This window comes from Triticum aestivum, chromosome 6B (assembly GCF_018294505.1).
Source record: "Triticum aestivum cultivar Chinese Spring chromosome 6B, IWGSC CS RefSeq v2.1, whole genome shotgun sequence".
In the NCBI taxonomy this organism is placed as follows: Eukaryota; Viridiplantae; Streptophyta; class Magnoliopsida; order Poales; family Poaceae; genus Triticum; species Triticum aestivum.
Genome location: NC_057810.1, coordinates 5,549,977 through 5,622,065, shown reverse-complemented (window position 1 = coordinate 5,622,065; position 72,089 = coordinate 5,549,977). Strand labels below are relative to the sequence as shown.

The window sequence follows — 72,089 nt, the reverse complement described above, 5'->3', positions numbered from 1 at the left end:
CTGAATCGGGTTTGGGGCTAATAGCAAGGATGGAAGAATTTCCATGGACGCGCAAGGAATGATCCCAGAATATCAATTGACCAATAGTTGTGACTCCCCAATTGGACTCCACATCATTGAGGTTAATTCCGTCACCAATATCGATGTGGCGGTGCAGGGGTAGAAGCCGTGGGACCTCATAAGTATCGGTAACCCCCTCAAGTATTACATCATGGTAATAGCGACAGGGATGCAAGGAGAAGCTGATGTGGGTTCAAGGGGCCATGAGGATGCCCAACATGAAGGTGCTCAACAATCAGGGCATCCAGGATGATGGAGGTGATGTTGGCCAGGTCCCCGTTGCCGTCGACATCTTCTACGACGGACCCCGTAGGGCAAGACTGTCGGCTGCTCATCACAGTGGCGGCGGCCACGGAGACCTCTTTCGTGGCGTCGGTGGGGCCTTCCCCTGTCAAGCACATCGGCTCCTTGGCTGGATCACGGGGATACACACCCCAACAAACATAACCGACTGGCCTCCTCACCGGTGTGACTAACTTCTCTTTACGTGCCCCGGCATGCTTCCTCAGAGCTGACACTGGCGCCCCCACAATCCATCGGCCTCTCCTCGCCTTCACGTTCCAATCGCCCATGCCTCGCAGCCGTTGTAGCATGTGCTTACCCGTGCGAACCAGTGCCGAGAACCACGGGCATCGAGTAGATCCGTCGTCTTTTGGGACGGCCACCACCACCAAGGACCAACGTGACCACTTCCGGACAGGGGGTCGGGTTTCTTACACGTCCTCTATCAAGGTGCTTGCCCTGTCCGCAATGACACTATTCTGAGTACCTCAATCTTGTGGCAACCTCCTGGTATGTCTTGTGTCTGATCCATGGTCTTCTCATCCTCTTTCGTTTCTGATTAGCATGATTATCTTTTAGTCTGTTAGAATTATATATTGGAAGAGAGGATCAAGGATAACCACCAGGTATAGCATTTGGTTGGATTGATGTTTCGTCCGCACTGCCACTTCATTATTTCCTGTACAGTCCACCTTCACACTCTTGTAAGCTCAACCAAAGATTTCTGACTAAGTTCTCATGATTTATCAATATACAAAATATTAAATTTTGCAGTGTAAATAACTGTGTTTCTTTTGTATGGGTCACCAGGGATAGGAAACTGAAAGCCACCAGTGGTGAACAACAAGTGCAGACTTCAAGTCCTTCAGGTGATTCATCATTGCGGTAATTCATTCTTTTGTCAGAATTTGATTGCAATTGGGTTGGAGGGAAGCAACAAAATTCCTATCCTATAATATGCGTTCTTGGTGTGTGCCTTGACAGTTGTTCAGGTCAATACAGAATTTCATTCATGTGGTTTTTTAAGGCACTTAATTTAACATTGTTTTTATTTTTGTCTAAGAGTTGGATTGCCGTTAAGATTTGAGACTGATATATGTAGGGGCCTAAAAGATCCAATTCATGTTAGTTACCTACTCAGTGCTTACCTATAAATCTGTACCTCAGTGCATCTTTCATAAAATGTTAATTGTGTAATTTATAGAAGTGAACAAATTCCTTAAAGTAGTTCTTACATGTGCTATAGACGATTAATCATTGATGAAAGGTGAAAGGAACATTGCTGAGAAATTGATTGGGGCATTTATTGTCGAGATAGCTAGGTAATGAAACTGTAGCTGTACATGAGAGCAGTTGTTCTATAAGATATTGAGAGCTTTACTTTGGGTGCTCAAGTGCAACAATTACTTCTTCCTGAAGGATCTTGTTTCTGTCTTTGATGGGTCTCTACACATATGCTTGCAGCATATACAATCTATTATCGATTTTTTTAGTTTTTAATGGTCAAAAATCATGTTGTTCCTGTTCGCTATTTATTAAAATCTTCCCGGGATTTAATTCAGAAAGAATGATGCTCCGGACGATTTAGGTCGTGCTTAGATAATAGCAACAAGCAATGGCGACAAACTTCACCTAAATGGCCAGTTAGATAAATGCTCCTGTACTCACACATCTCTTACGCCATTTAGATTCATACACACTTTGTATCAGCATCACCTGGAAACACGTTTATGCTGTCACACATCTCTTGGCGTCTAGCTTTCATTTCTTTTTGAATTTTGCTCAGATTGGAGATGGGAGAGAGAGCAAGGCTCGGTACTTCTTTACTAACTGTTGATGCTGCCCTTCGAAGAAGGGGGAGATACAACAAACGCTTCAGAGTGTTCTAATGTGCTAATCATGTGATTTTATTTGATTATCTAATTTATTCTCGAGACTTTAAATGGAGTCGAATCCGCCAGGTCGTGCATGGGGAGGAGATTGCACTAGTAGAAAAAGGGCCTACTGTCCCGATTGGTGAGGGCCTTTAGTCCCGATTCATGAACCGGGACTAAAGGGTCGGTACTAATGCCCTGGCCCTTTAGTCCCGGTTCAATCCAGAACCAGGACAGATGGGCCTCCACGTGGCATGTCCGCTGAGCCCAGGCAGAAGGGCCTTTGGTCCCGGTTGGTGGCACCAACCGGGACCAATAGGCATCCACGCGTCAGCATTTCTGTGGCTGGGGTTTTTGTTTTTTTTGAAAGGGGGGGGGGGTTGGTGGTTTTGGAGGGTTAATTTAGGTGTTTCATATATTGTGTTAGCTAGCTAATTAATAGAGAGAAGTGTCCTCTCTTTTGTCCGTGCTTGGTCGACGCTACATACTATACATACGTATAGAGAGGACTAGCTAGACATGCTAGCTAGCTAGTAAGCAAACGAAGGAAACAGAAGCTGGACGCCTCCACCTCCTCCTCCTGGCGGTGGAGCAGAACCCAGCCGATACTCCCATTCACCGGTAGGGTGGTCAAGACGGAGGTCCTCAAATCCCTCCGTTATTTCATCCACCTTCACCTTAGCATATCCTTCTGGAATCGGCCGGCAGTGAAAAGTTGAGTCGGGTTTAGTAGGATAAACAGAGCCAACAGCCGCCTTGACCTTCAAATTGCTCTATTCCTCCATAATGTGGCAATTTTGAGACACCGTGATAGCATCCACGGGATAGCTGGCAGGAGTCGTCAAGGCATGCTCCGGCTGAAGCAGCTCGGTGGAAGCCACGCTGCTTCTCCGCTGAGATGGCGGTGTAGCTTCGGGGGAAGGTTCGGCAGGTCGTTTGCTGCGATCTGCTTCTCGTTCCTCTAGCCCCAATACCCTTTCGTGCAGCGCCTGCAGTTGGCTCTGCTCCAGTTTCTTCCTCCTCTCCTGGGTTTTGTAACCCCCTGCGTCCACCGAGCTGCTTTTCGAGTAGATGATTTTTCATATAAAAAACTTTTTCATCCGAGTCAGTATGCAAAAGTTATGCTCATTTTACTACATTCTAGAGAGATTTTGCAAATAAAGTCGAAATTCACATTTGCAAATTTTCCCAACAACTAGACCACATATCACATGGGAAACTTATTTTTTTTATTTTTTTGACATTTTCATCATTTTCTTTTATTTTTTTTAAACTGAAAAGGCGATCCACGCGGGGGGTGGGGGGGTGGGAGTTTGAAAATGGGACCTTTAGTCCCGGTTCGTGCCATGAACCGGTACTAATGCCTCAAACCCCATTAGTACCGGTTGGTGGAACGAACCGGGACTAAAGGTCTAACCCTTTAGTCCCGGTTGGTGCCACGAACCGGAACTAATGGTCATCGCACCCTTTAGTCCCGGTTCGTGGCACCAACCGGGACTAAAAGGTCCAGACGAACCGGGACAAATGGCCCACGTGGCCCCTGGGCGCACGAACCGGGACTAATGCCCCCATTAGTCCCGGTTCTAGACTGAACCGGGACTAATGGCTAACCCGGGGTGGACCAAAGCCCTCTTTTGTACTAGTGCCTATACAATTTACTATTGTATTGGGTGTGTTGGGGACACAAGAGACTTGTTGTTATTTGGTTGCAGGGTTGTATGAGAGAGACCATCTTCATCCTACGCCTCCTACGGATTGATAAACCTTAGGTCATCCACTTGAGGGGAATTTCCTACTGTCCTACAAACCTGTGTACTTGCATGCCCAACAACGTCTACAAGAAGAAGGTTGTGTAGTAGACATCAGGCATGCGCGAAGGTCTTAGTGTAGAGAGGGCTTGTAAGATTCTCAACCATCAATGGCTAACCGGTGATGTAAGTTGTTTTTGTGTTTTATATTACTGTTCACTGCATATTGGAGCTGTTATACATCCTTTACATTATTTGCAGGTTATCAATGCTTATTCCTCGTATCTGTCGAGAGTAGTTGGTGACGATCGTCATATAATGCCGACCTGGTTGGTAAATTGGTTACTTGAATTTAGACCAGACACCGAGCCAGAAAAAAATGAGAACGGAGTAGTGACGAATCATCCCATCGCCACATCTGCAAATGTGATGATAAAACTAGTTAACGTGAGACGGAAAGAAAAGAAAGATACGGTAGCACATAGTGGTGATTGGATCCTTGCTATATGCATGTATCGTTTTGCGATTCAGATATATGGCACATGCATAGTAAGTGTCGTAGATACATACACATGATTTATATAAGGATGACATGGCACATGATACAGTAAGGTAAACAATAAAAAGGCGAGGGCATGTGTATGCATACCTGAACAGTCATGACAATTCAACGGAGGACCGAGACTCGAGGCAATGCCTTCTTGTAATACCATGTGTGATGTGTCTCAAAGAGTGACGGGTCGTGCCCGGCCTCTAGACCGTCCCACTCTAGCCTGTCCTACAAGTCCTTCTCATAGTCCACAATGGGAAGATTGATTCCATGGTGGAGGCCCACAGCCGGGAGGCGCCTAAGGCCCCAAGAACCCCTTATCCTGATCTTCTCAAGCTTGGGAGCAAACATCTTGGCCTCGCATATTTGCTCCAGGCAGTCGAGTTGGTGTAGGTAAATGTGCTTTAGCTTTGGAAAATTCTTCACACTGTCTTCTTTTCCAGCTTCATAATTCACATCCCATGGGAAGATCTGCCTGAGATTACCGCAGTGGACTATTTGGATGGTCTCCAGGCTGGGTAATATGAATGATGAGATTGGGAGGACAAACTTGAGCCTTGGGCAGTTCTGCAAGTGTATACTCCGCAGTTCCCTAATAACAGATTCTTCCTCAAATGCCCCAATCATTCCTTTGCTCCAAATGCACCCAGCCATTGGGAGATCGGTCGCCCAGATGGTCTCCAAATGAGGAAAGGAATAAGACCACTCGTTGGTGCAAGAGGCGAAAACTACATGAATCTTAGGGCACTTGTCGATATGGCACCATCTCAAATGAAACCAAGAGTCTCCACGTCCAAAGACCGCTGAATCGGGTTTGGGGCTAATAGCAAGGATGGAAGAATTTCCATGGATGCGCAAGGAATGATCCCAGAATATCAATTGACCAATAGTTGTGACTCCCCAATCGGACTCCACATCATTGAGGTTAATTCCGTCACCAATATCGATGTGGCGGTGCAGGGGTAGAAGCCGTGGGACCTCATAAGTATCGGTAACCCCCTCGAGTATTACATCATGGTAGCAGCATCCGATGGGGCTTCAGACTGTCCAAACTACCTGCCTATTGCAGGTCTCAGTGCCCACGTTATTAAGGCTTGTCGGTTCATTTTTGATCTTTGAATACCCATCTAGATTCAAGTATAGGCTATCAGTGATCAAAAGCTTGGAATCAAGCTCCCAAGAACCAAGCACCAAGGACGGGATGAACCTTGCATCTCTAACATAAACTTCGCCATCATATTTTCTATTTAAAGAGTGGATGAATGACGAATCTTGTCGCGTTATGGCATCCTTTCCATGACTGCTGATACGTAGCACTTTCAACCTTCTTTTGACATTCCTCCACCGTATTGCACGGAGGTTCTTGTAGCCTCTCAGAAAGAGCCGCTCTAGTTTTGGCACCCCTGCACCACCTCATGGCTGAAGTCAAGTTTTCTCTACTCCTAAAGGAGGAGTTGGTAGTCTCGCCTCACCTTGCACCAACCCCTCGTTAAACCATAAATTACGCCCACGAGCATCTTACAGGCGACCTTTCGCTCAACCGAGCCAATTTTGGCCAGCCCATTTGATGCATGCATTAGCTCAATCAAATCGGCACTTTCCCAAAACAATGTCATGCATTAACTCGTTCAAATCAAATAACTATTTACCATAACATCAACTATAATCAAAGTTGTCAGTCCCATTTGACGTGTGCGTGTGTGTTTTTTTCGTTTTTTCCATGTTCCATTTTTTGGTTTCCTTTTTTTCTGTTTCATTTTTGTGCTCGACATGGTGAGTTGGTAGAAAATTTGGCCAGCCCATTTTTCTGTCTCATTTTTGTGCTTGACAATGCGTGCTAGAATTATCTATGTGTTATACAAGTGAACATTTTGTCTTGAATCTTCTTATATTTACTAATTGAAGGCACCATACGAGTAACCACGTTAATCCTCGGTAACTAAGAAAACTAGCCATCTGATATTCAAATTATGTATTTCCACCGTTGGATGCGATGCCTCAAGGAGTCTTCGAATTATGTCCCACCTTAAACCATCTACAGCTGAAAAAGAAGGAATCCATCTCGGCACCATATGAGTAACCACGTTAATCCTCGGTAACTAAGAAAACTAGCCATCCGATATTCAAATTATGTATTTCCACCGTTGGATGTGATGCCTCAAGGAGTCCTCGAATTCTGTCCCACCTTAAATCATCTACAGCTGAAACAGAAGGAATCCATCTCTGGCCCAATCCCTCCCACGTATAGCCTGAAAAAAAAGTCCATCTCCAGCGATCTCCTTCCTCCGCTGATCCAACCCCTCCCACGTACAACCTGAAAAAACTACAATCGCACGGAGCCCTAGCGCTGCTCCTCCAAATATTGTTCTCCTAGAGATCAACCCCACCGATCCAACAAACTCTAGCGCTCCTCCTTCTCCTCCTCCATACCAATCTGCTATCTTCCATTGAAGTGGGGAAGGAGGTTTTTGGATTACTAGATGAATCAGATCTGGGAGGAGCAGGACTGTACTATGACAATTTGAAGCAGATCAGTCGTCGATGAGGCCGCCAAGTAAAGGAGCTTCGATGGAGCAATATTCAAAAAATTGTAAGAGAGACACAACATTGCTCCTGACCAATGAAACACAACTAACTTTTCTCTCAAATCTATCTCATAGTTCTGTCTTCTATCTACATGTTTTTTATTACGTATTCAGAACAGTTGTACGGATTTGATGTTCCATGACTGTTGCTAGAGGGACTACAATATGTTGGGGACAATTTTGTAGCTGTACGAAATTTGCTCGGGATAATTTGTGGGCATCTTCTAAGTAATACTAATTAACTGATATTTCATCTCGCAACTATATTTTTCACACACACAGTTCTTTTCCTTGATACTTTAGCTTTCTAACTATTTTTTATGGAACCAGACCTGAGCTTTCTTAGTGGGAAATCCAACGACCATGTCCTCTGTTGCGAGTCTTCCATGCAATTCGACAGCTACATCTGGAACAGCTAGCAGCATGAGGTGTGTTCTTTTTCATCTTCATGGAGTCGATTTGTTTTCCTAAGTATCTCTACTCCTAATGGAGCAGTTGGTGAATAGTCCGCGCGGTTTATTTTCGCTGGTTTATTTTCGTCATCCTCCCACCTCCGTTTTTTTTCGTCATCCTCCCATGCATGTTAACTCGCTACCCTCCCACGCACTAAAAAAACCAGCCCGCTCCTCCCGATCCACGTACCTGCTCCCTCCCTTGATCCCTACCTATCCCTAGGTCGGCTCCCCCTCTCCAAACGCCGCCGCAGCCGCCGCACCCCAGTTCTCGATCCGGGTTTGACGCGGTGTCTCACAGCGATGGCCTCCTCCTCACGCCGTCGCCCTCGCCCTCATCCTCCTACTCAAGAGGTCACCGTCGCCCCTCCCTCGCCCGCAGCCATGATCCGATCTGGCGTTGGCGCCGCAAATCGCCCTCACGACTCAAGTCTCCTCTTGTCTCCTCTCTCAGGACATCTCTCTCCCCCCGCGGCTCGCTGCCGCCGCCACCGCCACCACTCACGACGGCCGATTCCAGCGAGTGCCAGCGGCGGGTAGCAGATCAACGACCTCCCCTCGCCCCGCTCCTTCCTCCCATCCCTCCAGACCCGTCGCTAGGGGCCTCCCACGCTCGCTCCGTCGACCTTGCCCACATGGCAGATCGCCGCTGCTGACCGAGGCCGGCGTTCTACCGGTGAGCGAAGCGGCCATGGCTCGGCTCGTTCGACCCTCGCACATCTCTATGATCCAGATGGCAAGGCGGCAGCGGCCATCCAGCGACTTGACTGCCCAGGTACTTACTGCCAGTTTTCCCCTCTCTCTTTCTCTCGATCTCCATGCCCATCGATTTAACCCAAATCCTCATATCTCACTGGGCGTAAGGCGAGATTAACCCAACTCCTCATATCCAATTAGGTGTAAAAGAAGATTAATGTATGTGCTATGTTGTTTACTCGCAGTTTGATTAAGTAACTAATTTGTGTTCTCACTAATTTACATATTACCCTGTGTTGTATTTCTAGGGCTGGATGGACCTACAGAACCGTCAAGTTAATCAGCAGGGGCGGCGACCACCTCAGGGCAGAGGCTGCGGGCGTCGCTCAATGGAGACGCCATTTTTGGCTGGCATGACGTTGATGTTTCCCGCAAGAACCTCCACAGGGTGCACCTGTTAAGGTTGTTCTACTTACTGCAGTTTGTTCTTTATCTTGTTATATAGAGGCATGAAAATATAATAAGTACTCCTTCCTTCCCATTATATTAGGCGTCTAAGCTCCTAGCACGAAAATTAGTGCATGGTGGTGGTTCGTGAGTCGTACCGTTAGAAGATCTACTCTAACCACCAGTTGACCGATCCAGTTTTTAGTTTTCAAGTGAAAATTACCCACTGCGCTACATGCCCCAAGCAGTTGATTAAATTGGTAATGCTAACCGTATGAGAGAAAATCCTAGGCTAACTGTACAGGAGAGAAAATAGCACGGGGCAGAGCTAACGCGGCTTAAATATTGAGATTTCCTGCGAAAGCTAATACACCTTAGATAATGGGAAGGAGAGAGTAGAAAATATGTTTGGTTCCGGTCTACTGGTTAATCTTTGGAATAAATCTGCTAAGCTTGAAGAACTGGCTGGTCTTACCAAGTTCCATGATAATACTGCTAATATCTGGTCCCAAGTCTTGTTTTTCAATGATTAACTAACACTAATCAGCATGCTTGTTTTGTACGGATATTGATTACTTTATTTATATCTTGAAGTTTGATAGTGCTATCCAGCACAGAATGATTGTCCACTGCTACTTCTATTATTTGCTCATAAACATGCCTAGCATGGTCTTGCTCTCATATCAATATCACAACACGCATTACTAATTTGAATATTGTTTGCAGTTTTCGTCCTCGGAAAGCTAAAGAACGTGAATGAAGATTATGGATAACTTTCTTTGATAGCAAGGTCTGTACTCTGTACTGATGCATTATGTAGCAACACTCTGTGATGTTTGCTTGATGATATAGCAACAATATTACTTCATTTTACTAAATAATGCATACCGGTATACCACTATGTACCTTATTTGTCTTTCATCTTTCCATATCTCTTCATGTGTGTTATTTTGAGCCGATTTAATCGTACCCATCATTGTTACTATGATTGCTAAGTTCCTTTCATTCGACGAGTTTGCTACGGTCTAGCGACGGGGATGCAAGGAGAAGCTGATGCGGGTTCAGGGGGCCATGAGGATGCCCAACATGAAGGTGCTCAACAATCAGGGCATCCAGGATGATGGAGGTGATGTTGGCCAGGTCCCCGTTGCCATCGACATCTTCTACGACGGGCCCCGTAGGGCAAGACTGTCGGCTGCTCATCACAGTGGCGGCGGCCACGGAGACCTCTTCCGTGGCGTCGGTGGGGCCTTCCCCTGTCAAGCACATCGGCTCCTTGGCTAGATCACGGGGATACACACCCCAACAAACATAACCGACTGGCCTCCTCACCGGTGTGACTAACTTCTCTTTACGTGCCCCGGCATGCTTCCTCACAGCTGACACTGGCGCCCCCACAATCCATCGGCCTCTCCTCGCCTTCACGTTCCAATCGCCCATGCCTCGCAGCCGTTGTAGCATGTGCTTACCCTTGCGAACCAGTGCCGAGAACCACGGGCATCGAGTAGATCCGTCGTCTTTTGGGACGGCCACCACCACCAAGGACCAACGTGACCACTTCCGGACAGGGGGTCGGGTTTCTTACACGTCCTCTATCAAGGTGCTTGCCCTGTCCGCAATGACACTATTCTGAGTACCTCAATCTTGTGGCAACCTCCTGGTATGTCTTGTGTCTGATCCATGGTCTTCTCATCCTCTTTCGTTTCTGATTAGCATGATTATCTTTTAGTCTGTTAGAATTATATATTGGAAGAGAGGATCAAGGATAACCACCAGGTATAGCATTTGGTTGGATTGATGTTTCGTCCGCACTGCCACTTCATTATTTCCTGTACAGTCCACCTTCACACTCTTGTAAGCTCAACCAAAGATTTCTGACTAAGTTCTCATGATTTATCAATATACAAAATATTAAATTTTGCAGTGTAAATAACTGTGTTTCTTTTGTATGGGTCACCAAGGATAGGAAACTGAAAGCCACCAGTGGTGAACAACAAGTGCAGACTTCAAGTCCTTCAGGTGATTGATCATTGCGGTAATTCATTCTTTTGTCAGAATTTGATTGCAATTGGGTTGGAGGGAAGCAACAAAATTCCTATCCTGTAATATGCGTTCTTGGTGTGTGCCTTGACAGTTGTTCAGGTCAATACAGAATTTCATTCATGTGGTTTTTTAAGGCACTTAATTTAACATTGTTTTTATTTTTGTCTAAGAGTTGGATTGCCGTTAAGATTTGAGACTGATATATGTAGGGGCCTAAAAGATCCAATTCATGTTAGTTACCTGCTCAGTGCTTACCTATAAATCTGTACCTCAGTGCATCTTTCATAAAATGTTAATTGTGTAATTTATAGAAGTGAACAAATTCCTTAAAGTAGTTCTTACATGTGCTATAGACGATTCATCATTGATGAAAGGTGAAAGGAACATTGCTGAGAAATTGATTGGGGCATTTATTGTCGAGATAGCTAGGTAATGAAACTGTAGCTGTACATGAGAGCAGTTGTTCTATAAGATATTGAGAGCTTTACTTTGGGTGCTCAAGTGCAACAATTACTTCTTCCTGAAGGATCTTGTTTCTGTCTTTGATGGGTCTCTACACATATGCTTGCAGCATATACAATCTATTATTGATTTTTTGAGTTTTTAATGGTCAAAAATCATGTTGTTCCTGTTCGCTCTTTATTAAAATCTTCCCGGAATTTAATTCAGAAAGAATGATGCTCCGGACGATTTAGGTCGTGCTTAGATAATAGCAACAAGCAATGGCGACAAAGTTCACCTAAATGGCCAGTTAGATAAATGCTCCTGTACTCACACATCTCTTACGCCATTTAGATTCATACACACTTTGTATCAGCATCACCTGGAAACACGTTTATGCTGTCACACATCTCTTGGCATCTAGCTTTCATTTCTTTTCGAATTTTGCTCAGATTGGAGATGGGAGAGAGAGCAAGGCTCGGTACTTCTTTACTAACTGTTGATGCTGCCCTTCGAAGAAGGGAGAGATACAACAAACGCTTCAGAGTGTTCTAATGTGCTCATCATGTGATTTTATTTGATTATCTAATTTATTCTCGAGACTTTAAATGGAGTCGAATCCGCCAGGTCGTGCATGGGATGAGATTGCACTAGTAGAAAAAGGGCCTACTGTCCCGGTTGGTGAGGGTCTTTAGTCCCGATTCATGAACCGGGACTAAAGGGTCGGTACTAATGCCCTGGCCCTTTAGTCCCGGTTCAATCCAGAACCGGGACAGATGGGCCTCCACGTGGCCTGTCCGCTGAGCCCAGGCAGGAGGGCCATTGGTCCCGGTTGGTGGCACCAACCGGGACCAATAGGCATCCATGCGTCAGCATTTCTGTGGCTGGGGTTTTTGTTTTTTTTGAAAGGGGGGGGGGTTGGTGGTTTTGGGGGGTTAATTTAGGTGTTTCATATATTGTGTTAGCTAGCTAATTAATAGAGAGAAGTGTCCTCAATTTTGTCCGTGCTTGGTCGACGCTACATACTATACATACGTATAGAGAGGACTAGCTAGACACGCTAGCTAGCTAGCTAGTAAGCAAACGAAGGAAACAGAAGCTGGACGCCTCCGCCTCCTCCTCCTGGCGGTGGAGCAGAACCCAGCCGATACTCCCCTTCACCCGTAGGGTGGTCAAGCCGGAGGTCCTCAAATTCCTCCGTTATTTCATCCACCATCACCTTAGCATATCCTTCTGGAATCAGCCGGCAGTGAAAAGTTGAGTCGGGTTTAGTAGGATAAACAGAGCCAACAGCCGCCTTGACCTTCAAATTGCTCCATTCCGCCATAAGGTGGCAATTTTGAGACTCCGTGATAGCATCCACGGGATAGCTAGCAGGAGCCGTCAAGGCTTGCTCCGGCTGAAGCAGCTCGGTGGAAGCCACACTGCTTCTCCGCTGAGATGGCGGTGTAGCTTCGGGGGAAGCTTCGGCAGGTCGTTTGCTGCGATCTGCTTCTCGTTACTCTAGCCCCATTACCCTTTCGTGCAGCACCTGCAGTTGGCTCTGCTCCAGTTTCTTCCTCCTCTCCTGCGTTTTGTAACCCCTTGCGTCCACCGAGCTGCTTTTCGAGTAGATGATTTTTCATATAAAAAACTTTTTCATCCGAGTCAGTATGCAAAAGTTATGCTCATTTTACTAAATTCTAGAGAGATTTTGCAAATAAAGTCGAAATTCACATTTGCAAATTTTCCCAACAACTAGACCACATATCACATGGGAAACTTATTTTTTTTTTATTTTTTTGACATTTTCATCATTTTCTTTTATTTTTTTTAAACTGAAAAGGCGATCCAGGGGGGGTTGAAAATGGGACGTTTAGTCCCGGTTTGTGCCATGAACCGGTACTAATGCCTCAAACCCCATTAGTACCGGTTGGTGGCACGAACCGGGACTAAAGGTCTAACCCTTTAGTCCCGGTTGGTGCCACGAACTGGAACTAATGGTCATCGCACCCTTTAGTCCCGGTTCGTGGCACCAACCGGGACTAAAAGGTCCAGACGAACCGGGACAAATGGCCCACGTGGCCCCTGGGCGCACGAACCGGGACTAATGCCCCCATTAGTCCCGGTTCTAGACTGAACCGGGACTAGTGGCTAACCCGGGGTGGACCAAAGCCCTCTTTTGTACTAGTGCCTATACAATTTACTATTGTATTGGGTGTGTTGGGGACACAAGAGACTTGTTGTTATTTGGTTGCAGGGTTGTTTGAGAGAGATCATCTTCATCCTACGCCTCCTATGGATTGATAAACCTTAGGTCATCCACTTGAGGGGAATTTGCTACCGTCCTACAAACCTGTGCACTTGCAGGCCCAACAACGTCTACAAGAAGAAGGTTGTGTAGTAGACATCAGGCGTGCGCGAAGGTCTTAGTGTAGAGAGGGCTTGTAAGATTCTCAACCATCAATGGCTAACCGGTGATGTAAGTTGTTTTTGTGTTTTATATTACCGTTCACTGCATATTGGAGCTGTTATACATCCTTTACATTATTTGCAGGTTATCAATGCTTATTCCTCGTATCTGTCGAGAGTAGTTGGTGACGATCGTCATATAATGCGGACCTGGTTGGTAAATTGGTTACTTGAATTTAGACCAGACACCAAGCCAGAAAAAAATGAGAACGAAGTAGTGGTGAATCATCCCATCGCCACATCTGCAAATGTGATGATAAAACTAGTTAACGTGAGACGGAAAGAAAAGAAAGATACGGTAGCACATAGTGGTGATTGGATCCTTGCTATATGCATGTATCGTTTTGCGATTCAGATATGTGGCACATGCATAGTAAGTGCCGTAGATACATACACATGATTTATATAAGGATGACATGGCATATGATACAGTAAGGTAAACAATAAAAAGGCGAGGGCATGTGTATGCATACCTGAACAGTCATGACAATTCAACGGAGGACCGAGACTCGAGGCAATGCCTTCTTGTAATACCATGAGTGATGTGTCTCAAAGAGTGACGGGTGGTGCCCGGCCTCCAGACCGTCCCACTCTAGCCTGTCCCACAAGTCCTTCTCATAGTCCACAATGGGAAGATTGATTCCATGGTGGAGGCCCACAGCCGGGAGGCGCCTAAGGCCCCAAGAACCCCTTATCCTGATCTTCTCAAGCTTGGGAGCAAACATCTTGGCCTCGCATATTTGCTCCAGGCAGTCGAGTTGGTGTAGGTAAATGTGCTTTAGCTTTGGAAAATTCTTCACAGTGTCTTCTTTTCCAGCTTCATAATTCACATCCCATGGGAAGATCTACCTAAGATTACCGCAGTGGATTATTTGGATGGTCTCCAGGCTGGGTAATATGAATGATGAGATTGGGAGGACAAACTTGAGCCTTGGGCAGTTCTGCAAGTGTATGCTCCGCAGTTCCCTAATAACAGATTCTTCCTCAAATGCCCCAATCATTCCTTTGCTCCAAATGCACCCAGCCATTGGGAGATCGGTCGCCCAGATGGTCTCCAAATGAGGAAAGGAATAAGACCACTCGTTGGTGCAAGAGGCGAAATCTACATGAATCTTAGGGCACTTGTCGATATGGCACCATCTCAAATGAAACCAAGAGTCTCCACGTCCAAAGACCGCTGAATCGGGTTTGGGGCTAATAGCAAGGATGGAAGAATTTCCATGGACGCACAAGGAATGATCCCAGAATATCAATTGACCAATAGTTGTGACTCCCCAATCGGACTCCACATCATTGAGGCTAATTCCGTCACCAATATCGATGTGGCGGTGCAGGGGTAGAAGCCGTGGGACCTCGTAAGTATCGGCAACCCCCTCGAGTATTACATCATGGTAGCAGCATCCGATGGGGCTTCAGACTGTCCAAACTACCTGCCTATTGCAGGTCTCAGTGCCCACGTTATTAAGGCTTGTCGGTTCATTTTTGATCTTTGAATACCCATCTAGATTAAAGTATAGGCTATCAGTGATCAAAAGCTTGGAATCAAGCTCCCAAGAACCAAGCACCAAGGACGGGATGAACCTTGCATCTCTAACATAAACTTCGCCATCATATTTTCTATTTAAAGAGTGGATGAATGACGAATCTTGTCGCGTTATGGCATCCTTTCCATGACTGCTGATACGTAGCACTTTCAACCTTCTTTTGACATTCCTCCACCGTATGGCACGGAGGTTCTTGTAGCCTCTCAGAAAGAGCCGCTCTAGTTTTGGCACCCCTGCACCACCTCATGGCTGAAGTCAAGTTTTCTCTACTCCTAAAGGAGGAGTTGGTAGTCTCGCCTCACCTTGCACCAACCCCTCGTTAAACCATAAATTACGCCCACGAGCATCTTACAGGCGACCTTTCGCTCAACCGAGCCAATTTTGGCCAGCCCATTTGATGCATGCATTAGCTCAATCAAATCGGCACTTTCCCAAAACAATGTCATGCATTAACTCGTTCAAATCAAATAACTATTTACCATAACATCAACTATAATCAAAGTTGTCAGTCCCATTTGACGTGTGCGTGTGTGTTTTTTTCGTTTTTTCCATGTTCCATTTTTTGGTTTCCTTTTTTTCTGTTTCATTTTTGTGCTCGACATGGTGAGTTGGTAGAAAATTTGGCCAGCCCATTTTTCTGTCTCATTTTTGTGCTTGACAATGCGTGCTAGAATTATCTATGTGTTATACAAGTGAACATTTTGTCTTGAATCTTCTTATATTTACTAATTGAAGGCACCATACGAGTAACCACGTTAATCCTCGGTAACTAAGAAAACTAGCCATCTGATATTCAAATTATGTATTTCCACCGTTGGATGCGATGCCTCAAGGAGTCTTCGAATTATGTCCCACCTTAAACCATCTACAGCTGAAAAAGAAGGAATCCATCTCGGCACCATATGAGTAACCACGTTAATCCTCGGTAACTAAGAAAACTAGCCATCCGATATTCAAATTATGTATTTCCACCGTTGGATGTGATGCCTCAAGGAGTCCTCGAATTCTGTCCCACCTTAAATCATCTACAGCTGAAACAGAAGGAATCCATCTCTGGCCCAATCCCTCCCACGTATAGCCTGAAAAAAAAGTCCATCTCCAGCGATCTCCTTCCTCCGCTGATCCAACCCCTCCCACGTACAACCTGAAAAAACTACAATCGCACGGAGCCCTAGCGCTGCTCCTCCAAATATTGTTCTCCTAGAGATCAACCCCACCGATCCAACAAACTCTAGCGCTCCTCCTTCTCCTCCTCCATACCAATCTGCTATCTTCCATTGAAGTGGGGAAGGAGGTTTTTGGATTACTAGATGAATCAGATCTGGGAGGAGCAGGACTGTACTATGACAATTTGAAGCAGATCAGTCGTCGATGAGGCCGCCAAGTAAAGGAGCTTCGATAGAGCAATATTCAAAAAATTGTAAGAGAGACACAACATTGCTCCTGACCAATGAAACACAACTAACTTTTCTCTCAAATCTATCTCATAGTTCTGTCTTCTATCTACATGTTTTTTATTACGTATTCAGAACAGTTGTACGGATTTGATGTTCCATGACTGTTGCTAGAGGGACTACAATATGTTGGGGACAATTTTGTAGCTGTACGAAATTTGCTCGGGATAATTTGTGGGCATCTTCTAAGTAATACTAATTAACTGATATTTCATCTCGCAACTATATTTTTCACACACACAGTTCTTTTCCTTGATACTTTAGCTTTCTAACTATTTTTTATGGAACCAGACCTGAGCTTTCTTAGTGGGAAATCCAACGACCATGTCCTCTGTTGCGAGTCTTCCATGCAATTCGACAGCTACATCTGGAACAGCTAGCAGCATGAGGTGTGTTCTTTTTCATCTTCATGGAGTCGATTTGTTTTCCTAAGTATCTCTACTCCTAATGGAGCAGTTGGTGAATAGTCCGCGCGGTTTATTTTCGCTGGTTTATTTTCGTCATCCTCCCACCTCCGTTTTTTTTCGTCATCCTCCCATGCATGTTAACTCGCTACCCTCCCACGCACTAAAAAAACCAGCCCGCTCCTCCCGATCCACGTACCTGCTCCCTCCCTCGATCCCTACCTATCCCTAGGTCGGCTCCCCCTCTCCAAACGCCGCCGCAGCCGCCGCACCCCAGTTCTGGATCCGGGTTTGACGCGGTGTCTCGCAGCGATGGCCTCCTCCTCACGCCGTCGCCCTCGCCCTCATCCTCCTACTCAAGAGGTCACCGTCGCCCCTCCCTCGCCCGCAGCCATGATCCGATCTGGCGTTGGCGCCGCAAATCGCCCTCACGACTCAAGTCTCCTCTTGTCTCCTCTCTCAGGACATCTCTCTCCCCCCGCGGCTCGCTGCCGCCGCCACCGCCACCACTCACGACGGCCGATTCCAGCGAGTGCCGGCGGTGGGTAGCAGATCAACGACCTCCCCTCGCCCCGCTCCTTCCTCCCATCCCTCCAGATCCGTCGCTAGGGGCCTCCCAGGCTCGCTCCGTCGACCTTGCCCACATGGCAGATCGCCGCTGCTGACCGAGGCCGGCGTTCTACCGGTGAGCGAAGCGGCCATGGCTCGGCTCATTCGACCCTCGCACATCTCTATGATCCAGATGGCAAGGCGGCAGCGGCCATCCAGCGACTTGACTGCCCAGGTACTTACTGCCAGTTTTCCCCTCTCTCTTTCTCTCGATCTCCATGCCCATCGATTTAACCCAAATCCTCATATCTCACTGGGCGTAAGGCGAGATTAACCCAACTCCTCATATCCAATTAGGTGTAAAAGAAGATTAATGTATGTGCTATGTTGTTTACTCGCAGTTTGATTAAGTAACTAATTTGTGTTCTCACTAATTTACATATTACCCTGTGTTGTATTTCTAGGGCTGGATGGACCTACAGAACCGTCAAGTTAATCAGCAGGGGTGGCGACCACCTCAGGGCAGAGGCTGCGGGCGTCGCTCAATGGAGACGCCATTTTTGGCTGGCATGACGTTGATGTTTCCCGCAAGAACCTCCACAGGGTGCACCTGTTAAGGTTGTTCTACTTACTGCAGTTTGTTCTTTATCTTGTTATATAGAGGCATGAAAATATAATAAGTACTCCTTCCTTCCCATTATATTAGGCGTCTAAGCTCCTAGCACGAAAATTAGTGCATGGTGGTGGTTCGTGAGTCGTACCGTTAGAAGATCTACTCTAACCACCAGTTGACCGATCCAGTTTTTAGTTTTCAAGTGAAAATTACCCACTGCGCTACATGCCCCAAGCAGTTGATTAAATTGGTAATGCTAACCGTATGAGAGAAAATCCTAGGCTAACTGTACAGGAGAGAAAATAGCACGGGGCAGAGCTAACGCGGCTTAAATATTGAGATTTCCTGCGAAAGCTAATACACCTTAGATAATGGGAAGGAGAGAGTAGAAAATATGTTTGGTTCCGGTCTACTGGTTAATCTTTGGAATAAATCTGCTAAGCTTGAAGAACTGGCTGGTCTTACCAAGTTCCATGATAATACTGCTAATATCTGGTCCCAAGTCTTGTTTTTCAATGATTAACTAACACTAATCAGCATGCTTGTTTTGTACGGATATTGATTACTTTATTTATATCTTGAAGTTTGATAGTGCTATCCAGCACAGAATGATTGTCCACTACTACTTCTATTATTTGCTCATAAACATGCCTAGCGTGGTCTTGCTCTCATATCAATATCACAACACGCATTACTAATTTGAATATTGTTTGCAGTTTTCGCCCTCGGAAAGCTAAAGAACGTGAATGAAGATTATGGATAACTTTCTTTGATAGCAAGGTCTGTACTCTGTACTGATGCATTATGTAGCAACACTCTTGTGATGTTTGCTTGATGATATAGCAACAATATTACTTCATTTTACTAAATAATGCATACCGGTATACCACTATGTACCTTATTTGTCTTTCATTTTTCCATATCTCTTCATGTGCTCAACAATCAGGGCATCCAGGATGATGGAGGTGATGTTGGCCAGGTCCCCGTTGCCATCGACATCTTCTACGACGGGCCCCGTAGGGCAAGACTGTCGGCTGCTCATCACAGTGGCGGCGGCCACGGAGACCTCTTCCGTGGCGTCGGTGGGGCCTTCCCCTGTCAAGCACATCGGCTCCTTGGCTGGATCACGGGGATACACACCCCAACAAACATAACCGACTGGCCTCCTCACCGGTGTGACTAACTTCTCTTTACGTGCCCCAGCATGCTTCCTCACAGCTGACACTGGCGCCCCCACAATCCATCGGCCTCTCCTCGCCTTCACGTTCCAATCGCCCATGCCTCGCAGCCGTTGTAGCATGTGCTTACCCGTGCGAACCAGTGCCGAGAACCACGGGCATCGAGTAGATCCGTCGTCTTTTGGGACGGCCACCACCACCAAGGACCAACGTGACCACTGCCGAATAGGGGGTCGGGTTTCTTACACGTCCTCTATCAAGGTGCTTGCCCTGTCCGCAATGACACTATTCTGAGTACGTCAATCTTGTGGCAACCTCCTGGTATGTCTTGTGTCTGATCCATGGTCTTCTCATCCTCTTTCGTTTCTGATTAGCATGATTATCTTTTAGTCTGTTAGAATTATATATTGGAAGAGAGGATCAAGGATAACCACCAGGTATAGCATTTGGTTGGATTGATGTTTCGTCCGCACTGCCACTTCATTATTTCCTGTACAGTCCACCTTCACACTCTTGTAAGCTCAACCAAAGATTTCTGACTAAGTTCTCATGATTTATCAATATACAAAATATTAAATTTTGCAGTGTAAATAACTGTGTTTCTTTTGTATGGGTCACCAAGGATAGGAAACTGAAAGCCACCAGTGGTGAACAACAAGTGCAGACTTCAAGTCCTTCAGGTGATTGATCATTGCGGTAATTCATTCTTTTGTCAGAATTTGATTGCAATTGGGTTGGAGGGAAGCAACAAAATTCCTATCCTGTAATATGCGTTCTTGGTGTGTGCCTTGACAGTTGTTCAGGTCAATACAGAACTTCATTCATGTGGTTTTTTAAGGCACTTAATTTAACATTGTTTTTATTTTTGTCTAAGAGTTGGATTGCCGTTAAGATTTGAGACTGATATATGTAGGGGCCTAAAAGATCCAATTCATGTTAGTTACCTACTCAGTGCTTACCTATAAATCTGTACCTCAGTGCATCTTTCATAAAATGTTAATTGTGTAATTTATAGAAGTGAACAAATTCCTTAAAGTAGTTCTTACATGTGCTATAGACGATTCATCATTGATGAAAGGTGAAAGGAACATTGCCGGGAAATTGATTGGGGCATTTATTGTCGAGATAGCTAGGTAATGAAACTGTAGCTGTACATGAGAGCAGTTGTTCTATAAGATATTGAGAGCTTTACTTTGGGTGCTCAAGTGCAACAATTACTTCTTCCTGAAGGATCTTGTTTCTGTCTTTGATGGGTCTCTACACATATGCTTGCAGCATATACAATCTATTATTGATTTTTTTTGTTTTTAATGGTCAAAAATCATGTTGTTCCTGTTCGCTCTTTATTAAAATCTTCCCGGAATTTAATTCAGAAAGAATGATGCTCCGGACGATTTAGGTCGTGCTTAGATAATAGCAACAAGCAATGGCGACAAACTTCACCTAAATGGCCAGTTAGATAAATGCTCTTGTACTCACACATCTCTTACCCCATTTAGATTCATACACACTTTGTATCAGCATCACCTGGAAACACGTTTATGCTGTCACACATCTCTTGGCATCTAGCTTTCATTTCTTTTCGAATTTTGCTCGGATTGGAGATGGGAGAGAGAGCAAGGCTCGGTACTTCTTTACTAACTGTTGATGCTGCCCTTCGAAGAAGGGAGAGATACAACAAACGCTTCAGAGTGTTCTAATGTGCTCATCATGTGATTTTATTTGATTATCTAATTTATTCTCGAGACTTTAAATGGAGTCGAATCCGCCAGGTCGTGCATGGGGATGAGATTGCACTAGTAGAAAAAGGGCCTACTGTCCCGGTTGGTGAGGGCCTTTAGTCCCGATTCATGAACCGGGACTAAAGGGTCGGTACTAATGCCCTGGCCCTTTAGTCCCGGTTCAATCTAGAACCGGGACAGATGGGCCTCCACGTGGCCTGTCCGCTGAGCCCAGGCAGGAGGGCCATTGGTCCCGGTTGGTGGCACCAAACGGGACCAATAGGCATCCACGCGTCAGCATTTCTGTGGCTGGGGTTTTTGTTTTTTTTTGAAAGGGGGGGGGGTGGTGGTTTTGGGGGGTTAATTTAGGTGTTTCATATATTGTGTTAGCTAGCTAATTAATAGAGAGAAGTGTCCTCTCTTTTGTCCGTGCTTGGTCGACGCTACATACTATACATACGTATAGAGAGGACTAGCTAGACACGCTAGCTAGCTAGTAAGCAAACGAAGGAAACAGAAGCTGGACGCCTCCGCCTCCTCCTCCTGGCGGTGGAGCAGAACCCAGCCGATACTCCCCTTCACCCGTAGGGTGGTCAAGCCGGAGGTCCTCAAATCCCTCCGTTATTTCATCCACCATCACCTTAGCATATCCTTCTGGAATCGGCCGGCAGTGAAAAGTTGAGTCGGGTTTAGTAGGATAAACAGAGCCAACAGCCGCCTTGACCTTCAAATTGCTCCATTCCGCCATAAGGTGGCAATTTTGAGACTCCATGATAGCATCCACGGGATAGCTAGCAGGAGCCGTCAAGGCATGCTCCGGCTGAAGCAGCTCGGTGGAAGCCACGCTGCTTCTCCACTGAGATGGCGGTGTAGCTTCGGGGGAAGCTTCGGTAGGTCGTTTACTGCGATCTGCTTCTCGTTCCTCTAGCCCCATTACCCTTTCGTGCAGCGCCTGCAGTTGGCTCTCCTCCAGTTTCTTCCTCCTCTCCTGGGTTCTGTAACCCCCTGCGTCCACCGAGCTGCTTTTCGAGTAGATGTTTTTCATATAAAAAACTTTTTCATCCGAGTTAGTATGCAAAAGTTATGCTCATTTTACTAAATTCTAGAGAGATTTTGCAAGTAAAGTCGAAATTCACATTTGCAAATTTTCCCAACAACTAGACCACATATCACATGGGAAACTTTTTTTTTATTTTTTTGACATTTTCATCATTTTCTTTTATTATTTCTAAAACTGAAAAGGCGATCAGGGGGGGGGGGGGGTGGGAGTCAAACCTTTAGTCCCGGTTCGTGCCATGAACCGGTACTAATGCCTCAAACCCCATTAGTACCGGTTGGTGGCACGAACCGGGACTAAAGGTCTAACCCTTTAGTCCCGGTTGGTGCCACGAACCGGGACTAATGGTCATCGCACCCTTTAGTCCTGGTTCGTGGCACCAACCGGGACTAAAAGGTCCAGACGAACCGGGACAAATGGCCCACGTGGCCCCTGGGCGCACGAACCGGGACTAATGCCCCCATTAGTCCCGGTTCTAGACTGAACCGGGACTAATGGGCTAACCCGGGGTGGACCAAAGCCCTCTTTTGTACTAGTGCCTATACAATTTACTATTGTATTGGGTGTGTTGGGGACACAAGAGACTTGTTGTTATTTGGTTGCAGGGTTGTTTGAGAGAGACCATCTTCATCCTACACCTCCTACGGATTGATAAATCTTAGGTCATCCACTTGAGGGAAATTTGCTATTGTCCTACAAACCTGTGCACTTGCAGGCCCAACAACGTCTACAAGAAGAAGGTTGTGTAGTAGACACCAGGCATGTGCGAAGGTCTTAGTGTAGAGAGGGCTTGTAAGATTCTTAACCATCAATGGCTAATCGGTGATGTAAGTTGTTTTTGTGTTTTATATTAGTGTTCACTGCATATTGGAGCTGTTATACATCCTTTACATTATTTGCAGGTTATCAATGCTTATTCCTCGTATCTGTCGAGAGTAGTTGGTGACGATCGTCATATAATGCCGACCTGGTTGGTAAATTGGTTACTTGAATTTAGACCAGACACCGAGCCAGAAAAAAATGAGAATGAAGTAGTGGCGAAGTAGAATGGACCCATGAATAGATGCGCCGATGAGTATATTAAAAAAGATAAGGTAAGTTCGACTGGCTTAATGTATGCATATATGGGATATAAATAATAAAACAGTATGTGTTGATTACATCGTATATTCATTGTGATGCAGACTTATATTCCTCTTAATAAGGGAAATACCCACTAGGTTTCAGTCGTCATGCATCGCCCCAAGGAAGAGTTTCAGATTCTTGATTCTTTGATGGGACGCGAACTTGATAGTGAAGTTAAAGAAAAAGTTGAGGAGCTAGTATGGTATAAATTTACATGGGCATATTGAAACTATCATTTCGTAATTGAACTATCCTTTGCATGTTATCATTCACATGAACAGAGAAAACAACTTGGAGAAGACATACGTGATGGGAATGCGAGCAGTGCTGTGAATTATCCGGATGTGTCTACATGGCCTATTAAAACGTATAAAATGCCACAACAGGAAGATGTGTGTGTGTATATACTTTCACATTATTTAATATCTTACCTGAAATGCAAACTTATGAATCGTTGTATGTATGAACCAGCACCTCATGTGGAATATATGTCCTTCGTTGCTTTCAATACTGGGACGGTGAGAAATGGACAAGCCGTTTTTCGTAGGTGTGGTTCTTTTTGAAATATGCATATTTAATTTACTTCATTATGTAATACAATTCACATTGGACTAATATAAATTTGTAACAGGGGTCAACTGATAAATCGAGGGACCTAATGATTGCGCAACTTATTTTTTTGGAGAGAAATACGCTCAACGATGTGAAAGACAAAGTTACCCGGCTTGCAAAAAAGAAATAAATGCGGCGAATTTTATGTACAGAAAAATTTGTAGGCTCAAATGATGTTTGCATTTATTTTGACTCTGATATTTTTTGATGAAGAAGGCACTACTTGTTTAAATATTAAAATGACATTTGGATTATTATTTTGTCTTTGTGCCGTCGTCTATAAAGTTCAATTACTCATATGCATACTTCTGTTGTCGTCTACTTGTTCGAATAAAACAGTCCATGTTTTCTGTAGTTATATGTTGTAAAAAAAATGCTCATCCGATGAATATACTTTGCACGTCGGCAAAAAAAAAGTGCCCGCCCGGTGAATATACTTTGCGTGTCTGCAAACGGGCCAACAGGGCAGACAAGACGACCCCGTAATTTTCGGGTTATCAGAGGAGTTCAAGACTAGTGCCGACGTACCGTATATAAGCCGGTCGGCGCGCCTTTCGGCAGGTGAGGTGGGACTAAAAATTCCATCACGGTCGCCGTGTCGAGGGCGACGCGCGTGACCGCGTGGGCCGGCCCAATAATGTTTTCAATCAAGACACACGAGGGCACAACTACCCCGCGGGGCGACGGGAACTGGAGCGGATTTGTTTAGTCCCACCTTGCCCGACGGAGGGCGCAACGACCGGCTTAAATAGCCGGCGCCATAGGGGCAGTCAGACTCATCTGGTTTACTCGCTTGCTACCGCCGTCCAACGCTACCCTGTGGGACCGTGCCTCCGGTGCGGTCTGTGTAATGTCAGACTGGCTGGCGCACTGGTCGGGCTTTTTTTAATAAAAAAAACCTAAAAACAACCACGGAATAAGCAAGGGCGACAGTGCAGAACAGCAACAGTATACAGTGACAGTCTACAGTGCATCATCAACACATCCAAATAAACAGAGTAAAGATACTTGTTGCATAACATAGTTTGGCATCAACAATAGTTATGTGGGTATCGTAGCACATAGTCTGACATCAACAAAGTAAAATAAGTCTCGTATAACATAATCTAACATTTAGAAATTAAAAATGATCTCGTAGATAGAAGCAATCCATCAATAAACTGTCTTCAGTCGAAGGGCTAAGTAATCTTCCATACTTCGGAAATCAAGCAAAGTTCCTGCATACAAAAACAGTAAGATATGTGTTAATTCACTAAAACCAAATAAATTTAGAGAACAACAAGATTGACATGATCATACGAAAATCATACTTAGGATTTTAAGGGCACGTGGACTTATGATGACCCGGAAGACCGCACTAGCCACATTGACGTTTGATCTTCTCATCAAAAGCTTTAGGTCGCCCATTTTTAGTGACATCAGGACCACACTTACCACGGCCTTTAACATTCTGTTTTGGTGCGCCTTTGGTGTGAATTTTTGCGGGATCAGGAACCAGAACATGATCTTGATTAGGCTCAAATGCATCCTCATTCACAAACTTTTGCTCTGCAGCAGGCTCATCCTCCTCAGTGTAATCATTATCTATTATTTCCCTTAGAGCCGCCTTCAACTTGTCAAACAAAAATGGTTTATGGCATGCTTTATGAGATTCTTCAGCAGATAAGATAGTCAACTCGTTGTACCTAGCTATATCTTCCATGTACCTGCCCATCCCCACGCAAACAGATCGCTAGTGCGCTTCACGGGAAGTTCACCCCTCGCAATTTTGCTCAACCTCAGCAGTACTGAACAACTAGGTATCTCACGTAAGCATATCTGAGTCAAAACGTGAAGAATATGTTTGCAAGGAAGTCCTTTGCGATCCATACTTCTGCAATTGCACTTCAGGGTTTGTTCGGAGTTACCTAGGATGTAGTCCACAGTGAATCTGATATCCCTATTTTCCTTCTATGTCAGTATGAATCTGTGAGTGTCTGCTCCTCTCAGTCTCTCAAGGACCTCAAGCTCCCGTGCCTTCTTCATATCTTCCTATAAGATATAAAAATTTGCCACATTGAACTCACGGTCAGCTGATTTCTCAATGTCTTTACACTCGTCCAGGACTGGTACTGGGTCTATCCGTGTGTTTGTGCAATCATCATGCGCCTCGTTCTCACGAAGACGAACTATGCAGTTCTTATAGTGCACAATCATGTCAACAATAATCATATCGGAGTCTATATGCATGTGAAGGCATGCATTCAGACTCTCACTTCGTTGGTTACTTCGCATACATAGGAAAAACCCAGCAGACAGATATGATGCAGCCCAAAGCCTTTTCTACTAGTACATCCTACATAACCATGTCTTCGTTTTATTCGACTGCCATTTGGCGGTAAACGCTGCCCATCTCTTCTCAAATACTTTTTTTGATGTGGCATAATAAAGTAGAGACTTGAACTCCTTTAGAGACTTATGGTGAAGATGTTTCTGCATGTTCTTCTCAATATGCCATGAGCAAAGACGATGCCCAACATCCGAAAGTACCTTTCTGATGGCCTTAATCATAGTTGCATCTCCATCAGTAATTACTGACCTGGGCCTCTTTTGACAGTGAGCCCTCAAAAATGTCTGAAGTAGCCAGACATATGTATCTTCGGTCTCGTCAGACACAATAGCACAATCGAATACCGTGGTGCAACCGTGGTTGTTCAGACCGACGAAAGGTATAAATGGCATGCCATACCTATTCATCATATATGTGTTGTCGAAGACGGTCACATCACCGTAGTCAACATAGTCTCGTCGTGATTGGGAATCACACCAGAATAGGTTTTTCACCCTTCCTTCATCATCGACGGTGTGCTCAAAGAAGAAATCTGGATCCCTGTCTTTTCAGGTCATCATGATCCCAATGGCAGTGTCTGCATCACCTTGTGCAAGCAACTTCATTTTCTCTCTATAACACATGTTATAAAGCTTCTTCCTCCCAAAACCAGCCTTTGCATATGACCCGTACCTACTGACAAAATTATCATAAATCATATGTTTCCTAATTCCAGCACCTGCCATAGTTAAGATCAGCTTTCTGAAATTCTTTTTATCTGATTATGAGACCAGAGAAACGGGACTTCATCCGGTCCAGCTAGAACGTGACTGTGATCATCACTGAAACTGCTGACATACCAAACGTCACGCTCTTTACCAAGCTTCAAAGTTATATGCGCGTCGCAGAAGCATCGAGTCTCCGCTCTGAGCCTGCGTGTCCTGCCTTCCATTGTACAAAATTTTGCCTGTCACTTCCCAGCTCTCGAACACACGTACTTCCTCAAGCGCATAGCTCCCTTATAACCTTTTGAAAATTTCAGCGAGTCCTTTCTAACGCTGAAACCACGATTCCTTAGCATGTAGGTTATAGAAAATGTAAGCCTCTCCTAGTGACCTAAACGTCTTCCTCATGACCTTTCAATGCTTGTCCAATGAATCTTGCTGATATTCATCAAATCCGATGTCAAAATTAAACAGATCATCAACAACATGCTCATCCATCCCACTAGGACCATCTACATCTCCCTATAAATTAAGGCATAAAACCATGTATGTCAGTCAGTTATTATTTTAATATATAATGTATGTAAGTTTCAAAACTTACTTTGCTGGAGCTGTCATCATGAGATGCATCAACGAGCGATTTGTCACTTTCATCATCCACAATATTCCTCACAAAGTCCCTTTCCGCGTCCATCAGCGCATATTTTAAAAAAATACATGTAAGCGCTCATGCGGTTATTATGTCATTTATTCTCCTAAATTTTTTAAAAACATACCCGGAGTGCGCTTTCAGCCAATGAATCATCTATATCCGTATCATCATCATTATCGTCATGTCGCTGCATGATGCAAAAAAAATGTAAGTGTCCGTGCGGTTGATCGTATTTATGTTTTTATCAACATTGATCACACTTACATTGCCACTATAAGATTCATCCAAACTCATGTAGTTCTCCTCAATAGGTTCGTCCATATTCAGTGACGAGGATCCGTTGTTGTCGCCGTAATCATCGCCATCATAATCGCCCTCCTCCTCTATCTATACATGTATAAGAAAATTCTAAGATCAATCGAACACCATGTAACATCATCCCTAAAATAGTTAGTTCATCAAGCACAACGACGTCCCACATAGGTTACAGTCAAACCAACCTCTTGCACGGCGGCGAGGATGTCAGATGGGTCCATTTTGTCCGACGACGAACGTGCTAATGGCGTGACGTTTCTGGCTGGCCGAGGCAGGCGTCGACGGTGTCAGGAAGATGGTCGGTCGAGGCAGAAGGAGTCCGGGGAGGAAGGCGGCGACGAAGATCACGGGTGGGCGGCCATCCGGGCAACGGCAAAGGAAAGCGGCAGAAGTAGCAACGGCGCCGGGGCACGCGCGGCGGGCTGTTTGGGCGGCGACCCGGGCGACGTGGAGACGGCGACTACGTGGATGTGTTTAGGGTTTAGGGTTACGACGGTGGGCGTCGCCGGCTCCCGTGACATTTTTTTCACAACTATCGACAGCGACGGTTCTGGCATACGCGCGCGGGCATATGGCGACGGGTGTGGAATACAAGGGCGGACGTACGGCGTCGGGTGAGCATTCCTATACCTAATGTGAAACAACCATCCTATCCAATATACGTTTTTTGGGGGGGGGGGGGTGTTACCCAAGCACTCCCCTTGTTATGAAGGTACTCCCTCCGTTCCAAAATTCTTGTCTTAAATTCGCTTAGATACGGATGTATCTAATACTAAAACATGACTTCATACATCCGTATTTAGACAGATTTAAGACAAGAATTTTGGGACGGAGGGAGTATTACTTTCTGCACTGCCGGTAACTTAGCACTATTTATGTTGCAACGATTCCTCGGTATTTTTGTATGCTTCAATCATAGTTCTCCATTTTTCGCTGAAGACTCTGTTTTAGAGTAGAATTTTTAGTATCTCCTATCATCCCCCCTCTAGCTGATTATCGACCTTATACCTCCATTCAGACCGAATGTGTATGCAACTAGCAGATTCAATCGTATTTCATCGGGCATATACTAGTATGTATTTTGGTACCTACCTAGTTAGTTGGCTAGGAAATTTATTTTAAACTATTGATGATAGTTTACCACAACATGTATGATCTGTATCTAAGTGCATCCGAAATAATTGATCACATATGTTGTTTTGTCCTTGCCGCAAGGATCTAGGGCATCAATGAAGCGCCCCGCAACGTACATGCTCATGCCGGATCAATCTTGGGACCCATCTAGAATGACCCTCGTCATCTCCGGCACTGACTACAAGAGAAACACCGATATCAATTGTGGAGGGGCTAGAAAGGTGATAGTGAAGAGCTGAAATGCATCCCATTGGCTGCTTGCACACCTTCTGCGCTCTAGGCCGAACAGCTACGCCACATGCGATCTTGTCAACTATGGCGCAACCGTGCACAACAACCACCCGAAACAACCGTGCCAAATCACCTACCGTTAGTTAGATGGTTGAGCCCATGTGGACAAACCGGAATAGAAGCACCAGCGCGCATGCCAGGACCTGAATGTAAACGTCAACTGGTAGATCAATCCATGCATCCACCAAAGCAGCTTTGATGTAAACCTTCAAGGATAGAATTTTCGGCAGATAGAATTTTATTTTGTTCAAGGATAGCCTAGCCTTTTCATTTTTTGTGGATTGAGAGTTGGATGATCTAAACTTTTTTCGAGAGAGATATAGCCATATAGGAGTAGTCATTGTCATTCATTTGTTGGTATTGGTTGGGCCTCGCTAGCCCAGTAGCACAGCAGGAGTCGTTGCTAGCACTATCATCCACGTGCATGGTAATATATAGCTGCATTCCCATGTGGAAGCTCAAGTTACACCCTGGGTCGATCCATGTCAAATTTAACACCAATGTGATCCCCCAAGCGGCAAGACTCGATCCGGCATGTGGAGCTCTTGTGGTAGGTCCACAGCCACTTGTTCAATCGCATTTCATTTCATTGGACTCTCACATGGAGACCCTCACATGCATACACGACTCTCCCCTCAAAATCAGTCTCCGCTAGCTAGCTGCTCTTCGTGCTCCTGCTATCCCTACCCACCCCCTTCCTCCTCCTCCCGTACACCTCTGCCTCCAACCCGGCCTCAGAGACGTCGTGCTCGCCAAGGTCGACGTTACCGAGAACAACGGACTCGCGTACGCCCACGGCCTCAAGGGCTACCCAACCCAAACAGGTATCGAACCCACAACCTGGCCATGTGTGCGCCCCATGCTAACCAGACGACCTAGTGACTGATGACGGCTAAAAGGCAGCGCTAACCTTAAAGTACTAATTAGAGCTGCAGATCCGGGTTTTTGCTCCAATACTTTTACAAAACAATGTGAACAAAATTTTTAAGAAGGCCAACAATGTTTCAAAATCGTAAAAAATTTGAATATTCTTTTCTTAAATGTGAACAATTTTTTAAAAAGTAAATTTAAAATATTTAGTGAATTTTTTCAAATACAAAACTGAACTTTCTTGAAAATATATGCTGATTTTTTTTGAAATGCACGTTGAATAAAATTTGTACACACGATGAACACATTTTATACACAGAGAACATTTTCCCAATGTACGGTGAACTATTTTTAACATGAATATTTTTTGGAAAATCAACAAATTAGCATTTTGAACTTTTATTGGAATTTGGAATCCTGAACTTTTTTTGAAACATGAATGCATTTGAAAAACAAGAGTAATCTTCGAATATGTGAAGAAAAATTGGAATTTCAATCATTTCTTGAATTGTTTATTTTACGGAAAACAAAAAGGAAACAAAAATAAAACAAAATAAGGTAAAAAGAAAAGAAAAGAAAAGGAAGAAATAAGCAGAAAGAAAAACGAAAAATAAAAACATGAAAAAAAAGGAAAAAAGCTCAGGAACCTTTTAAAAGGTTCCCAAAACCGGTTGCTCGTTCAAAGTGGGCTGACTCGTATCGTGTCGGTCGCTCGATTCGCTTCGAGCCGCGACGGTTTGACACCCACGGGCGGAAAATAGGGTTTGACGTTCGGGAAGTGCAGTCATATAGCTGGCGCAACGGACAGGACGCTGCCCGTCTGGGCGCGCCCATTATCGCATGCAAAAACAGGGAAAGTATATTAAAAATGAAATGGCAGTGCGAGGGATCGAACCCTGTAACTCTCACTACCGACCGCTCGTCGCTAGGTACACAAGCCCATAAGCTTCAATGTCTAACTACAAAAACGTTCGTTCCATCCAGAGGATAAGGAGGAAATCCGTCTAGGGATTACTTTCTCCATAGGGAATGGAACCGGGACCCAATTCTAGTTGGACCCATGGTTCGGTACAAAGTCAATCCGCATGAGCTACCCTGGCTTGTTCTCGATCTATGCAGACCCGATCGCCCTTGTCTCTTCGATGCTACTTGATGGTCAATGGAATGTTAGATTCTGCCGCACCTTTGGGCAAGCAGAGAGTGACGACTGGACCAGACTTCGGGCTGCTCTCTCACAAGTGTTGCCGGAGTACCCAGACACTGTGTCATGGAGGCTCACCCTGACGGCAGAGTTCTCAGTGAGCATGGCATACATTGTCGATGCAGCATGACCGCGACCGTCTCGGCCTCATGTTGGATGCGCTTCTAGCTACGGCTCGTCGGCTTTCATCTTTGTAGTGCCGCTTGGTGGCTGCCACTAGGTGGCTTTTTTCCTGATTTCTTTATGTTTTCTTGGGCATGCTTGTGCTATGGCCCCAGCCGTTGTTTCACGTTTCAGACTTGGATGCTTGTATGGACCTATGCTTTATCTATAAAGCAGGGCTAAAGCCTATTTCGAGAACTACAAAAACGCAACCTACTAGAATTATCCTTTACTGGCCAGCCTACTGTAGCAAAATAGACTTTTTCCACTATTTTCTTTCCCTTTTTTGCTGATAGTTTTTTTTGTTTCTTTTCCATTTTCCTTTTTTGTTTCTTTTTTCTTTTTCAAAAAATGCTCGTCTTTTAAAAACTTATCCAAAAATTTTAAAAAAATTTGCTCTTCAAATTTTTTTCATAAATTAAAATATTCGCATTCAAATTTTTTTTACAAACATTGAAATGACCGCAATTGTAAAAAATGTACAAACATTGAAATACAAATATTAATAAAATACAAGGCTTCTTCTCATAGCATGTTGTTTTTCGACATCCTTGAAATGACCCCAATTTTTTCACGTGGCTTGTATGGCCAAGTAAAGGCACCATGCCAAGTTGTTTTGGTTTTCGACAATTTTTGTATTTTCTTGAGTTTTCCTGGTCAAAAATGGTCGATAAATGGCCGGATGTGCCGCAACTTGCAAATGGTGTAGGAAATCATTCAAACCTGGCGTGGATGGCTATCATGGGCACGCCTACCTGCATGCTTACCAAAGTTGGGGCCAGTCCTGAGATTTCGGAAAAATATCATGTTCAACGCAGATTGTTCGGGTAGGCCAAAAAAGTTTTGGTTTTAATTTTGCTAAACGAATTAAAAAAAGAATAGTATAAACCCATTTTTTGATTTCTACCGAATGCCCACCTTGATTTTTTAGTATTCCACACAATTTTAAGAATACATTTTTTTATTTGGAACAAATTTCAAAAAGCATAATAACGTTCAAAAAGAGAAAATTGAAATATGAAAAAACATAATATGTCAAGCTACTTCCTGTCCAGTGGGAGCTCCTAGGCAGCACTCGCATGCCACCTTTCATAGGTCGGCCCAACTACACCAGCGATCAGCTGTCGCTCGTCAAGACCATACGCCCGATCGCTTCTTTTTGGTTCGACCAAAAAAACCTTCATCATGGTTGACCTGGACGACAAGTTGAGCGTGGACATCTTTGACCTTTGACCATTGAATTTAAAAAGGATCATCTTTTTGGAGAAGTTCATGTATTTGAAAAAATATCTGCGGATTTGCAAAATGTTCACAAAATGAGAAACACCATGAATTGAGAAAAATTCATGGATTTTGGAGAAAAAAGTTTAAGGATTTGAAAAAGTTCATCGATTTTGAAAAGAGTCCATCAATTTTTGGAAAACAAAGTTCATTTACTTTGAAAAATGCATTCGTTTTGAAAAAAGTTCATCAAACTTGAGAAAAAGGTTCATCAATTTTAAAAAAATCATCCATTTTGAAAAGACGTTGGTTATGCCGACGCATTGTGAACCATATAAGTTGCTGGCTCGAATCTTGGCACTCTCCGAATTTTTTTGCGATTTAAATTCGGAGGAATGATGGATGGGACGCCCAGCTCGCAAGTGTTTAGGTGTATACATATAGCCGTCCTTGTGTTTAGGTGGGTCTACCGAAGCAGAAGTGATATTTAAATCCAAACATAAGCGACACATGTACTGGTCAATGAATGAAAATTCGGATTGGAAGCTCGTTCGGCTCTGGTGCTGGTCGAGTTGGTAAATTTGGAATGAGCTTTCTTTAAGTGTATTTGGACTGAGCTGAGCTGCTGGTTAGTCAGGTGTGATTAGTGGGCTATGCCGCTGCAGCCGATGGGCTATTATTGGTCCGTTTGCCACGGGAGAGCTGCTGCTGCGTAGTCTCTGGCCATGCCCTGATCTGATCTGGATATGATGCTCCTCGTAGTCTCTGGCCACGCGTTCACAGTACTCCATTATTGCTCCGCACTGCAAACGTATAGGTAGCTGGAGAAGACTCGGGCACTCCTCAGTCCTCAAAGCACTGTTCCTCCATTATTGCTCTGCACTGCGAATATCGATCGCTCCTCCATCATTGCTCTCAACTCTTGCTCAGCTCTCAACTCCAGATCCAAAATCCAAATCCAACCATGGCGCTCAAGAGGAAGAGGAAGAGTAGATCCATCGTCTTCCTCAACCGCCATTGCTAGCTAGCTCCTGTAAGCGTTCTCTATCCTCTTCCCCTCAAGTTATTATTCTGCTCCTCTTCATCTTGTGTTTCCATCTCTCACCTGACCATAGCTGCTCCTCTTCATCTTGTCCCAGCAAGCAAGCTGCCAGGGGATCTTGCTGCTAGCTGCTAGATCCTAGAAGCCGGCATCATTTGGAGGCGGCCACTCAAGAATCTAGCAGCTATGCTGCTTCTGTTTCTACTCGGTAAGGCCTTGTTGATAGTAGATAGATCTAATCCCTGCAGTGCACATTCTGATTCTGTGATGTATTACTAGGCATTCATATGCAAATCGCTTCAAGTTACAAAACTTATTAGATCCCCTAGCTAGTATGTAGATGGACCCAATCCCTGCAGGGTCTGGGTTCCACCTTTCTGTCAAGCAAGCGTTGCTGTCCACAGTCAGATTCAGTGATCTATAAATCTGTTCAAATGACCAAATTTACTTGATGATGATAGGTATAGCTTGAAAGAGAGCAGATCCAAATACATAGACATGTAGTATGTATAGCTTCAAAGAAACTCAAGACATACAGGTTATGTATACATATGGAGGCAATCTGTCCTTGTTTTGAGCTCACAGGGAAAAAAAGAAGAACTAGGAACACATTATTATTATCTTTTAACATGGAATTGCTCAGTTGTTAGCCTAAAATACTAGACTCTTCAGGAGCGAGCAGAATAACGAAGTTGTAATAGGTTAAACCATTAAATCACATATATCAGTGCAAGCAAACATATGAACAATGGCCAGCTCACAACTGAAATGCTACAATCACCATGCATATAAAGACATTTTCCCCCTTTGTGCTGAAACTGCTGCATATGCTGAAATAATGAAAAGCAGAAAACAAATAAGCCTCAGGTAGACATATGTCCTACTTTATTTCAGATGATCCACAACATTCTTCAGCTAATCCCTAACTCTCAAACAAAACTAGGCATACAGTCCAGTATATATAAGAATAAAAGGGTGGAACCGACGAATCTATACTGTTTTAGATGGTACTATTTACATGACGTCCTTGTTTTGTGTGATTTAACTTTGATCAGTAATTTGATTAATGATATATGGGGTGCAACCGAGCCAGGCCAGAGCACAATTACTTTTGATTAGATTCATGTCTTCTAACTTCCAATCCATGTCTGTTGCAGGATTTCTTCCTAAAGGATCCATACATTAAGAGCGAAGATCAATCAATTCCACCATGGACGTGGTGACCGGTGCCATGGGAAGCCTGCTCCCTAAGCTCGGCGAGCTGCTGGTGGGGGAGTACAAGCTGCAGAAAGGTGTCAAGAAAGATGTCGAGTCCCTCCAGAGGGAGATGAAGAGCATGAACGCTGCCCTTGTCAAGGTGGCGGAGGTGCCAAGGGACCAGCTGGACAACCAGGTCATCATCTGGGCTGACGAGCTCAGGGAGCTGTCTTATGACATGGAGGATGTTGTTGACAACTTCTTGGTGTGCGTCGAGGGATCTGAATCTGATGCTTTCACCGACTCAAACAAGCTCAAAGGGCTAATGGCAAAGATGGCCAACTTATTCACCAAAGGCAAGACTCGGCATCAGATCGCCGATGCCATGAAGGACATCAATAACCGCGCCCAAGAGGTGGCTGAACGGCGTAACAGGTACAGGGTTGATGATGTTGTTGCCAATGCAGCTGGCAAACACAAGGTTGACCCTCGTCTGCTGGCTCTATACAAGACTCAGAAGGAGCTCGTTGGCATTGAAGACGCACGGAACGAGCTGACCAAGATGCTCACAGATGGTGTTGGTGATGGTGATGTTCCCAAGCAACAGCACATGATGAAGATGGTCTCAATTGTTGTTGGACCCGGAGGACTTGGCAAGACTACACTTGCTAAGGCAGTGTATGATAGGCTTCAAACACAATTTGAATGCACAGCTTTTGTTCCAGTGGGTCGAAACCCTGAAGTGAAGAAAGTTTTAAGGGATATCCTTTTGGAGGTTGGCAAGAAGCAGGAGCATATTGGTGATGTAGCCATATTGGATGAAAGACAACTCATCAACATACTCCAACGACTACTTGAGAATGCGAGGTACACATCATCTCCTTAATCAAGTTTATATGTCAAAACGTTAGCAAATCGAGCTGGCTAATCATTCCCAATTACAGTGGTACAAGTTAAAAATACCATCAATAATATATGACGCGCAGAACCTAATGTGTTTGATGTAGTGACACAATGCCGCATTACATGTTAGGATACATGGAACTGGCAAATGCATGAAGAAATAACATTCCTTTTTACTTCTTATCAGCAAGGTGGTGCATCTCAATGTCATTCAGCATGTTCCTCAACATGAATCACAAAGTTCATAAATGCTTTGAATCCAATGAATCAACCAGTTCCACTTTCGTTTTCACATGTTCTAAATTTGGATATGGAGAGCCTATTCATGTTCTGATGTGCTTTAGAAAATGGACTAAATTTAACATGTTTTCCAGCTTTAATATCGTATGGGTCCTGAACAACTACCAAACATTCTCACAAGTTCAGTTCAGAACTGGAATATAATTATGAGTTCTAGTCAATCATTCAAACCTAAATTCAATATATAAAAACATATTCAAATTTGAGAGATAAAATTAAGAAGAACTAGAGTCTTGGTGAAAGAGATTAGATCAATCAAATTCATGCATGCAATTTTCCAGTGGCTTGCTCCCTCCTTTTCTTTTTTTACCTCTTGTAGATTGAATGATTCCATATGTATTTATATTCTTACAGAGGTGGCTGCTATGCATTTTTTAAACATATTTTTTAGAAGGTTTTACTAGCTAATGCATGGCTCTTCTGTTGTCATTGATGGATAGATACTTCATTGTCATTGATGACATATGGGATTTAGAAGCATGGAACATTATCAAATGTGCTTTCATTGATAACAATCATGGGAGCCGAGTAATCACAACTACTCGTATTCTCGATGTTGCGACAAATACCGGTGATATTTACAAGCTAAAACCCCTTTCTCAACATTTGTCTGAAGAATTATTCTATACAAGATTGTTTGGTGGTAAAGATAAATGCCCTTTTGGTCAACCAGCTGAAGTATCAGACAAAATTTTACAGAAGTGCGGATGTGTGCCATTAGCTATAATTACAGTAGCTAGTTTGTTGAGTGGTAAACCTATGGAGGATTGGTCTAAAGTATTCGACTCAATTGGTTTTGGATCTGGAGATAGCAACACAGATGTAGAGAACACGAGGAAGATACTATTATTTAGTTATTATGATCTACCTTATTATCTGAGGTCGTGTCTACTGCATCTGAGCGTATACCCAGAAGACTATTTGATCATGAAACACAAACTGATATGGCAGTGGGTCGCCGAAGGTTTCGTCAGCGAGGAACCAGGGGTAAGTTTATTTGAGACCGGTGAAAGGTACTTTAATGAACTTGCAAATAGAAGCATGATTCAGCCGGTAGAGCATCTAATAACGTACACAATAGATGCTTGTCGTATTCATGATATGGTGCTGGATATGATTTGTTTATTATCAAAGGAACAAAATTTTGTTACTATATTGGATAGTGACGAGAAGAACATACCTTCAGCATGCAATGCCCGTAGGTTAGCTGTCCAAAAGAGAGACGTGCCTCTGGCTAACACAGGCATGCCAAAAGTGAGGTCGTGCTATGCCATCATGTGTAAACCCAATGCATTGCCGTCTCTTTTAAACTTTCAAGTATTACGTGTTTTAGATATGGAACTGTGCCGTTTTGAGGAAGACCGTCCTTACCATCTTGAGCATCTCGGGAGGTTACCTCAGTTGAGATACATGTGCCTAAATGACAGATATATTAGTAAGCTGCCAGAAGAAATAGGAGAACTAAAATTTATGCAGACACTGGACTTGAGCGGCACTGGTATAAGAGAGTTACCACAGAGTATTGGTTTGCTAAGGAAACTCAAGTGTCTGCGTGCTGGCACGTCAGCTAATAGTATAACAGTGTCGAATTGGATAGGGAACCTGACATCCTTGGAAGAGCTACATTTGAGTGCTGACAAGTCTTGTATCTTTGTGAAAGAGCTCAGAAAGCTGACAGAGTTGAGAGTGCTCATCTGTAAGTTAACTGCAGATGTGGATGAGTGCTGGATGAAATATTTTGTCGAGTCTTTATTCAATCTGCGGAAAATCCAAGTCCTAAATCTATATTTTTTCCCCATGCAACCAACACCCGAGTTAGATGACTACTGGAAAGGCTATGAGCCCCCTCGGCAACTCCGTGATCTGTGCATACATCGCGGTTTCAGTAGGCTTCTTCCAAACCTCTCCAGCCTAAGCATGGAAGTGGGTGATTTTGGGGAGCAAGATGTGGTGAACTTTGGGAGTTTGCCAGAGCTTACTTACCTGATGTGGGACACGATTCCTGGGGGCATGGAGTTCCCTGACGGTGCTTTCCCCAAGTTGAGGAGATGCAGGGTGTATGCGCCATTCAGGTTTCTGAAGGGAAGTATGCGCCATTCCGGTGACCTGCGACACGGTCCTCCCACGCCCTATCACGCCTCCCTCAATGGCATCTGCGCCCGGGGCGACGAACGGACGCAGGTGAGAGCCGGCTCGGCCTCCGAAGTTGAGAGACCGTGCTCGGCCTCCTCTGCCCTGAGACACGGGCCTCCCACGACCAGCTCCAGTAGGAGGAAGACCATGGCCGGCGGACAGGTCGAAGAGGAGTTGCTGGTACGAGCCCAACTCCGGGAACTCGTCGACGTTGTGGTTGAGATCCAAGTATCCCATTCCCCTCCCGAGATTTCCCCCGGCGGATGAGCCCTGCGATGCCTGATGATTTGCGTGGAACGGAGACAAGAAGGGGATCCGGTCCTCCTCATCGTCGGCCATGGCGGCGGCGGCTCTGGCTACTGGCGGCGGCGGCGATTGGAGCAGAGGGGCGATGAAGGGGAAGGTGCGGGGCGGGGAAGGAGAGCGACGCGGGGAAGGTGCGGGGCGGGGCAGGTGTGATGCGGGAAAGCGATCGATAAGTCCCAATAAGAGGGTGTTTGTTTCCAGGGACTTATTGGTTTAGGGACTTAAAAAAGTCCCTATAAGTCCCACCTAAACCAAACACAAGGGACTTATTGGGACTTATTGTGGTGATTTGGGACTTATCAAATAAGACTCTCAGGGAGGAGCTTATTGGGACTTGTCCCGGGCCGGACCTACCCCGCGTCGCTCCAGGCTCGTTCCCCGCACGTCGCCTGCCTCTCGGTCCAATCGCCGCCGCAGCCCCGCCTCTCGCCCCGTCGCCGCCCCGTCACCGCCCCGCCTCTCGCCCCGTCACTGCCCCGTCGCCGCCCCGTCGCCGTCCCGCCTCGGTTCGCCGCCCCGTCGCCGCCCCGCCTCGGTTCGTTCTGCCTCGGTTTGTTGCAGCAGTGCCTCCAATCGCCGGACAGGCCCTCTCCTAAGCCTCGTTGCAGCGGTGCAACATGGACTTATAAGTCCCTGTAAATAAACAGGTAGGGACTCGGGACTTATAAGTCCCTGTAAACAAACACGTAGGGACTTATGACTTATAAGTTGGGACTTAAAAAAGTCCTAGGACTTATGAAACAAACAGAGCCTAAGCTCTCTTTTTTGATAAGTCCCAAATCACCACAATAAGTCCCCATAAGTCCCTTGTGTTTGGTTTAGATGGGACTTATAGGGACTTTTTTAAGTCTCTAGACCTATAAGTCCCTGGAACAAACACCCCCTTAGCGCGAAGCCCATCCAATTTTTCATGCCACTTGCCCCCACGACTAACCTCCTAATACATCATCCGCTCAAAAAAAAACACTACGTTGCTATCTCTCTGCCCTCTCTCCCTTGTCTCCTTCTCTTCCGATCTGAGCGACGGTTCCACCACTCTGTCCATCTCTTCCTCCCACCACTCCATAACCATCCCCACATCGCTGCTGATTTCCCATGTGGAGGTGCTCCTGCGGCGCCGATGCCCTCACCCAGCTGCCGGCGACGACACTTTTTGTTCGTGTCGAAGCGCTCGGTGAGGCCACCTCACACCTCCCTCCTATGGTGCCACCGCCCCAACCCATATACAGCTCCCTCTTCCCCACTCCCATGATAGCAGATCTGAGTGAGACATGGTCCCTTCGGCCCTAGTGGTTCGGAATGATCTGGGCGGCCTCTGCTCCCTCATCTTCCGGAGACTAGGAGCGTGGTGGCTGCTGCCCCCATCTCTCTTAGCCATCCATGGCGGCAACGGCATCTCTCTCTCTCTCTCTCTCTCTCTCTCTCTCTCTCTCTCTCTCTCTCTCTCTCTCTCTCTCTCTCTCTCTCTGATTCATGGAAATAAAAATGATTTTGAAGCACTAAAGTTCAAACCCTAGCCATCGATTACTATCATTCTCTATTTATATTATGTGATTGTTAGCAGACTGGATTGGATAATGATTTTTTGCAGGGCCAAACAAACTTTCATATGTTTGGTGGATGTTTGGGCAATTACTCAACTACAAACAAAAATAGAATAAGGTGTCCATAGAGGTTGACTAAGAACTACTCTCTCCATCACAAAATAAGTGTCTCAACCGTGGTACAACTTTGTACTAAAGTTAGTACAAAGTTAAGACTTATTTTCGGACAAAGAGAGTATATGTAGTTGTGTATAGTTTCAATTATATAGCAACCATTCATTACTTCCTTCTTTTTAAGCACTTCGTACAGATCAGTAATGATCCTTCAAATTTTCTTTTGGTGAACCATATGATAATGGCCAATCCGCTTTTACGAAGTAGACGATGGAAATGTATTTCACATGATGAAATTTTGGTTTCAGGGTAAAGATATTGAATGTTTGGCGCTTAACTTTTTTATGGTGGGTGTGTGGCACTTCATGTGATGGAGTGGCTCCTGGGCGGTGGTTACATGTTCCTCCATGGCAAGGGCCGCCGCATCATGGGCCTCCTGACCAAGGTCGTGTATTTTTGTGTCACCAGGGCGATCCCCCTATAACTGATCTTATTCCCTCCTATATGTAGCATGGCCAGCTTGCGTTGATTGATTCAGTAAAAGGGGTGTTGGTTTGTGTTTGGTTCTGTTTAACCTTCTGAATTCCACAACTAGAACATGTGCAGTTTGGGTGTGAAGATGTACTTCAGCATGTGATTTGTTCTTTGAAATTGAATTCAGACCTTGAGTACTACTTTTGTTTGGAAGAAGGTACGTGCATGATTCCACAACTTGAAAATGGCAATGTATATAACAAAATTGTGATCCCTCTTTCAGTCCAGCCAAAATGCATAACACCACTTTGTATACATGAATTGCAATCTGAATCTATGAACTTGAACATTTCTCTCACCTGCATCCAGAGAGGGAAGACACTGTGTACTCAATGAGATGTTCTGATCTATAATGGGAACATCATTAGTATCAGGTTCCTTTTCTGGGTCTACGATATTATGTGCTCGCATTTGATTGTTTCTTCATGTACCGCAATATTTTAGTTTCAGAGAGATTGAAATAGCCTTTCTGTACAAATTATGTAGTTTTCACTATAACTACTCGGCTGGCCAAGGAGCAGGACTGCACGGTGCCAGAGGATGACCGGCCACATCTCGTCCTCCGACGACTCGGGCCTCAGCGACGGCTCCAGCTCCGACGATGACGCCTCTCCGGCCACCAACTCCTGCACGAAGGAGTAAAGCCGCATTGGCGACGGAGAGGGGAATGGGACGTTGAGGAAATGGTGATTTCCTCCACCTTTCTCCGTCTGTCCGTTTTATCTTGGCTTTTTATGTTGAAGTATTGTCCGGTGATGAACAATTGTTCTTTTGGTTGTCCGATGAGTGCTACAATGTGAACTATGTCTAAATTATGTCCGTTTGTTGGTTGTTTGTTGATCTACATAGGTTTATGTTTTACGTTGCATGAGTTGCATGGATATGAGGGTTCGGATATGAGGGAGACTGTTGTGGAGACATCAAAATGAGAGATGACCGATCATGGTCCACGGACGCCCAGGCATGTCCGCGGACGTTTGAGGGGCCGTGTTAGATACTCGCGACTGCAGATGCTTTTACAAGTTATGAAGTTTTCAATATAGTCATTTTGATACCATAGCGAAGCACAAGGAAATCTCAAGACAATGCCCTATTGAAAGATAGGCTTGCCAAGATTCGGCTCGAGAATTCCAGAGGGTTCTTGGGGTTGTTCAAAGGGATAAAAGCAAGCTTTATTGATCAAAGGCACAGATAGTGGGATACATCCAGGTCTTGGGGTTGTTCCGAGGGTTCTTCTGTCTCAATCATATTTGTTTTCACACCTTAGACTTTGTGTTTTCCTGTTGCAACGCACGAGCATGTTTACTAGTTGAGACCAAATAATACACGATGATTCAATGGCAACCAAACCAACCGCCGTGCATGTTACTCACATTGACCCAATAATACGAGATGATTCTTCTGCTTTGCTTGCTCGCTACTGTATACTAGTCAAAATGTCACCCTGCATGCTATGTTTAGCTATTGCACACTTTACATATAGTATTGTGATGATGTTTGTTAACTACTCTACCCTAAAATGCTATAGGGTGCTCACAGCAATGAGCTTGCTGCTGCTTCAAAGCTGGAGGATAGCATCAACGTTTACCAGACCACCAGTCGCGATGTAGCCGAGCTTTTCGGCGTTGACCCGGAAGCAAAAAGCGCCCGTTCATAGTCCTGCTGGAGGCAGATCAGGAGGGGAAGCTGACCATATCTCGGTATAAACGTCTCAGATTGTCCGATTTGTTTTTGAACCACGGCTTACTGTAATGTCTCACTGTCCGCTCCAAGAAAGAAACCGGTTTCTATATTCTTGTACACAAAATATTGAGGTATATTTCCCTTTTCCTTCTAATAATCAAGAGCACAAATATTGCAGTCACTTCTGCATTCCAATTTGCCTTCGCCATCTATACAGATGTCGTTCCAATTTGCTTTTGCCATACATACTAAAGGCGCACCCGTTGGTTTTACTGTGTCAGTTCTGGTATTGTCATGGTGCAATGTCAACATGCTAATCTAGCATTGTTTTTTTAGGACATGAACATCTTTAATCTATTTATGGTTAACCCTCTGGCTCCAATATAAGATGAAAAATGCATGCATGTATTTCGCCACTAGCCCTGAAGAACAAACGAACTAATGAAGGTGACCAAATAAGCAGAGCGTAATTGGTATCTTCGTGATATCAATATATTCCATTTCTCAAAAAAAAGAATAAAAAGTCAAAATTTGTAATAAAAAGATGCACTTATTGCCCTTTTCCTTGGCTGCTGGATTAGAAGATGTGGTTGTCACATATAACCAGCTTTCCCGTCGCAATTCCAGTGAAGATACTCTTTTGCCTTGAAGTTCCATAAGAAAAAATCTGGGATATTCCGAGTGCACAAGTGGTTTTGAATACATGATTTTTTTTGGAATTCAAGTCAACTTAATGTGATGGTCAATAGTCGAGCCAAGAGTCAATGGTTCAAGTCAACGGTGAACGGGTCAGTCAGTGGTCTGCAGGGTCAAGTCAACAGATCAAACCAAGTCTGATGCGGAGCATCCCACGTTCATCTCCATGTACATCTTCATAGCACATCAAGCCCCAAGCGGACCTACCGGAATTAAGGTGAACCCGCTCTTCTTCGAGAATATCATGAATACCCATTGGACTTGCTTGCTACCTCACCAAAGAGCTCTATGTGTCCTTAGGTACGAAGACCAACGACCACAAGCTGGTGAGGAACACCCCAAAGGAGTAGGAGAAGGACCCCAAGGCCACAAGGAGGAAGAAGGAGTGCAACAAGATCAACTCTGCATCTCCCAGGCGACCCCGTGCCCATGGGCCTCGAAGACCCCGTGCGCACGGACTACTCAGAGAGTTGGCGCTGGAGCACCCCGTGCGCACGGGCCTGTACCGTGCCCACGGGACCCCGTGCGCACAGGCTCATCGGGATGGGCAGCTGTGATCCCCAATCCGAGCCCCTCTTCATCTACTTCGACCCCAAGACTATATAAACCGTACCTAGGGCTATGTTTAGAGTTAGCAAAGGATAAGCTCATATTTTGTGTGAGAGCCTTGCTCATCCACTTGGTTACTTCTCCTTGGAGCTTAGGACCTATTCGGAGAAGATCCCCCAAGCGGATTCAAGACCCCCTCTTGGGTGGCCCCCATCAAGACCTCCTCATGGACAAGAACCCGGTTACCTCTTGTATCGTCCTTTGTTGATCGTGGATCATGTATCTCTCTTTGTGTTCATCGACCTAGCGCATGTGTAATCGAATCTTGTTGGTTTGAGTGGTTCTCCTGTGTTTTCCTCGTGATTTCCCTCGTGCTCTCCCGCTCGTTCTTCGTGTTCCTCGTAGGGATCCTCTCCAAACGTGAAAGATCAACCCCATAGGGTTCCACCCTACATCATATGGTATCATGAGCAACGTTGATCACGTTTTTGGAGCCCCTACCCCGTGTTTTCTAGCTTGATTTTGTTATTTTCGTCCTAAATTCGAAAATTCCCCATCAAAAATAGCCCCAAATTTTTTTGTGATTTGTTGCTTTGATGAGATTTTGTTGGATTTGATCCATGGATTTGCTTGGTTTCAAGTGGATCTAGCTTTCCTCCACCTTCCTCGACCTTCCATCCTTCGATTTTGACACCAATTTCGAGATTACCCACGGATCCGGAGCAGTTCGTCCGCTCTCAGAGCACCCCGTGCACACGGGCCAGACAGACCCTGTGCGCACGGCCCTTCCAGTACATCCCTTCGACATCCCACCCTCCCATACCACCCCCTCTTACCCCCCAGCCACGAGATCCTTCATTTTGCCGCCCAAATCGCAAAGAAATCCACCAAACCCGCGTGTCCCAGAACACCCCGTGCCCACGGACCCCAGACCCCGTGCGCACGGGCCCCCGAAAACTCTCTGGACACCCCGTGCCCACGGGCCCATTTTGACCCCGTGCGCACGGCCCTCCCAGAAACAGCCGCGTGCACTTCACCATTTCGGCCAAAACTTCCACATCCGGAGTCCGATTTTCGCGTTCTTTAGCTCGTTGAGTAGCTATTGACATCTTGTTGGGTAACGTTGCATAAAATAAAAAATTTCCTACGTTCACCAAGATCAATCTATGAGTTCATCTAGCAACGAGAGAGAGGAGTGCATCTACATACCCTTGTAGATCGCGAGCGGAGGCGTTCAAGGGAACGGGGTTGAGGGAGTCGTACTCGTCGTGATCCAAATCACCGGAGATCCTAGCGCCGAACGGACGGCACCTCCGCGTTCAACACACGTACGGTCAGCGTGACGTCTCCTCCTTCTTGATCCAGCAAGGGGGAAGGAGAGGTTGATGAAGATCCAGCAGCACGACGGTGTGGTAGTGGATGCAGCAGTGATCCGGCAGGGCTTCGCCAAGCGTCTACGGGAGGGAGAGGTGTAGCAAGGGGGGAAGGGAGGCGCCAGGTGTCAGGGTGCGGCTGCCCTCCCACCCCCCCTCTTTATATAGGGACCCCGGGGGGGGCGGCCCTAGGAGATGGGATCTCCTAGGGGGGCGGCGGCCAAGGGGGGAAACTTGCCCCCCAAGGCAAGTGGAGGCGCCCCCTCCCCTAGGGTTCCCAACCCTAGGCGCAGAGGGGGGCCCAGGGGGGCGCACCAGCCCACCAGGGGCTGGTTCCCCTCCTACTTCAGCCCATGGGGCCCTTCGGGAAGGGTGGCCCCTCCCAGTGGACCCCCGGGACCCTTTCGGTGGTCCCGGTACAATACCGGTGACCCCCGAAACTTTCCCGATGGCCGAAACTCGACTTCCCATATATAATTCTTTACCTCCGGACCATTTCGGAACTCCGCGTGACGTCCGGGATCTCATCCGGGACTCCGAACAACTTTCAGTTTGCTGCATACTAATATCTTTACAACCCTAGCGTCACCGAACCTTAAGTGTGTAGACCCTACGGGTTCGGGAGACACGTAGACATGACCGAGACGGCTCTCTGGTCAATAACCAACAGCGGGATCTGGATACCCATGTTGGCTCCCACATGCTCCTGGATGATCTCATCGGATGAACCACGATGTCGAGGATTCAAGCCACCCCGTATACAATTCCCTTTGTCAATCGGTATGTTACTTGCCCGAGTTTCGATCGTCGGTATCCCAATACCTCGTTCAATCTCGTTACCGGCAAGTCACTTTACTCGTACCATAATGCATGATCCCGTGACCAGACACTTGGTCACTTTGAGCTCATTATGATGATGCATTACCGAGTGGGCCCAGAGATACCTCTCCGTCATACGGAGTGACAAATCCCAGTCTCGATCCGTGTCAACCCAACAGACACTTTCGGAGATACCTGTAGTGCACCTTTATAGCCACCCAGTTACGTTGTGACGTTTGGTACACCCAAAGCACTCCTACGATATCCGGGAGTTACACGATCTCATGGTCTAAGGAAGAGATACTTGACATTGGAAAAGCTCTAGCAAAACGAACTACACGATCTTGTGCTATGCTTAGGATTGGGTCTTGTCCATCACATCATTCTCCTAATGATGTGATCCCGTTATCAATGACATCCAATGTCCATAGTCAGGAAACCATGACTATATGTTGATCAACGAGCTAGTCAACTAGAGGCTCACTAGGGACATGATCAGTTGAATTGCTGCAGTACTACTTTCGTTAGACTTGTTATTATCGAAACTGCTTCCTTGTTATTCCTGAATGATAGTACTTGGTCTGTAATAATTAGGATAGTATGAAGTAGCCAGGTTTTTTGCCCCGTAGTCTATGTCAATGGTCATCATGAGGACCAGGCATGAACAGCGGGTTTTCCTGGATTTTGCCATGATCCTATTGTCCTTTTCTTACTTGTTCAAGACATGTTGTTGTTTCTACTATCATGATAAGTGCTGAAAAGTATTAGTATGGACTTGTAGTGTTGGCAAAGCAAAAAAAGATGAATCAGGCCCGGAAATCTCACACCAATCAGGCCCCGTAGTCTATGTCAATGGTCATCATCAGGACCAGGCACCAACAGCGGGTTTCCTGGCTTTGCCAGAATCCTATTTTTTTCCATTTTCCTACTCGACTTTGTTATTTGTACTGAATTCGTGGTTACAATTACATACAGCCGAAGATTAATATTTGATTCTGTTAGGGCACCCGAAGGGGACGCAATCACCGCCCTAGGTGTCGACCCATCAAAAACGCAGTTGATGATGGCGCAGTGGAGAAGACGACGAAAGCGCAAGACTATAAATTCAGTCGCAATCATTCGTTTCACTCCCGCTACGACTGAGGGGGAATGTTAGAATATAATTGTGATTAAGATAGAGGTAGGAGTTAGAGATAGAATAGGTTTAACATGTACGACTTGCCCTCTACTCTAAGTCTCTCCCCCTCATAATGTATTCTAATGTATACCTCATATGAGGGTCGGATCAATACAACAGAAACAACATAATATGATCATTCTACAAATTTCTACATGGTATTAGAGCGGTTAGTCTCGCGACGCCGATCCTAGGTTCCTCTACCACTTCCGTAGCGCGCCGCCCCCGGGGAGATTAATCTTCTCTCCTCGGGGGCACGGCACCCGATCAGTCAAAGATTTGATCGCTCTCGTAGTTTTAGATCAAATTTTCGAGTTCATCATCGTTAGATCGATTCTTTAGATTAGATCGATTTCCAAATCAGATCCCTTAGGTCAATTTTTGTTTAGCTACAAATAAATCCCGACCATCCTCGAATCTTGGTGAAAATCAGGTGCAGTCAGGAGGGGGAGCGCCGGCCGGCCGAACGAGCCGGCAAATAGGAGACGGGACTCCGGGGCGTCTTCCTCAGATTCTTCAGATCCAATCTGACCCGAATCCACGCGCAGGTGGCGCGTGCATGCAGCGGGCAGTACTCCGGTCGGCTCGACGTCAAGCTCGACAAGCTACGCAGGCCAGGAGAGTCCGCGACCAGCGACGGCCCGCTTGACTCCGAGCTACGCACAACTTCATCGGACGAGCGCATCAGCCCGACACCTCCCCGACGCGATCTACATCAAACGCCACGGGCGTACGAGCGCATCGATAGTTCCACACCCGGCGAGTCACATGGACTCGATCCGATCTGCAACGACAAACAGCCACCCCGGGTGCCGGCCTCTACTACGTGCGCCAGAACGCGTATGCGGCGTCCTCAGGCAAGCACATCGATTTGAGCATCGTCCCGATCCAATCGGAACCAGGGGCTACTCCGATCTGAGATGCTCCTGTGCACGAGTCCAGGACGCGAGTACGTGGTGTCCAGGCATGCACGCTCATGCCATGCAAAGCTACGATGGGATCTTCGCGGTGGTTCAGCTTCACGCGGCAATTCTGCGGCTCCGCACCAGTTCGTCATCGACATTCCGTACCACATCATGGCTTCGTCAACGCGCGTGCTACAGACGACAGTGCACCACCTCCAGCACCGAGCAATCTGCAACGACGCCCTCGACACCATCGTCTACACCGACCGCTACATCCCGAGCCGAGCTACATCATCTTCTGCATGGCTGCATCGACCGTCGCCGCCGATCTGTACTCCACAGCTACACCGACGCCTCTGCATCGAGCCGAACAACATCAAGCTATCCAACTACGCCAGGCTACGAGCCAACATACTTTCTCGGCACGGCACGACATCGACACTTCGTCGCCATGAGGGACGCCTCCAACGCGGAGCATCATCGTCGACACGCCGCTGCAACCCCATCGCCGACACTTCATCGCCAAGGTCTTCATCAACGTGGTCTTCACCAACATCTTCGTCAACACACCGCCACTGCCTTGTCCACAAGATGGACACCTAGTGTCCTCTGACAGACTTTTTTGCAAGACGCGACCACCACGACGGCAATGACCGCGTCACGACGACGGCATCGACCGCATCATCCACGACAACACGACTGCATCGACACAGCGTCACTACAGTGACGACCCTACATGGCCACACGGTTCTGGCAAAACCGATGTGTGCTCGATGGGCTTCCTCTGGTATTGGCAAAACCGGCGGACTCATCGCCGACGGCACCCTCTACATCCGCGAGGTGCATCGTCCACGTCTGCAGCTCCGTCATAGCGCATTTTTTTTTGCGCCTCCGGCTTTGTGCGGCTTCATCATCCACGACGACTACACCATTGACCATGACTACCGCGACCACAGCTATATCGCAATGATTGGCTACCTCGACATCGACATTAATGTCTACGTCTACAGCAACTCATTGGCGATAACTCCAGTCGACAGCGTTCGCGTCATCACTAGCGTCCTCGCCACTCCCGCTGTGACTGCGGGAGGGAAAAGAGGAGAGACAAGGAAGGCACCAGAAGGGGACGCAGTCACCGCCCTAGGTGTCGACCCATCAGAGACGCAGTTGATGATGGCGCAGTGGAGAAGACGACGAAAGTGCAAGACTATAAATTCAGTCGCAATCATCCGCTTCACTCCCGCTACGACCGAGGAGGAATGTTAGAATATAACTGTGTTTAAGATAGAGGTAGGAGTTAGAAATAGAATAGGTTTAACATGTACGACTTGCCCTCTACTCCAAGTCTCTCCCCCTCACAATGTATTCTATGTATACCTCATATGAGGGTCGGATCAATATAACAGAAACTACATAATATTATCATCCTACAAATTTCTACAGATTCGTCCTAATGAAGGATATACTACTGTATTATTAGGATGCATTCCTAATGTTGGCAAAGCATAGAAAATGAACCAGACCCAGCCAGAAACCTCACATCAATCTGGCAGAGTTGACGACCTGCAGGACAGAAATACAATTCGTTGGCGCCGCCCAAGGGGACTCGGCTCGGAGCGGCGAGACGGCGTACTATAAGGGGGCGGCGTGCCGTGGGATGGGCGGCGGTGGCGTCCGTGGAGTGAAGGCGCCGGCGGAGGACGACCGCCGCTCGCCGCTTGGGCCTCGAACTGGGCCCAACTAGGCGTCGGCGTTGCTTGCCGTCCGATGCGATCTACAATCTGACGACCCACGTCAAAAAAGAAAAAGAGAAAAAATCACTTCGACATGCTGGGTACCACCAAATCGCACGGCTAAACCTCCAAATAATAATCGCACGTGTCATCCACGCGGAAGCTTGCAGAATGTCAAAGCATCAATTAGGCTTGGTCAACGAGCCAAAAAAAAAGAGAAAGTTAATCGAAAATGAGGAATCTCAAACGGTGGAGACAAGAGTCAAGAGATATCACAACTTCGTTTTTCGTTTCAAAATTTCATAAAAAAATGATTGCTTTTTAAAAAATGTTCGGAATTCCGGTTTTTCTTTCTAAATTTTTCTCAAGATTTAGAAAAACTCTAAATTTTAATATTTGGTTTATTTTTTCCAAAAAAATCCACTTTATTAAAATTTGTTCAAAATTTTGATTTTTTTCACTATCTTTCAAAAGTGCTCAAAATCCCTCCTTTAAAGGGGATCCGCCGTCGTTGTTATGGTTCGACCTCGTACGCTGCCCCGCCTCGCTACACCACGACACTACATTCTCTGCAGACGTGTGTTGGAAGAAGTCACTTTTACCGACTGACTGTTTGTTTGTAAAACTTCTATCAAACCGTTGGACAGTAATAATTGCACTCTTGTCACACAGTAGGTTGGCAAATGTTCCCGATCGACTGTGGCCGCCAACCGGACGCCGAATATATCCGTGCGCGCGCGCCTGCGAAACTTAGAGCCTGTTTGTTTCATAAGTCCTAGGACTTTTTTAAGTCCCAACTTATAAGTCATAAGTCCCTGCCTGTTTGTTTACATCGACTTATAAGTCCCGAGTCCTTGCCTGTTTGTTTACAGGGACTTATAAGTTGATAAAACACTTGTTCACATAACCATTTTTCATACAAAGGAATTATAGAATAGTGACAACCGAAATAACACTTGTTCATACAAACGATTAACACTTGTTGATAAGAACCAAAATAAAAGAGAGTACATAACAACCGAGATAAAAGAAATTACATAAGCGAATAATACTTGTTCATACAAACGATTAACACTTGTTGATAAGAACCAAAATAAGAGAGAGTACATAACAACCGAGATAAAAAAAATTACATAAGCGAATAATACTTGTTCATACAAACGATTAACACTTGTTGATAAGAACCAAAATAAGAGAGAGTACATAACAACCGAGATAAAAAAATTACATAAGCGAATAACACTTGTTCATATCATTGTTGTTTCAAGGACCACAACCCATCAGCGACCCAAGCTCTGAATTGATTCATAGCAGCACTGTCCGTCTCATTTGTTGAATCATTTGTTGTGGTCGTTGGCATAGACAATGGTACATAATTTTCATCTTCATCACACTTGTCGAATTCTATATCGGGCAGTTGACTTTGTCTAATAAATTTGTGCAGTGCAATGCAAGCCACAATGATTTTGCTTTGTTTCGGCTGTGGATAACTAGGCAAGTGAAACAAAATCCTCCACTTGTTCTTCAAGACTCCAAAACACCTCTCGATGACATTTCTAAGTGAAGAATGGGTGAAATTGTAGTGTTCCTTTTTTCCTCTAGGCATTGTGCCATCACGGTACTCCTGGAAATGATAGGTTAAACCCTTGTATGGTGCAAGATAACCCGGTCTATTTGGGTCCCCTAAGTCCACAAGATAAAACTTATTAGGTGGAGGTTTTGGAAACTTGTCACCAAATCTGGATCGTGCATCATTGAAGACCCTCATGTCATGCACTGATCCTGGCCAACCAGCTAGGACAAATGTGAATCTCATATCAAAGTCACACACACACATCACATTCTGACTCTTCTCCTTGTGTCTATTCCTATGCTGGGTAGCAGTGGCAACTGGTACCACAACTTGTATGTGTGTCCCATCTATTGCACCAATGCAATTATCCATAAATGGTGCATACTTTCTAGATCTTAATTTGGAATGCACAGTTCTAAATTGACGATCTACTGGCCTGATGATGTCTTTTGCAAGCTTGATCAGACATTCCAAAACCTTATCAAACTTCCTTACAATTGTCTCCAATGACCTAACAAATCTGTTTTCTGCTTGTCTTACAGATTGAGGGGAACCTACTATCCAAAGAAACAGGCCTAGAGACTCAACTGATGACATTTTTTTAGTGGACTTCAAACCATAGGAATCAACTAGCACACTATGCAATTATTCAAACACTAGTCTGTGCATTCTAAACATGTTGTAACAACCAGTTTCGTTGCCTAGTGTTGTCATAACCCAATCATGCCCAGACTGTATTGGTACTCTTCTAGGTCCTTTGTTACCGTAAGAGTCCAAGTAGTACATACCAATCATGCAGGCCATCTGCATCATTCTTCTCTTCCTTTTTTGGTGCATGAACAACATCAGTGCTTCATCATCACTGCTGCTCCCATCATCACTGTTGTCATCATCCTGAAACATGCAAACATTAGTACAACTTCTTCATTATGCACCACCTCGTCAACTTGAAAACATTAGTAACTTCTTCAGTAACACGCATTCATCATTTAACAAGGTCACACAGCACAGGTCCATTACATAGATATATTATTAAAAGGACAAACAAGATCACTACTACACTAGGACAACTTCTTCATCATGCACCGCCTCTTCAACCAAGTCAGTCTAGCCTGATCACTTGAAATGTTCTGAAATACAACTCTGTTTGCCTCATCTGCAAACGGTTGAGTTGCCATGAAGTACTCAACACTTGTTTCTTCTGCACCACATTGAACTGCCAACAGTTGACAATAAGTAATGGATTCCTTAGTGTTGTTTGCTTTCTTCTCTTTTGCCTTGTCCTTTGCTTCCTGCCTTTTGTTTGCATAGTCAGTGATCATGTCAGAAGTGTTCTCACTATTCATAGTATTGATGAGCCCTGTCATTAGTTTCACCATTGGGCTCTTGTGTTTATTGCCTGGGCTTGAAGCTGACTGTTCACCGCCGCTGCTTCCCCTCTTCCTGCTGGTGGTGCTCATTGGACTCTCCTCATTTCCATCATCGGCAACAACATATTCTTCTTCATCTTCATCTATGGGCACATAAGCTGTTGATCCATCAACTGCCACACCTTGAAATAGCTCTATTAGCATATCCAAATACTCAGGATTGCCACCCTTGAATTTTCTGACATCTGGTCTCTCCTGCAACATTAGTTAGGTAATTAGGACAAGGCTAAATAATGTAACCAAGTGTGAGCAATTCAGATGTATTTTGCAGAATAATGTATGTACCTTAATTACTTTTTTCCACCATTCATTCGATGCGGTTATAGCTCCATCTCCAGTTCGGCCACAACCAGTTGCCTAGCCCAACCACACCCAAGCAGTATAGTGGCTCTTGAGTCTAGTTATGAAATTTTTAAATTGCTTGGTACTATGGAGGAGGCCAGCATGCTCATAAAAGTTTTTCTTCATGTTATTGTAGGCTCTACTTGTCCAAGTACCATTCACACAGTGCCCATCCCTAGCTTCCTCACATGCGATGTTACAAAATACAGTAATATGCTCGTCTGTCCAATCAGCCTTGGAATGTTTTTCTAAACAAAAACAACAAGTACACAATTCAAACAAGTACACAATTCAGCTGGTTTAAATTCTACACCAAGGTATACCATTGCACACACAAATAGCTAGCATATAAAGAAGATGAATTTGCATCCTGTGACAGAAAGCTAACTATGTATACGAATGAGAATTTTACCTCTCCAAAAGCAAAATCCTCATCTTCATCTTCAAAGCCTTCATTCTCATCGACATCTTCTGAAGATGCAGCAGTTGACGACACACGTTGCTTCCCCGCAGCTTTTCCTCTACTGCCGGCCGATGAGGACCCGTGGGCTTGACGTACACCGCGTCCGGTGACCTGCGACACGGTCCTCCCACGCCCTATCACGCCTCCCTCAACGGCAGCTGCGCCCGGGGCGACGAACGGACGCAGGTGAGAGCCGGCTCGGCCTCCGAAGTTGAGAGACCGTGCTCGGCCTCCTCCGCCCTGAGACACGGGCCTCCCACGACCAGCTCCAGTAGGAGGAAGACCATGGCCGGCGGACTGGTCGAAGAGGAGTTGCAGGTACGAGCCCAACTCCGGGAACTCGTCGACGTTGTGGTTGAGATCCAAGAATCCCATTCCCCTCCCGAGATTTCCCCCGGTGGATGAGCCCTGCGATGCCTGATGATTCGCGTGGAACGGAGACAAGAAGGGGATCCGGTCCTCCTCATCGTCGGCCATGGCGGCGGCGGCTCTGGCTACTGGCGGCGGCGGCGATTGGAGCAGAGGGGCGATGAAGGGGAAGGTGCGGGGCGGGGAAGGAGAGCGATGCGGGGAAGGTGCAGGGCGGGGAAGGAGAGCGATGCGGGGAAGGTGCAGGCCGGGGAAGGAGAGCGACGCGGGGAAGGTGCGGGGCGGGGCAGGTGCGATGCGGGGAAGCGATCGATAAGTCCCAATAAGAGAGTGTTTGTTTCCAGGGACTTATTGGTTTAGGGACTTAAAAAAGTCCCTATAAGTACCACCTAAACCAAACACAAGGGACTTATTGGGACTTATTGTGGTGATTTGGGACTTATCAAATAAGACTCTCAGGGAGGAGCTTATTGGGACTTATCCCGGGCCGGACCTACCCCGCGTCGCTCCAGGCTCGTTCCCCGCATGCCGCCTGCCTCTCGGTCCAATCGCTGCCGCAGCCCCGCCTCTCGCCCCATCGCCGCCCCGTCACCGCCCCGCCTCTCGCCCCGTCGCCGCCCCGCGTCTCGCCCCGTCGCCGTCCCGCCTCGGTTCGCCGCCCCGTCGCCGCCCCACCTCGGTTCGTTCTGCCTTGGTTCGTTGCAGCAGTGCCTCCAATCTCCGGACAGGCCCTCTCCTGAGCCTCGTTGCAGCGGTGCAACATGGACTTATAAGTCCCTGTAAACAAACAGGTAGGGACTCGGGACTTATAAGTCCCTGTAAACAAACACGTAGGGACTTATGACTTATAAGTTGGGACTTAAAAAAGTCCTAGGACTTATGAAACAAACAGGGCCTAAGCTCCTCAGGGAGAGTCTTTTTCGATAAGTCCCAAATAACCACAATAAGTCCCCATAAGTCCCTTGTGTTTGGTTTAGGTGGGACTTATAGGGACTTTTTTAAGTCCCTAGACCCATAAGTCCCTGGAAACAAACACCCCCTTAGCGCGAAGCCCATCCAAATTTTCATGCCACTCGCCCCCACAACTAACCTCCTAATACATCATCCGCTCAAAAAAAACACTACGTCGCTATCTCTCTGCCCTCTCTCCCTTGTCTCCTTCTCTTCCGATCTGAGTGACGGTTCCACCACTCTGTCCATCTCTTCCTCCCACCACTCCATAACCATCCCCACATCGCTGCTGATTTCCCATGTGGAGGTGGTCCTGCGGCGCCGATGCCCTCACCCAGCTGCCGGCGACGGCACTTTTTGTTCGTGCTGAAGCGCTCGGTGAGGCCACCTCACACCTCCCTCCTATGGTGCCACCACCCCAACCCATATACAGCTCCCTCTTCCCCACTCCCATGATAGCAGATCTGAGTGAGACATGGTCCCTTCGGCCCTAGTGGTTCGGAATGAGCTCGGCGGCCTCTGCTCCCTCATCTTCCGGAGACTAGGAGCGTGGTGGCTGCTGCCCCCATCTCTCTTAGCCATCCATGGTGGCAACGGCATCTCTCTATCTCTCTCTCTCTCTCTCTCTCTCTCTGATTCATGGAAATAAAAATGATTTTGAAGCACTAAAGTTCAAACCCTAGCCATCGATTACTATCATTCTCTATTTATATTATGTGATTGTTAGCAGACTGGATTGGATAATGATTTTTGCAGGGTCAAACAAACTTTCATATGTTTGGTGGATGTTTGGGCAATTACTCAACTACAAACAAAAATAGAATAAGGTGTCCATAGAGGTTGACTAAGAACTACTCCCTCCATCACAAAAAAAGTGTCTCAACCGTGGTACAACTTTGGCAAATAAAGTTAGTACAAAGTTAAGACTTATTTTCGGACAAAGAGAGTATATGTAGTTGTGTATAGTTTCAATTATATAGCAACCATTCATTACTTCCTTCTTTTTAAGCACTTCGTACAGATCAGTAATGATCCTTCAAATTTTCTTTTGGTGAACCATATGATAATGGCCAATCCGCTTTTACGAAGTAGACGATGGAAATGTATTTCACATGACGAAATTTTGGTTTCAGGGTAAAGATATTGAATGTTTGGCGCTTAACTTTTTTATGGTGGGTGTGTGGCACTTCATGTGATGGAGTGGCTCCTGGGCGGTGGTTACATGTTCCTCCATGGCAAGGGCCGCCGCATCATGGGCCTCCTGACCAAGGTCGTGTATTTTTGTGTCACCAGGGCGATCCCCCTGTAACTGATCTTATTCCCTCCTATATGTAGCATGGCCAGCTTGCGTTGATTGATTCAGTAAAAGGGGTGTTGGTTTGTGTTTGGTTCTGTTTAACCTTCTGAATTCCACAACTAGAACATGTGCAGTTTGGGTGTGAAGATGTACTTCAGCATGTGATTTGTTCTTTGAAATTGAATTCAGACCTTGAGTACTACTTTTGTTTGGAAGAAGGTACGTGCATGATTCCACAACTTGAAAATGGCAATGTATATAACAAAATTGTGATCCCTCTTTCAGTCCAGCCAAAATGCATAACACCACTTTGTATACATGAATTGCAATCTGAATCTATGAACTTGAACATTTCTCTCACCTGCATCCAGAGAGGGAACACACTGTGTACTCAATGAGATGTTCTGATCTATAATGGGAACATCATTAGTATCAGGTTCCTTTTCTGGGTCTACGATATTATGTGCTCGCATTTGATTGTTTCTTCATGTACCACAATATTTTAGTTTCAAAGAGATTGAAATAGTCTTTCTGTACAAATTATGTAGTTTTCACTATAACTACTCGGCTGGCCAAGGAGCAGGACTGCACGGTGCCGGAGGATGACCGGCCAAATCTCGTCCTCCGACGACTCGGGCCTCAGCAACGGCTCCAGCTCCGACGATGACGCCTCTCCGGCCACCAACGCCTGCACGAAGGAGTAAAGCCGCACTGGCGACGGATAGGGGAATGGGACGTTGAGGAAATGGTGATTTCATCCACCTTTCTCCGTCTGTCCGTTTTATCTTGGCTTTTTATGTTTAAGTATTGTCCGGTGATGAACAATTGTTCTTTTGGTTGTCCGATGAGTGCTACAATGTGAACTATGTCTAAATTATGTCCGTTTGTTGGTTGTTTGTTGATCTACATAGGTTTATGTTTTACGTTGCATGAGTTGCATGGATATGAGGGTTCGGATATGAGGGAGACTGTTGTGAAGACATCAAAATGAGAGATGACCGATCATGGTCCACGGACGCCCAGGCATGTCCGCGGACGTTTGAGGAGCCGTGTTAGATACTCGCGACTGCAGATGCTTTTACAAGTTATGAAGTTTTCAATATAGTCATTTTGATACCATAGCGAAGCACAAGGAAATCTCAAGACAATGCCCTATTGAAAGATAGGCTTGCCAAGATTCGGCTCGAGAATTCCAGAGGGTTCTTGGGGTTGTTCAAAGGGATAAAAGCAAGCTTTATTGATCAAAGGCACAGATAGTGGGATACATCCAGGTCTTGGGGTTGTTCCGAGGGTTCTTCTGTCTCAATCATATTTGTTTTCACACCTTAGACTTTGTGTTTTCCTGTTGCAACGCACGAGCATGTTTACTAGTTGAGACCAAATAATACACGATGATTCAATGGCAACCAAACCAACCGCCGTGCATGTTACTCACATTGACCCAATAATACGAGATGATTCTTCTGCTTTGCTTGCTCGCTACTGTATACTAGTCAAAATGTCACCCTGCATGCTATGTTTAGCTATTGCACACTTTACATATAGTATTGTGATGATGTTTGTTAACTACTCTACCCTAAAATGCTATAGGGTGCTCACAGCAATGAGCTTGCTGCTGCTTCAAAGCTGGAGGATAGCATCAACGTTTACCAGACCACCAGTCGCGATGTAGCCGAGCTTTTCGGCGTTGACCCGGAAGCAAAAAGCGCCCGTTCATAGTCCTGCTGGAGGCAGATCAGGAGGGGAAGCTGACCATATCTCGGTATAAACGTCTCAGATTGTCCGATTTGTTTTTGAACCACGGCTTACTGTAATGTCTCACTGTCCGCTCCAAGAAAGAAACCGGTTTCTATATTCTTGTACACAAAATATTGAGGTATATTTCCCTTTTCCTTCTAATAATCAAGAGCACAAATATTGCAGTCACTTCTGCATTCCAATTTGCCTTCGCCATCTATACAGATGTCGTTCCAATTTGCTTTTGCCATACATACTAAAGGCGCACCCGTTGGTTTTACTGTGTCAGTTCTGGTATTGTCATGGTGCAATGTCAACATGCTAATCTAGCATTGTTTTTTTTAGGACATGAACATCTTTAATCTATTTATGGTTAACCCTCTGGCTCCAATATAAGAAGAAAAATGCATGCATGTATTTCGCCACTAGCCCTGAAGAACAAACGAACTAATGAAGGTGACCAAATAAGTAGAGTGTAATTGGTATCTTCGTGATATCAATATATTCCATTTCTCAAAAAAAAAGAATAAAAAGTCAAAATTTGTAATAAAAAGATGCACTTATTGCCCTTTTCCTTGGCTGCTGGATTAGAAGATGTGGTTGTCACATATAACCAGTTTTCCCATCGCAATTCCAGTGAAGATACTCTTTTGCCTTGAAGTTCCATAAGAAAAAATCTGAGATATTCCAAGTGCACAAGTGATTTTGAATACATGATTTTTTTTGGAATTCAAGTCAACTTAATGTGATGGTCAATAGTCGAGCCAACAATCAATGGTTCAAGTCAACGGTGAACGGGTCAGTCAGTGGTCTGCAGGGTCAACTCAACAGATCAAACCAAGTCTGATGCGGAGCATCCCACGTTCATCTCCATGTACACCTTCATAGCACATCAAGCCCCAAGCGGACCTACCGGAATTAAGGTGAACCCGCTCTTCTTTGAGAATATCATGAATATCCATTGGACTTGCTTGCTACCTCACCAAAGAGCTCTATGTGTCCTTAGGTATGAAGACCAACGACCACAAGCTGGTGAGGAACACCCCAAAGGAGTAGGAGAAGGACCCCAAGGCCACAAGGAGGAAGAAGGAGTGCAACAAGATCAACTCTGCATCTCCCAGGCGACCCCGTGCCCACGGGCCTCGAAGACCCCGTGCGCACGGACTACTCAGAGAGTTGACGCTGGATCACCCCGTGCGCATGGGCCTGTACCGTGCCCACGGGACCCCGTGCGCACTGGCTCATCAGGATGGGCAGCTGTGATCCCCAATCCGAGCCCCTCTTCATCTACTTCGACCCCAAGACTATATAAACCGTACCTAGGGCTATGTTTAGAGTTAGCAAAGGATAAGCTCATATTTTGTGTGAGAGCCTTGCTCATCCACTTAGTTACTTCTCCTCGGAGCTTAGGACCTATTCGGAGAAGATCCCCCAAGCGGATTCAAGACCCCCTCTTGGGTGGCCCCCATCAAGACCTCCTCATGGAGAAGAACCCGGTTACCTCTTGTATCGTCCTTTGTTGATCGTGGATCGTGTATCTCTCTTTGTGTTCATCGACCTAGCGCATGTGTAATCGAATCTTGTTGGTTTGAGTGGTTCTCCTGTGTTTTCCTCGTGATTTCCCTCGTGCTCTCCCGCTCGTTCTTCGTTCCTCGTAGGGATCCTCTCCAAACGTGAAAGATCAACCCCATAGGGTTCCACCCTACATCATATGGTATCATGAGCCACGTTGATCACGTTTTTGGAGCCCCTACCCCGTGTTTTCTAGCTTGATTTTGTTATTTTCGTCCTAAATTCGAAAATTCCCCATCAAAAATAGCCCCAATTTTTTTTGTGATTTGTTGCTTTGATGAGATTTTGTTGGATTTGATCCATGGATTTGCTTGGTTTCAAGTGGATCTAGCTTTCCTCCACCTTCCTCGACCTTCCATCCTGACCCCAATTTCGAGATTACCCACGGATCTGGAGCAGTTCGTCCGCTCTCAGAGCACCCCGTGCACACGGGCCATCGGGACCCCGTGCACACGGGCCAGACAGACCCCGTGCGCACGGCCCTTCCAGTACGTCCCTTCGACATCCCACCCTCCCATACCACCCCCCTTACCCCCCCAGCCACGAGATCCTTCATTTTGCCGCCCAAATCGCAAAGAAATCCGCCAAACCCGCGTGTCCCAGAACACCCCGTGCCCACGGACCCCAGACCCCGTGCGCACGGGCCCCCGAAAACTCTCTGGACACCCCGTGCCCATGGGCCCATTTTTACCCCGTGCGCACGGCCCTCCCAGAAACAGCTGCGTGCACTTCACCATTTCGGCCATAACTTCCACATCCGGAGTCCGATTTTCGCGTTCTTTAGCTCATTGAGTAGCTATTGACATCCTGTAGGGTAACGTTGCATAAAATAAAAAAAATTCTATGTTCACCAAGATCAATCTATGAGTTCATCTAGCAACGAGAGAGAGGAGTGCATCTACATACCCTTGTAGATCGCGAGCGGAAGCGTTCAAGGGAACGGGATTGAGGGAGTCGTACTCGTCGTGATCCAAATCACCGGAGATCCTAGCGCCGAACGGACGGCACCTCCGCGTTCAACACACGTACGGTCAGCATGACGTCTCCTCCTTCTTGATCCAGCAAGGGGAAGGAGAGGTTGATGAAGATCCAGCAACACGACGGCGTGGTGGTGGATGCAGCAGGGATCCGGCAGGGCTTCGCCAAGCGACTACGGGAGGGAGAGGTGTAGCACCAGCCCTAGGGTTCCCAACCCTAGGCGCAGAGGGGGGGCCCAAGGGGGCGCACCAGCCCACCAGGGGCTGGTTCCCCTCCCACTTCAGCCCATGGAGCCCTCCGGGATGGGTGGCCCCACCCGGTGGACCCCCGGGACCCTTCCGGTGGTCCCGGTACAATACCGGTTGTCGTGGTTCTAAGCCTGACAGTAGAGTGGGGGGTAGGTATGGAGAGGCAAGGTCCTAGCTATGGAGAGGTTGTAAGCACAAAGGATGTACGAGTTCAGGCCCTTCTCGGAAGAAGTAACAGCCCTACGTCTCGGAGCCCGGAGGCGGTCGAGTGGATTATGAGTGTATGGATTACAAGGTGCCGAACCTCTCTGCCTGTGGAGGGGGGTGGCTTATATAGAGTGCGCCAGGACCCCAGCCAGCCCACGTAGGAGAGGGTTTAAGGTGAGTTAAGTCTGGGGCGTTACTGGTAACGCCCCACATAAAGTGCCTTTACTATCATAAAGTCTACTTAATTACAGGCCGTTGCGGTGCAGAGTGCCTCTTGACCTCCTGGTGGTCGAGTGAGTCTTCGTGGTCGAGTCCTTCAGGCCAGTCGAGTGAATCCTCGTTGGTCGACTGGAAGGCGACCTCTTCTAGGGATGTCCTAGGGTAAGTTACTTGGAACAGGTCCATGACCCTACCCTAGGTACATAACCCCATCATTAGCCCCCGAATGGATTGAGGCTTCGAGTGAAGAAGGAGTTGATGTCGTTTCCGATTAACCTTTGCGCTCTAGTTGTGCGCTGTTCTGGATCAAAGAATCTCTTCGTTGACAGGGAGCAATTTGTCTTCGGTCGACTCGATCCATTCTATTTTTGCGTCGAGTGATCTTTCGAGCTTCGACGATCTCCGAGCGACGGATCGCCGGAAACACCGCGTCTGACAGACTGATTTGTTGCTCGCGGATTCCGCGGGATGCGAAATTTGGGGGCGCGCACGAAGCGGGGCAGACCGCGGCGTTCGGATGGGACGGGGCATAGACGCCTCGATCTCCGCGCCGCCTTTTTCGCCACGTATCCAGTCCCCATAACTGCTCCCAGATATGATTAGATCGACTGGGCCCACATGTCAGCCACTCGGAAGAGACCTTATAAATGCGCCCGGCGAGGATTTCTGTGCTGCGCCTCAGCATTCTCCCTCTCTCCCTCTGCCTCCTTCCTCTCTGCTCAGCGTGCTCGCTCTCGCCCCCGCACCACTTCCCTTCGTGCATCTCACCGGCGACCATGGCCAAGGAGAAGACGGCGGCGCTGGAGCGTGCCAAGAAGGCGTCGGCGTCGGAGAAGGCGAAGGGGAGATCCACCAGCCGCAGAGGGTCCTCGTCCAGATCCCGCCTGCCGAAAGGCTGGGTCCAAGGAGACTGGATCCAGTCGACCATCACGGAGAAGGACCTCCTCGACATGGCCAACGAGGGTTTGATCCCTCACGGAGCTGCGAGGTTGCCGGGGAAGGAGTGGCAACCGCAGCCAGAAGAGGGTGAGTGTGTGCTTTTGGCCACTCATGTTGACCGTGGGTTTTCCTTGCCCCCAAGCATTTTCTTCCGTGGCTTCTTGAATTTCTTTGGAGCGCAGCTCCATCACTTTACCCCAAACTCCATTGCCTATCTTGCTGCATTCGTGTCCATGTGTGAGGGTTTCTTGGGCTGTCGACCGCACTGGGGTTTGTTCAAACGTATCTTCACGTGTCGCTCTCAGACCGTGAAGAAGGCGAGCCCAGGTGATGAGAAAACCCGAGTCGTCCAAATGTGTGGGGGCCTGGGGATTCAGGTGAGGAATAATAGCACCTTCCCGCCCATGAGCTTTCCCGAGTCCGTCAGAGGCTGGCAGTCGACTTGGTTCTACTGCCAGGTCCAGTCGACGCCAGGGCAGTCGAGTGGACTCCCTCCGTTTACCATGGACCGAGTGAACAAGCCCTCCCCTCTGAAGCTGATTCCGGAGGAGAAAGCCGATGTGAAGATGTTGATGGAGCGCGTGGTGCAGTTGGTTCGGGAGGGGGTGACGGGCATGGATCTTCTGGAGGTCTTCCTCAGGCGTCGCATCCAACCCCTTCAATTCCGGAGCCACTGCATGTGGTTGTACTGTGGGCCCGAAGACGAGACTAGAGTCCATCCAGAAGAAGTCGACGATGTCACTCTGGAAAGATGGATGGTAGCCGTTACCGGAAACAGGGACAACCCGCGTGGAGCCAGAAGGATTCCTCCACTCGACCACAACAGCGACCCAAACAAGGTACACTTGCTCTGCCCTCAACTGAGTCCTTGTCGTATTCATTTCTGCTAACCCTGCCGACTAGTCGACTGATCCTTGTCTGGGCATCTGCTAGGCCTTCACCGAGCTGTACTCGATGCCCAATGGGGCACAAGCTTTGACTGAGGAAGGCGAGGCGAGCGGGGGCGAGGCGAGCGGGGGCGAGGCGAGCGGGGGCGAGAGCCAGGAAGAGGAGGAATGGGACTCGGATGCTGCAGGGGATGATGACGACGATGATGATGATGAAGGTGATGAAGATGACATCGAGGACGAGGAAGAAGAGGAGGAGGAGGTCGTTCCACCGCGCTCAGAAAGGCGGTCGAAGCTTGTCCACGACCCTTCGACCGAACGTGGTAAGGGGGTTGCGACCGCCACTCAGTCGACCAAGCGCCCTCGGACCACCTCTCCGGCGCCGACTGAAAAGGCGCCGAAGCAGCCCAGGGCGGCCTCATCGAAGCCGACCAAGCTCCTGCCGAAGATGAAGGTGTCCATCCCCACCATATCAGGGTAATTGTGTTGCTCATATTTTCTTATTCTGTGCGAACTTTATCTCTGGTCGACGCTGAGGTTAGTCGACTGATCCTTTGGAGTTGCAGTGCTGCTACTTCTGAGACCTCGGCCCGGGCCGATGACCACGAGATGGAGGATGCAGCAACTTCGAATCCAGGTACTGTATTCTTAACACCGTTTTTAGTCGACTGACTCGCGACCTCTGATCCTGATTCTTCTTCGCAGTTCCGCCCCATACTGTTATCGATCTTCCTGACGACGACGAGGATGAAGAACCGCTGGCACGCAGGAAGAGTCGGAAAACGCCCGCCGGTAAGGTGCCTCAGGATGCGACGGCGCCTGAGACTCTGACTGTGGAGGAAGGGAACACCACTCGACACACGGTGTCCTTCGCGAATCCACTGACGAGTGCTCAGCAGCCCTCCCTCTTCACGACTCACCACGTCCCAGAGGACCAAGCTGGTGCAGCGAAGGAGGCAATACGCCAGGCGGGACTCATGATGGAGCAGCTGAAGACCATCCGGGATGCGAGCCAGGCAGCTTATGACGCCAGCTCTGCCCTCCAAAGCAATGTCCAGGTCAGTCGACTGCTGTTTGTTCTGTTGGATATGCTACCAAAAACTTTTCTTTTCCGGAATTTATATTAGTCACCCACTGGGTGTGTCGAATAAACTCCGTGTTAGCGGGGGCACGCTGAGTGCACCCGCTGGGTGTAGTCCCCAAAGCTAAGGTCGACTGCTGGCAGTCGGCCTTAGGCTTTATGATGTCAATCTTTCTGTCAGTCGACTGGTCGACTGGATTTCGCAAACCGGTGGGGGCACGCTGAGTGCACCCACTGGGTGTAGTCCCCAAGGCTAAGGTCGACTGCTGGCAGTCGGCCTTAGGCTTTATGATGTCAATCTTTTCTGTCAGTCGACTGGTCGACTGGATTTCGCAAACCGGTGGGGGCACGCTGAGTGCACCCACTGGGTGTAGTCCCCGAGACTGTGGTCGACTGCTTGCAGTTGATCACAGTCTTAGAGAATGCGTCTGGCACACTGTTTTTTTTTTTTGAAGTCGACTGGTCGACTTTGTCTTCAACAGGATTAGTGGGGGCACGCTGAGTGCACCCACTGGGTGTAGTCCCCGAGACTACGGTCGAATGCTTGTATTCGGCTGTAGTCTTAGAAACGTGTGTTTTTCCCTTTTTCACTCGGAAGTGAGTTACATTTGACGTTTAGTCGATTGGTTCTTCGCAGAACTCCTGTGATCTTGTGGCTCGCTACTCAGAGCTGGAACAAAAACATACTCAAGTCGAGCTGAGCTTGAAGCTGGTTCAGGAGAAGCTGACAAAGGCAAAGGAGGAGACCGAAGGTATGTTTGGTGAGACCCTGACGACTGCTTTTCCCCTTGCTTGTTTCGGCATCTGATCTCGCTGTAACTTGCAGGTAAGGTAAGGGAGGCCCAGCAGAAGAAAGACCTTGAGCTAGCTGAGAAGATCAAGCTTGCTGACGAGAAGTTAGCTTCAGTCACCAAGCTCGAACAAGACAATACCAATCTGAAAACTGCTCTTGGGATTGCCAACAAGGAAGTCAGTCGACTGAGAACTGACAAAGCTGCCTTGACCGACCAAGTCAGCAAATTGACTGAGAAGAAAACTGAACTGGAGGCCTTCCTGAGTGGCCTTGCCAAGAAGCTGTTTCTTATGCTTGAAGGTAAACCTCCATGTTTGGCAAATATTTCCAACTGTGGCTTCTTCCATTCGACTATCCCCTTGACTTAGTGATCACCCTTGCAGAATTTTGTCAAAACTTTGAAGAGGAAACCAGCCGATTGGAGCCAAACCTTGACCCCGTCAATTCTCCGGTGAACGACGAAGTTGCCATGGATGTTTTCCGACTGGAGTCTCGTGTCGCAGCTGTCGTGGACTATCTCGCAAGGCTGAAGGCCGCCACATCTCGCATCGACTCGACGCTCTGGCCTGAGGAGACACTTCAGAATGACCTTGAGTCGCTGATGGCCCGCTTGAACACGATCCCTGGTCGAGTGCAAGAGTGGAAGAAGTCCTCGGCTCGGTGTGGTGCAGATGTCGCTCTGTGTCTGGCCCGAGTCCACTGCAAAGATGCACGAGAGGAGAAGCTGGCGGCCCTTCGGGTGGCCAATACCAAGAAGCACGACTTCAGGTCCTTTATGGAGACTTTCCTTGCAGCTGCCACTCGGATCGCCGACGGAATTGACCTTGATGAATTCGTTGCACCTTCCAGCCCTCCACAGGAGGGGTAAAAAACTTCTTCTGGCTCGACTCTTTAAATTTGCCTCGGTATGCCGAGTGGAATTGTAACCGACAAACTTTAACAGGCTTGACGCCTGAGCACTTTCGGTTCCTTTAGATATCGATTCAAACTTGAATTTGGCACTTGAATATGATTGCCTTCGGCTCAAAATGTCTTTTGCAGGTTCAAAGCAAGGTGCCTGTGCTTAGGCGAGCGCTTGGACTGCAGCTAAGCCTCCGAGTGAGAGGGTCGCTCTTCACTTGGTAGGATTTTTGTAACTTAGGCGAGCGCAGGGCTGCAGCTAAGCCCCCGAGTGAGAGGGTTGCTCTTCACTCGGTAAGATTTTTATACCTTAGGCGAGCACGAGGCTGCAGCTAAGCCTCCGAGTGGAAGGCTGGCTTATCACTCGGTAGGATTTTGATAACTTAGGCGAGCACGAGGCTGCAGCTAAGCCCCCGAGTGAGAGGATTGCTCTTCACTCGGTAGGATTTTGATAACTTAGGCGAGCACGAGGTCGCAGCTAAGCCTCCGAGTGGAAGGCTGGCTTACCACTCGGTAGGATTTTTATAACTTAGGCGAACACGAGGCTGCAGCTAAGCCTCCGAGTGGAAGGCTGGCTTACCACTCGGTAGGATTTTGATAACTTAGGCGAGCATGAGGCTGCAGCTAAGCCTCCGAGTGGAAGGCTGGCTTACCACTCGGTAGGATTTTCACAACTTAGGCGAGTGCTTGGACTGCAGCTGAGCCCCCGAGTGGAAGGCTGGCTTACCACTCGGTAGGATTTTGATAAACTTAGGCGAGCACGAAGCCGCAGCTAAGCCTCCGAGTGGAAGGCTGGCTTACCACTCGGTAGGATTTTCACAACTTAGGCGAGCACGAGGCTGCAGCTAAGCCCCCGAGTGGAAGGCTGGCTTACCACTCGGTAGGATTTTTATAACTTAGGCGAGCACGAGGCTGCAGCTAAGCCCCCGAGTGGAAGGCTGGCTTACCACTCGGTAGGATTTTTATAACTTAGGCGAGCACGAGGCTGCAGCTAAGCCTCCGAGTGAGAGGATTGCTCTTCACTCGGTAGGATTTTTATAACTTAGGCGAGCACGAGGCTGCAGCTAAGCCTCCGAGTGAGAGGATTGCTCTTCACTCGGTAGGATTTTGATAAACTTAGGCGAGCACGAAGCTGCAGCTAAGCCCCCGAGTGAGAGGATTGCTCTTCACTCGGTAGGATTTTTATAACTTAGGCGAGTGCTTGGACTGCAGCTAAGCCCCCGAGTGGAAGGCTGGCTTACCACTCGGTAGGATTTTGATAAACTTAGGCGAAACGGATTCGCAGCTAAGCCTCCGAGTGAGAGTCTGGCTCACCACTCGGTAGGATTTTTACAAACTTAGGCGAAACGGATTCGCGGCTAAGTCACCCACTGAGGGGGAGTTTTTATGTGGACAAAAATAAAAAGTGATGACACAATTATTTCTAAACCCATGAACTACAGAAGTACTTTATTGCAACTCATCCGAGTGATAAAACTTAAGTGTAAAATGGGCGGAGTAGCTCCGCGTTCCAAGCTCGGGGCTCGTCGATATTATGCTCGACGTTGTAAAGACGGTACGCCCCGTTGTGGAGAACCTTGGTGACGATGAAGGGGCCTTCCCAAGAAGGAGCAAGCTTGTGTGGTTTGTGCTGATCCACTCGGAGAACCAAATCCCCTTCCTGGAAGGCTCGACCTCTCACATTTCGGGCGTGGAAACGGCGCAGATCTTGTTGGTAGATGGTCGACCGGATCAGAGCCATCTCCCTTTCTTCCTCTAAAAGGTCGACTGCGTCCTGCCGCGCTTGTTCAGCTTCTGCTTCGTTGTAGATTTCGACTCGAGGAGCATTGTGGAGAAGATCACTCGGCAAGACTGCTTCGGCTCCATAGACCAAGAAGAATGGAGTTCTTCCGGTCGACCGATTGGGCGTGGTCCGCAGTCCCCAGAGTACAGATGGAAGTTCGTCGACCCAAGCTCCAGCCGCGTGTTTGAGATCACGCATCAGTCGCGGCTTCAGTCCCTTGAGAATCAGTCCATTAGCTCGCTCTGCTTGTCCATTCGACTGCGGATGGGCGACTGATGCGTAGTCGACCCGTGTGCCCTGGGAGTTGCAGAAGGTTCTGAATTCCTCTGAGTCAAAGTTCGACCCATTATCCGTAATGATGCTGTGCGGGACTCCATATCTGAATATTAGTTCCCTGATGAAGCTAACAGCAGTACCGGTGTCGAGGCTCTTGATTGGTTTAGCCTCGATCCACTTGGTGAACTTGTCGACTGCCACCAGTACATGCGTGAAGCCACTTCGTCCTGTTCTCAAAGGGCCGACCATGTCCAGCCCCCAAACTGCAAAAGGCCAGACGAGTGGGATGGTCTTCAAAGCTGACGCAGGCTTGTGCGACATATTCGAGTAGAACTGACATCCCTCGCACTTATCCACTATCTCCTTTGCCATCTCATTCGCCTTGGGCCAGTAAAATCCGGCTCGGTATGCTTTGGCCACGATGGTCCGGGAGGACGCATGATGACCACAGGTCCCCGAGTGAATATCATTGAGGATGAGTCGACCTTCTTCTGGTGTTATGCACTTCTGACCGACTCCAGTCGTGCTCTCTCTGTATAATTGTCCTTTGATGACGGTAAAGGCCTTAGATCGACGGACGATCTGTCGAGCCTCTTCCTCATCCTCCGGAAGCTCTTTCCTCAAGATATATGCGACATACGGAATCGTCCAGTCGGGAATGACTACCAAAACCTCCATGATCAAGTCGACCACCGCTGGGACTTCAACTTCAGTCGGATCTGTGGCACTCTTGGGCTGCGGAGTTTCTTCGGTGAAAGGATCTTCTTTGACTGACGGAGTATGTATATGCTCCAAGAACACACCACTCGGAATGGCTTCTCTCTTGGAACCTATCTTTGCTAGATCATCAGCTGCTTGATTTTTCAGTCGGGGTATATGATGGAGCTCCAACCCCTCGAACTTTTTCTCCAGCTTCCTCACTGCACTGCAGTATCCAGTCATGGCTGGGCTTCTCACGTCCCACTCTTTCATCACCTGATTGACCACTAAATCCGAGTCGCCATAGACCATTAGGCGACGGACGCCGAGTGAAATGGCCATGCGCAACCCATATAGGAGGGCCTCATATTCTGCCTCATTGTTGGAGGAATCAAAGTGAATCTGGAGCACATATCTGAGCTTATCTCCTCTGGGGGAAACCAGGACAACCCCAGCACCGGAACCATTCAACATCTTAGAACCATCGAAAAACATGGTCCAATGCTCCGAGTGAACTTCAGTCGGCTGCTGCTGTTCGATCCACTCGGCGAGGAAATCTGCTATTGCCTGGGACTTAATGGCTTTCTTTGCCTCAAACTTGATATCAAGGGGAAGAAGTTCAATCGCCCATTTGGCCACTCGACCAGTTGCATCTCTGTTGTGCAAAATCTCTGATAGTGGAGCGTCGCTGACGACTGTGATTGAATGGTCAGAGAAATAATGAGCAACCTTCTTTGTGGTCATGTATATTCCATACACAAGCTTCTGATAATGAGGATATCTCTGCTTGGATGGAGTCAAGACTTCAGACAAATAATACACTGGGCGCTGAACTTTGAGAGCTTTTCCTTCTTCTTCCCGCTCGACCGTTAGCACAGTACTGACGACTTGTCCTGTGGCTGCGATGTAGAGCAACAGAGGCTCTTTGCTGATTGGAGCAGCAAGCACCGGCTGGGTGGAGAGCAGAGCTTTTAGCTCGGCAAACGCTGCATCAGCTTCTGGAGTCCACTCGAACTTGTCAGCCTTCTTCATCAGTCGGTAAAGAGGCAATGCCTTTTCACCGAGTCGTGAGATGAATCGACTTAATGCGGCCAAGCATCCAGTAAGCTTCTGGACATCGTGCACTCGCACAGGGCGTTTCATTCGGAGAATAGTGCCAATCTTTTCTGGGTTGGCGTCGATTCCCCGTTCGGAAACGAGAAAACCGAGTAACTTGCCACCAGGAACTCCAAATGTGCACTTTGATGGATTGAGCTTGATATCATACCTTCTGAGGTTGGCAAATGTTTCGGCGAGGTCAGCGAGCAGGTCGGAACCTTTTCGTGACTTGACAACAATATCATCCATATAAGCTTCCACATTCCGACTGATTTGAGTGAGTAGACACTTCTGGATCATTCGCATAAATGTGGCTCCGGCATTCTTGAGGCCGAATGGCATGGTGATATAGCAGAAGCACCCGAATGGAGTGATGAAAGCTGTTTTTACTTCATCGGGCCCATACAGACGGATCTGGTGGTACCCGGAGTAAGCATCTAAAAAAGACAACCTCTCGCATCCCGCGGTCGAGTCAACAATTTGATCTATGCGAGGGAGAGGAAAGTGATCTTTCGGGCAGGCCCGGTTGATGTGCTTGAAATCAATGCACATTCGGAGCGACTTGTCCTTCTTAGGAACCATGACGACATTAGCGAGCCACTCGGAGTGGAATATCTCTCGGATAAATCCTGCCGCCAACAGTCGAGCCACTTCTTCACCGATGGCCTTTCTCTTCTGGACGGCGGACCGCCGAAGATGTTCTTTGACTGGCTTTGCAGACGTGTCGACTCTTAGGCGATGCTCAGCCAGTCCCCTGGGAACACCTGGCATGTCAGCGGGCTTCCATGCAAAAATGTCCCAGTTCTCACGGAGGAACTGGATGAGCGCTTCTTCCTATTTTGGGTCGAGTGTTGTGGAGATGCGGGTCGGAGCTGCTTCGGGGTCGGTCGGGTGAATGTGAACAGGCTTCGTCTCACCGGACGACTGGAATGCAGATTCTGTGGCGGGCTTCTTGGATCGCAGCAAGTCACTCGGATCTGCGTTTTGCTTGTATTCTTCGAACTCGACCGCTGTCACTTGGGAATCGGCAATTTTGGAGCCCTTCTGAAAGCACTCCTCTGCCTTTTTCCTATCACCGGTGACAGTGATCACACCTTTGGGACCGGGCATCTTCAATTTGAGGTACACGTAACATGGTCGAGCCATGAACCGTGCATAGGCTGGTCTCCCCAAAATGGCATGATATGCACTTTGAAAATCCACGACCTCAAACGTCAACTTTTCTTTGCGAAAATGCTTTGAATCGCCAAACACTACGTCCAAAGCTATCTGGCCGAGTGACTCGGCCTTCTTCCCTGGTATAACTCCATGGAAGCTCATGTTACTAGTGCTCAGTCGGGACATCGGAATGCCCATACCTTTCAACGTGTCTGCATATAACAGATTCAGCCCACTTCCACCGTCCATCAGCACCTTTGTCAGTCGAGTGCCTTCGACAACTGGATCGACCACCAAAGCTTGCCTCCCAGGGGTGGCAATATGAGTCGGGTGATCAGATTGGTCGAATGTGATGGGTGTTTGAGACCACTTCAGATAATTTGCCTTTGCTGGGGCAACCATGTTAACCTCTCGGTTAATCACTTTCAGTCGACTTCTGCTTTCCACATCTGCGAAGATCATCAGAGTGGAGTTGATATGCGGATATCCTCCCTCACTGTCCTCTTTGTCTTCGGCCTTGTCCGACTCCTTCTCCTTGTCCTTAGACTGTTTTCCCTGAAACTGCTGGATCAGGAGTCGACATTGGCGAGTGGTGTGCTTTGGGTAAATGATATTCCCCTCTTCATCTTTCTTCGTGTGAATATGACACGGCATATCCATCACGTCGTTCCCTTCTTTATCCTTTACCTTCTTGGGGTTCCAGGATCCTTTTGGTTTCCCCTTAAACTTTCCTTGAGTCACGGCCAGAGCCTCTCCAGGAGCTGCCGGTTCAGCCTTCCGCTTCTGTTTCCGACTGGTGTTTCCTTTTTCCGACTGACTCGGCTTGTGCTTGCCGCTTCGGAGTCGGTCTTCTTCTTCGCCGTTGGCGTACTTGGTAGCAATCTCCATCATCCGACTCAAGGTCATGTCACCGGTTCGACCAAATTTCAAACTCAGTTCTCTGTTCTTGACACCATCTTTGAAGGCGCATACTGCCTGATGGTCAGAGACATTTTCCACAGTGTGGTGCAAAGTGATCCACCTCTGAATATACTCTCTGAGAGTCTCATTGGTTTTCTGCACGCAGACTTGCAACTCTGTCAATCCCGCTGGTCGCTTGCAAGTCCCTTCGAACGTTCTGACGAACACTCGGGACAGATCTTCCCAAGTGTAAATGCTGCTAGGAGGCAATTGAGTCAACCATGCCCTGGCAGAACCTTCCAACATGAGGGGCAAATGCTTCATGGCCACCTCGTCGTTCCCACCACCGATCTGAACTGCCACTCGGTAGTCTTCAAGCCAAGTTTCAGGCTTAGACTCACCAGTGAACTTGCTGA

The 72,089-nt window shown here is 46.9% G+C and overlaps 1 protein-coding gene, 2 long non-coding RNA genes and 2 pseudogenes across 9 annotated transcripts; 3 read left to right on the top strand and 2 right to left on the bottom strand.

Moving 5' to 3' along the window:
* Positions 1-4,631: 4,631 nt before the first annotated feature.
* LOC123138563 (uncharacterized) lies at positions 4,632-6,199 on the bottom strand (annotated as a pseudogene).
* A 2,394-nt stretch (positions 6,200-8,593) lies between these two features.
* Positions 8,594-9,729, top strand: LOC123135365 (uncharacterized). The gene is made up of 3 exons (XR_006465962.1): positions 8,594-8,709; positions 9,421-9,484; positions 9,709-9,729. It is a non-coding gene; the product is annotated as an uncharacterized lncRNA (long non-coding RNA).
* Positions 9,730-14,059: 4,330 nt separating this feature from the next.
* LOC123138561 (uncharacterized) lies at positions 14,060-15,580 on the bottom strand (annotated as a pseudogene).
* Positions 15,581-16,935: 1,355 nt separating this feature from the next.
* LOC123135366 (uncharacterized) lies at positions 16,936-18,960 on the top strand. 2 transcript variants are annotated; one of them, XR_006465963.1, is made up of 3 exons: positions 16,936-17,016; positions 18,045-18,198; positions 18,927-18,960. It is a non-coding gene; the product is annotated as an uncharacterized lncRNA (long non-coding RNA). The 2 variants fall into 2 exon arrangements; XR_006465964.1 differs by lacking the exon at positions 16,936-17,016 and adding an exon at positions 17,789-17,815.
* A 14,572-nt stretch (positions 18,961-33,532) lies between these two features.
* Positions 33,533-42,612, top strand: LOC123135362 (disease resistance protein RGA5). 6 transcript variants are annotated; one of them, XR_006465961.1, is made up of 5 exons: positions 33,543-33,798; positions 33,905-34,015; positions 34,965-35,871; positions 41,325-41,524; positions 42,367-42,612. XR_006465961.1 is itself a non-coding variant. In XM_044554399.1 (5 exons), exons 3-5 carry the CDS (start codon positions 35,018-35,020, stop codon positions 41,334-41,336), a joined length of 1,413 nt encoding a protein of 470 aa, XP_044410334.1. In that variant the 5' UTR covers positions 33,543-33,798; positions 33,905-34,015; positions 34,965-35,017; the 3' UTR covers positions 41,337-41,669. The 6 variants fall into 6 exon arrangements, 5 of the variants coding, with proteins under 5 accessions (XP_044410331.1, XP_044410332.1, XP_044410334.1 ...); XM_044554399.1 differs by lacking the exon at positions 42,367-42,612 and adding an exon at positions 36,648-37,194 and having other exon boundaries at positions 41,325-41,669; XM_044554398.1 differs by lacking the exons at positions 41,325-41,524; positions 42,367-42,612 and adding exons at positions 36,648-37,194; positions 40,613-41,283.
* The last annotated feature ends 29,477 nt before the right edge of the window (positions 42,613-72,089 follow it).

What these genes read in the sequence shown, in the direction of transcription:
- LOC123135362 (XM_044554396.1), top strand. Translation starts at nt 35,018, where the DNA reads ATGGACGTGGTGACCGGTGCCATGGGAAGCCTGCTCCCTAAGCTCGGC. An exon ending in CGACTACTTGAGAATGCGAG is followed by an intron (nt 35,872 to 36,647) that starts GTACACATCATC and finishes ATTGATGGATAG; the next exon opens with ATACTTCATTGTCATTGATG.